The following is a 61,248-nucleotide window of genomic DNA, read 5'->3' as shown; positions in this document are numbered from 1 at the left end:
ACACACTGCCAAAGCATGGGCCAAGAAGAGAAGAAATAAACAGGTTCCTCTGTTGGGAGGGCTGGTACTTGGAGCAGAGGGGGAAAAAACTGAACTGGCTTCATGTAATGAGACATATAACTTCCCAATGGACAGGGGTAGATATCATGTGCCTTGAGATTTTGCTCTATCACCCCCCGCCCCCCCCCCATCCCCACAGAGAAGATATGTCACACCTTTCCTCTTAGGTTGGACATTTCTTTACCAGATAATAAAATCTCAGTGAAAGGCAAAGCATAAGATGCAAGTCCTTCTAGGAGAGGCCCAAAACTGAGTTATTGTCCCAACAAGCCTGACTGTGTTGTTCAGGGAGTTGTGGGAGTGTTTGGGATTTTAAGATGCAATGCCATTGGGTACCCAAAGATTAACGGGTTATTCTGTGGGGAACTCGGAAGGCATTGCTGAGAGCAAGGCAGGTGGTGGAGGCCTGGCTTGTGACATTTCAAAAGGAAGCAAAGACTTTATCAGGGCCTGCCTGTGCTGCTTGATTTATGTCAACCTGAAGCAAGCTAGAATCATCTTGGAAGAGGGACTCTGAACTGAGAAAATGGCAAGCCTGGAGGTCATTTTCTTTATTACTAATTGATATGAGGTGGGGCACAGTCCATCAAGAGTGGTGCCACTGGTGGGCCAGTGGTCCTGGATACAATAAGAAAGCAGGCCAAACAAGTGAGGAGCAAGCCAGTAGGCAGCACTCCTCCGTAGCCTCTCCATCAGCTCCTGCCTCCAGGTTCCTTCCCCATCTTAGCTCAGCAATAGAGTGTGACCTGAGAGTTATGAATGAAGTTAACACAACCCTCTCCTCCCCAAGTTGCTTACGGTCGTGGTGTTCTATCACAGCAACAGAAATGCTAAGACCAGGACCATATGTGTGGTATATTTGAATTACAAACCTGTGGTTTCTGGTCAGCAAAAGACCAGGATCAGTGAAATGAAATGCTTGCTTTGTTGGGACAATTAATGTTCATCGGCTGGGGCACAATATCATTGTGGTAAAAAAAATCTTCTCAGAGTATTTCCTTGGGGTCAACACACAGACCTGTGGCCCAGAGTGGTTCAGGTGATCTCATCTTAGCAATAAACTTGATAATATGTAAGAGTCTCCCGGGTTGTACTGGTTCAATAAAAACTTTAAGATTGAAGAGCTCATGTGATGCATCTGGAACTTGGCACCATGTGGCAGGGTTAGAGTCCCTACAGAGAGTTCATGAGAGGCCAAGGTGATGAGGTAGATGTATTTGCAATGGAAACCCAAGGACTGAAGAGAACAGGGTGACAGGCTGAGGCTCGGCACCATGTGACAGGGTGGCTGTCCTTGAAAGAGGAAAAGAGACCATTGGGAAAGGGGCAGCCTCAGTTGCAGGGAAGACTTCAGCATAATGGAGATGCTGAGGCTGTAACGATGATCACCAAGGACAGTAGCAGCTGTTGGCTGGACCAAACCTGAGACTAGGAGACAAAATGTGTGTGCTTCAGAGGGTAGAGATGGAGAAATGGAACTGCCTGAATCCATTGGAACCCAGAAGATTGTGAGTCCCAGATGTTGTATATTGAACTAAAGAATTTGATTTATACTGCTGGATATTGGTGTTTGCTTAGATTTTACTGTAATTGTGCCCTGGTTCTTCCCTCTTGGAATCAGAATTTTGTTTGTGTTTGTTTTTCAAGAAATGGTTTCTCTATGTATGTGGCCCTGGATGTCCTGGAACTGGCTCTATAGACCAGGCTGGCCTCAAACTCTGGGATCTGCCTGTCTCTGCCTCCCAAGTGCTGGGATTAAAGGCTTGTGCCACCACTCCTGGCTGAGGCATTAAATCTTTAAAGAGAACTTGAACTTTTAAAAGGTTGAACAAATTTTAATGACTAGAGGATGTTTAAGAGTTACATCACATTTTATATTGTGATATTAATATGAGCTTTTGTGGATTGACAAAGGAAAGGTAATGGTTTGATTTTAGTGTCAATTTTTATAAGAGGTCAGTTGTGCTGGTTACTTTTTGTCAACTTGCTACAAGCTAGGGTTACCTGGAAGAAAAGAACCTCAACTTAAAAAAAAATGTGTCCTCTGGATTGGCCTATTGGCAGGTCTATGGGGCATCTACTTGAGTAGCAAGTGGTCCTGGAGGATATAAGGAAAGAACATGGGCCTGGAATGGGATCCAGTAAGCAGCATCTCCCCAAGGTGTCTACTTCAGTTCCTGCACCCTTTTATCCCCAGGTTGTTTTTGGTTGTGTCTTTACAGCAGCAATAGAAAGCAAACAAAAACATAGTAAATATTCCTTTTCTCTTCATTTTGCAGATTGAAAAAAGTAAATACCAAGAAGTTAACAACTTGCCAAAAGTGCACGCAGCCAGGGATCTCCAGAGCCGAGTGTTAAATGCAGTGTCTGGCAGGAAACATGAGAACCTTCCAAGCTATCGCCATTGCTTTGTTGACAGCAGGCTTGCATAGTAGGGTGGGCTGTTAGTCCACAAAATGAGAGACACGGAGAGAGAGAGAGAGAGAGAGAGAGAGAGAGAGAGAGAGAGAGAGAGAGAGAGAGAGAGAGAGAGAGAGGAAAGAGAGAGAGAGAGAGAGAGAGAGAGAGAGAGAGAGAGAGAGAGAGAGAGAGAGAGAGAGAACTGTAGAGGATAGGAAATGTTAGAGGAGTTAAGACTTATTTTTAATATATATGGTTTTTTGCCTGCATATATGTCTGTATACCACATGTATGCGTGGCATCCACAGAGACCAGAAAAGGAACTGGAGGTATGTGTGGTTGTTAACACGTTACATGTGACTGTTGGCAATCAAACCCGGGTCCTCTGGAAGAGCAGCCAGTGTTCTTAACTGCTAAGCCATCTTTCCAGCTCCAAATTAAATCTAACTCAAGATTAATCTCACTTTATTATTTCACCCAGGGGCAGGTGACTAGTGGTTTGGGCAAATGCAGCTTCCTTTGTCAGTCTGAAAGAATGACAGGGAATTGCACTTCGTTCACGGTGGACCTCTCCAAACACAACATCCCGGACACCCCTTGACATTTTTAATTCCTAGCTGTCATTCAAGTGAGCTTCCTGTATGGCTTCGAGCTGAAAATGCTATTTTTATCTCGGCATGGATGTATCAAGGAGTCTCAGGCTCTTGACTGCCACGGAGGAAGAAAATACAATTTCCCAGAAATGAAGTGTGAGTTTTTTGAGGCAGCATTTAAACACAAAATGTGGAAGGCTGAGACACCGCCCTAACATAGGTGGTGACTTCACACTCTTCCTTGTAACGTGGAGAGTAAAGCTGTGTCTGGACCGTTGATTCTTGCTTCACTGGCATGGGCGGATGGGTGACGATGTTGTGACTGACGAGGATCCCTGATCAAAAGCCTGTTAGTGGGCTGCATGGAAGTCAGTCTGTGTGCTTTCCTACCTCGCACAGACCCCTGAAGCTGACGGCTTGGGGAAATAATGGTGGTAAAAGGATGGTGATGATGACAATGGTTCAATCCCCATTAATTGCTGAGAGATTCATATAGAGCCAACAGATTAGAACCTGGACCCAGGCATGGTAGACTAAGTCAGCCATTGTCATTTTGAGTCATTCCCTGTGGATATTCTGAGGCTTAAGTAGAATCTCCATTAATAATAAAATAAATAATTAAGAAACATACAGTCTCTACACTTTCATGTTTAATTTGTGGTTAGGAGTCTTTGAAAAGAATCCCAGGGCCCACGAAGATGACTCAATCAGTAAAGGGCTTCCCATGCAAGCGTGAGGAACTTGAGAGGTGGCGATAGATTGAAGAAGGTACCCAACATGGACCTTTAGCTTCCACACGCACATAACACACATGAGCATGGAAACACGCATACGTCACACACAAGAAAGAAATAGAAGGTTCTCAAACAGACCTAACTTCTTTTTATTGGGATGTTCACACAATGCATTTTCAACATATTTGAGGAGGGTTTGGTCGTATCACCAACTTCTCCCCGTGACGCCTTCCAGATCCACTCCTGCCCAGCTACAGCCCCCCAACTTCATGTCTTCTTTGTTTTTGTTTGATGGTTTGCTTGCTTGCTTGTTTTCCTAGCACACTGACTCCAGTTTGCATGTCAATATACTTCTGGGCATGTGGCCATCCACAGAAGTATGGTTGACCTACAGAGTCATATGGCAAAAGAGAACTGACCTGCCTTTTCCCAGAGACAACCAAGCTAGCTGTGGAGGCTAGTGAACCCCTCTCTATTGCAAGTACATGACAACATTTGAGTTTCAAACTAGCCCGTTCAATCAAGCCTGAATGGAAAACACATTCATAAAACATGTTGAGAATCTGGTAAACGTTCCCACTTGAACTCGGTCAGTCTTAGAGAATTTCATATCACTCAACTCATTTAATCCTCACACCGATTCCATTCTTTTCTGTCCTTACTGAAGACCCAATTACACCACATCAGTTATGCGAAGCAAGGCTCTCTCTGACAAGCAACAACAGAGCCACAATTGAATCTAGTTTAAACAAAAATGGGCATCACTGGGATTATAGGTTCAGACACAGTAGGACAGGGGCTAGGGCACTGATCTCGGAGCTCCCAGGTATCCTTTGGTGACCCTGCCTCCCTCTGTCTGTTTATTTCATTCCAAGACAAACCTGGGAGGAAAAAAAAGTAGCTCTGTGGTTCAGATGCAGCTCAAGGCTTAGCCTTGGTTTTGTACTGGGCCTACAGCTGTCACTCACGGTGTCTGGTAGAAGAATTATCTAAGTTTTATTTCACACACAAGAAAGTTCTTAACCCACCCAGTATACCACATGTTGGCTCCATGCCGCGCTCAGGAATTTAGAACCTTCCTCTCTCTTTGATTTTTCCCCCAGATTTTTCCCCTCATTCCAGCCCCACTAGGGTAGCTTCCCCTCTAGCCATCAGCCTTTGTTGGTCCTTAGGATAAAGGACGTAACTAAGGATGTACAAGCTGAGGCTCTAAAGAAGGGCCATGGTCAACAGGAACATTAATACTTCTGTTCTTCTGGGCAAGCGTGGACACCAGGCCCACTTCCTGTGAGGGATAAGGGTGAGGTGGGAGTATAAAAGCTGCTCTGGGTGGCCATTTGGACAGTGAGGGTTCAGGGTTTTTATTCCTGAGAAACCTGCTGGTAACCATCTTGCCTATGGCTGAAAACCCGCCTCTGCTTCCAGGTCTCTCTTCACTGCCTCCTCCCAACGTCCTTAAACTCTATTGTTTGTTTGCCTTTTGGTTTTGGAGACAGAGTTACAGATAGCTTATGCTGGCCCTGAACTCAGCACGTGGCTGAATTCTTTGAAGCCCTGACCCTTCATGACTTCGTCCCCTGAGTCTAGCCACACCTGGCTAGACTCGCTTTTCCTTAATTCCCTTGCTACTTTCCACAGGGCTGGTGGGTCACACATGGGTCCAGTTGTCTTAAGTTTGTCTAGGCCCCGAGGGGAGCTGTGACCCAAATGGGTCTGTGTCTCAGTTCACTCTGGGATCCAGGACTGACCCCAGGGAACACTGAGAAAGGCTGGGGAGCACCTGTCTCTAGACTTGAAGCTCACTTTGAGTTTCATCTGTTACAAACACATGCACACATGCAAGCGCACACCCTGCCCTGTCACATCTCTCACACCAGTACTCATGCGCACATGGACACAGGCACATGCCCCACTGCTCTATCTTCCACTGTCAAATCTTTCCTGTCATCTTCTTTCACACCAGGATTCATTAGAGGTCTGTCACGAGTGTCATATTCACTCTCTCTCAACCACAGCCACTAGTGTTTTCAACAGTCTGGCAAATAGTACTCACCACAGGACCAACCATGATACATCCTAAAACAAACAAGGAAAAACCTTATATTTGTGTCTGTTTGGGGGGATATGCAAGTGCGTGCAGGTGACCTCGGAGGCCAGAAGAGAACAGTTACAAACAGTTGTGAGCTTCATGGATGCTAAGAACCTAACTCCAATCTTCTGCTATTGCAGCGATCGCTCTTAACACCTAATCCATCTCCGAAGCCCAGTGATGTATTTTTGGTGTTATTTATTTGTTTGTTTTGTTTTATACCCTGGAGGTAGCCCCATGCCTCCTTCCCTCCCAGTCCTTCCCTCCCCCCACCCCCCTCCCCCATTCCTCAGAAAGGGGAAGCCCGCACACTCCCTCCCTCCCCGGCTATCATGTTGCATCAGGACTGAGCACAGCCTCTTTCCCTGTGGCCTGGTGAGGAAATCCCAACGAGGGGAAGTAATCGAAAAGCTGTCAACATAGTCCATGCCAGAGAGAGGTCCCCCCGCCCCACTCTCCTCAATAACAGACGCACATGAAGTCTGTGCTATCCATCGGTTATGTCTGTGTAGGGGGCCTATGTCCAGTCCATGCAAGGTCCTTGACTGGTCCCTCAGTCTCAGCAGGCCCCCCTGGGTCTTGGTTTATTGGCTCTGTTGGTCTTCTTGTGAAGCTCCTGTCACCTCCAGGTCCTTCTCCTTCCCCCAACTTTTCCACAAGACTTCCTATATTTCACCCAATGTTTGCCTGTGAATCTCAGCATCTGTTTCATGGTGCTGCTGGGTAGAGCCTCTCAGGGGACAACTCTGCTAGGCTTCTGTCTGCAGGCACAGCAGAGTCTCCTTAATAGTGTCAGGGGTTGCCTCTTTTCCATGGGGTGGGTCTTGGGTTTGGCCAGGCACATGATGTGTTTTTTGAAAATTTATTTTGCCTGGAGATGTTGGAGAAACATGTTCAGAATATATTGAAGATAAAAAGAACAGCTGTTTTAGCTATATTCATGAGTATGTACAAATATGACTAGATGACCAGTTAGATAAAAAGCAATATCCAGAGTAAAGAAAAATAAGCAAAACAGAGTCTACATAGTGCCAGATAAAGATTGTCTTATATTTACATATTATATATTATAAATATAAACTATATTATGATATGTAGTATGTTATATGTAAATAGAAACTATATTATGTATTTATATAGGTTAGCATATGTTTCAAAGCATCTTTGCAAATGTCGGTCTTCTTATGTGTTTCTGAGACTCACTGGGAGCAATAGAGTCTGTCCTTAAGTGCCTGGTGACCTGATTGCTGCACCTGTTCTCCCTCAACTGCCCGCAGTTTACTGCTGTGAGGGCGCTGCACTTGGTGTTCGTGAGAGTCTGTCACGTCAGAAAGTAGAAAGTGTAATGCAGCTGAAAGGAGGGGCTCACACACAAAAGAGTTAGGCCCCAGAAGAGGGCAAAGTGGATTCCATAAAGGGCAGGGAGCTGAGGGGAAGGGGTTGAGGGTGGGTTTGATCAAAACACACTGTATACATGTATGAAATTTTCAGTCAGTTTTAAAACATAATCACCGTAGCTTAAAGCACAAGAAATCTGCTTAAATCTCAAAACAACAATAGTCTAAGAAATATGAAGGCAAGCATGGTGGTGCACACCTGTGATCCAAGCACTTGAGAAGCTGAGACAGGAGGAGCGCCATGAGTTTGAGGCTTAGCCTGGGCTACATAGTAAGCTCTTGTTTGAAAAACAAAGGAAAGAAAAGGAGGAGGAAGCAGGGGGAAAGTAATGTTAAACAAGCAGCAACTGGGTGGTTGTTACTGGTGTGAAGGGGGGGGCATGCTCTTTGCATTGGTAAGGCTGAATTGCTGGAACACAGAAACCAATTTAAACAAGACCCTATTTGGCCCCTGGTCTCTCTCACTAGGTAGAGGATTCCATTGCTGCTCAAGCCAGACCACTGGTTCTGAACTACGAATGGATTTTTCTGATTGCGATACAAACCTTGAGATGGTAAGATCAGGAGCAGGATGGAGTCAGTGATGAGTTAAGAGCAAGAACAGCTTAACTGATTTCTTACAAACTCAGCTATTAAAAACAAAGAATTACTGAAATTTGTGGACAAATGGATGGAACTAGAAATGATCATAATGAGTGAGTTAACCCAGAAGCAGAAAGACTCACATGGTATATATTCATTTATATCTGGACACTAGCCCAAAGGACATGTCCCATGAAAGTCTTCACTTACCAGGAAAGTGGGACAGAGGGGAGGAAATCTTATTTGGACTCTAGGTGAGAGAAGCATGGGAGAATGGGGAAATAGAAGGATCCAGAGGGTCCTAGAAATCTACAAGAAGAACATTATGACAGGCGGATCTGGGCCCAGGGTTCCCGTTCAAACTATGGCACCAGCCAAGGACAATACGGGCAGTAAACTTTGAACCCCTACCCAGATCTATCCAATGGATAGGACATTCTTCACAGTTGAGTGGAGAGTGGGGACAGACTTTCACATGAACTTTGGTGCCCCATATTTGACCACGTCCCCTGGATGGGGAGGCCTGGTGGCACTCATAGGAAGGATAGCAGGCTACCAAGAAGAGACTTGATACCCTATGAGCATATATAGGGGGAGGAGGTCCTCCTCAGTCACAGTCATAGGGGAGGAGAGTAAGGGGAAAATGGGAGGGAGGGAGGAATGGGAGGATACAAGGGCTGGGATAACAATTGAGATGTAATATGAATAAATTAATAAAATATATTTTTTAAAAATGCAAGGTTGTTTGGTCCAAGTCTGCATCCAGATACCTGACTTGCTAATGGCATCCTAGTCACTAGAATCACAGTATCTCTTAAGGTATGCAAAGGAGGCCAGCAGCAGCAGCAACAGCAGCAACAGCAGCTGGAAATCTGTTAGAAATGCAAATAGCCAGGCCACTGCAGAGGTGTGAAAGTAGAAACCCTGGGGTGGGCTACTCCCTGGATGTCAACTGATCCTGCCAGGCATGCCCCCTGGCATGCTTCTAAGTCTCTAGTTAGACAGTGCCTGTCCCCTGACTCCTCTCTATGGCTCCCTACAAGCTGATCTTTGCGTGGAAGGGACACTTCTTTTACCCTCACATTTGTTTCCAGTGTGTGCTAACTCTGTGGAGATACAATAAAGTCTGTGCCTAAGAAGTCCAGTCACATAAGTCCTGGACCACTCAGATTCCTGGGAATCTGTTCTGTCACTTAACATCAAGATCCAACTCTTTGCTGGCCAATAAGAAGGCGGGGAGGCAGGGGGCAGAAGGATCGAAAGCTTTCCTTTTTAGTAGATCCATCTTGGAACTTTCCTGTCCCAGCTGCGTTTTTATCAGCTTGGGGCTACAGAAAGTCAAAATATCTGAAAACACTTCTTTAAAGTTCCGAAATCTTTGGTCATACTACAATATATAACACATTTAGGCACAAAAGGCATAGAAAATAAACATCATCATCGTCGTCATCGTCATCGTCATCAGCATTGTCATTATCACCTAGCATCTCATGTAGCCCTGATTAAAACTTGTACCTGAGGATGGCATTGAGCTCCGGATTCTTTTGCCTCCACCCAGAATGGTGGATTACAGACAAGGGCTACCACGTTGTGCAGGCTACGAAGCAACCCTGGGTTTTGTGCTTGCTAGGCAAAAATTCTATAGGCTTGGATACATCTCCATCCCCAAAATAAACTTCTAAATTTTGGAGTCTGAAAAAAAGGTTTTGGGCATCTACACACACACACACACACACACACACACACACACACACACACACACACACACACACACACACCCCACACAGAGGAAACACAGAGTACACATGCTTCGTCTTTAATGGTTTTATTAAGCCTTTTCTTTAAAGCCAGAGTAAGAAAAAAGCACACACCATAGAAACCCAGATGAACTGAGGAATCTTTGAAATCATCTCACAAGATACTAAGTGAACAGTAAGGCTCCTGTGTCTGGTGAAAACTGGGTAGTTTGTTCTAATACATCTCCATATAGATTTAATCATATGCTTTATGATAGGAAGTAGAAGCACAAGACTTATTATACCACAGCTATTCACTTACTTATTTGTTCATCCAGTTAATACCTCTTAAGTACTCGCAATACACCAGTCAGGCACACTTCTAACATTGGGGCCAATGTGGTGGCTGACGATCATGCGCCCCCACCCAACTAATGTTTATGATTTAAGAGGAGACGGTCAAGGGAGCAGAGCATCTATAATTAAATGCAATGTCTGCTGTCTGAGGACATAATGGGTTGACCAGGAATTCACAGGAAGATAACAGAACTGTGCAGGGGTGGGAGTGGTCAGAGCCCCACATGAAGTTTGTGTACGGCCTTGGTTTTGGAGGTCCTCTCAAAGATGGTTGATAAAAACTATCCCAACATACGCTGATGGCAGGAAGGAAAGTCCGGGTGGAGGGGGCCCTTCTGAGGTCTGGTGGGAGTCAGCAGGTAGCTGCTCACTGCCTCAGCTTTTGGTAAGTGCTGGAGAAAGTGATGAGGGTCAAGAAGATCAAACCAGTGACACAGCCAATGATCAGGCCCAGCACACTGCCATGGACTTGCATGGCCTGACAGCGCTCCCCCGTGTAAAAAAATGCACGCCCGGAGACGCACCTGTGGAAGAGGACATAGAGAGTAGAAGCTGCCTGGACCTCAGGTGCTATCCAGCCACACGACCCACCAATAATAGCAACAATAGCAAATTGCAGACCATTCCCAGCTCACCGTCGACTGTATACCTATCAGTGCCTTTAGCCACACCATGGCTTTTTGAGGTAGGGGCTAGAATCCAGCCATTTTCATTGTCCATTATTTAAGCTGAGGAAGGATACATAACTCAACACTTGGAGTCACATGGTTGGTGTGTCACACCTGAAGCTTAGCCTCAAGAGAGGGGCCTTGGCCAGCTGGCATTTAGGAGGAAGGCTTGGACCAGTTCCTGGCTCAGATACACTGCAACGGAAGCTGCCAGGAGAGAACCTCTATCGTACACTCATCGAGATGCTGGAACTCACAGACCACATCAACCTAGTGTGACTGTAAGTTGCCACACTGCCAATGGTCTCTCAACATTTCTGAGCATTCACAGGAATTAATGAAGGTCCTGTGCCAATTAATGTTACTGACACATAGTAGGGACATATTAACTAAACTTTGGGACTTTTTTCTCTTTTTTCTTTTTGTTTTTGTTTTGTTTTGTTTGAAAAATGAAATCATTCATATTACCTCTCAGTTGCTATCCCATCCCATGCCTCCTCCCATTCCTCCCTCCCTCCCGCTTTCACCCCATCCCCCTTCCCTATGACTGTGACTGAGGGGGACCTCCTCCCCCTGAATATGATGCTAGGGTATCAAGTCTCTTCTTGGTAGTCTGCTAGCCTTCCTCCGAGTGCCATCGGGCCTCCCCATCAAAGAGACATGGCTAAATACGGGGCACCAGAGTTCATGTGAAAGTCAGTCCCTAGTCTCCACTTAACTGTGGTGAATGTTCTCTCCCTTGGCTAGATCTGGGTAGGGGTTTGATGATGACTGCACATATTGTCCTTGGTTGGTGCCACAGATCGAGCAGAACCCCTAGGCTCAGATCTGCCCATCATAGTGTTCTTCTTGTAGGTTTCTAGGACCCTCTGGATCCTTCTATTTCCCTATCTCCTATATTTCTCTCACCTAACGTCCCAATAGGATGTCCTCACCTCTATCCTACTTTCCTGGTAAGTGAAGACTTTCATGAGACATGCCCCTTGGGCTAGTGTCCAGTTATAAGTGAGTATATACCATTTGAGTCTCTCTGCTTCTGGGTTAGCTCACTCATTATGCTCTTTTCTTTTTAAAATGTTATTTGGCCCTGGGCATTGGTGGCTTACAGCTTTAATCCAGTACTGGGGAGTCAGAGGCAGCCAGATCTCTCAGTTCAAGGCCAGCCTGGTCTACAAAGTGAGTTCCAGGACAGCCAGAGCTACACAGAGAAACCCTTGTCTTTAAAAAATGTTATTTTGCATAAATATTCTTAAGGGGAGGACCGCACAGCTCCTATAATGAAAATCTTTGCTTTTGTTTCTAACATTTTGGCTGCAGAGAACTCAACAGAGCGTGCTGGGATGTTTGTGAGTCAAGGGTTGGTCCTTTTCTTATCCTCAGATTTTTTTTTTTTTACTTTTTTAGTTCTTAGGTCAGGATTGAGATGGGAGTTTCATAGTGACACCTCAGACTAGCCTGGAACTCACTGTATAGATATGGTTGGACTCCAATGTGCCATCCTCCTGCATCAGCCACTCAAGTGCTAGGATTACAGAAGTAAATCACTACACAAATTTTTCCCTCTGATCTGATCTCACCAGCTCGAGTAACTTTCAGCAAGCTTATCCATCCCACAAGGCCCCACTTCAGGGATGTGCGAGGTAACACTTTGGTGCATGTATGGCAACTCCTGATTTTCCTTCTGGGACAAGTGAGGTTAGCAGGAGAACCTACTGGGATGTGCTGTCTGAGACCCTATCAGGCAGAGGCATGGGCCTATGTCTTTAATCTGTCATTGATGTCCTATCTAGGGTGAGTCAACATTTGTTGATGTGCCCCCCAAAGAACAGTTAATCTAATAAGGGCAAAGTACTCTATGCCTCTGGTGCCTAAACAGAAGCTCTATCTAGTCATAAAAAGAAAATCTGGAGTCAACCCAACAGTAACAAGGACACTGTTAGGAAGTCATGATCATCACTCTTTAAAACTGTCTAAGTGATGAAGGACAAGAATTGCTCCAAGTTGAAGGAAACTAAAGAGACGTGGAACAGAATGCATTGTGATGTCCTGGAAGAGAAAGGGGACACTGAGGAACAGGTGGTGAAATCTATATGAAGTCTGCCGTCTGGCCCAGCGTTTTGGGCTGATGTTCAAGTCTTGCCTTTGCTAGTTTTAACATGGCCATGTGAAATGTTAGGATGAGAGGAAGATTTTTAAGGACACAGGGACGTCTGTAGCATTTGCGCAGTGTGCCTACAAGCATGAAATTATTTCCAAGAACAAACTCAAAGGGAAGGAAACAAAGTGGAGAAGAGAACTCAGAGGCAACATGCCTGTGTGGGGCATCATGCAGTGTGCCTCCTTGCATCTGCTTTTGTCCTGCCAACTGCAGGTGATGTTTCCCTCACTACACACATTTGTTTATGATGTATTCTTTAGGTTGTTGTGTGAACATTAGAAAAAGACCTATCAGACACAGAAGATTGCACAGACAGGCATTCATATATGTAAGTCCCAGTCACAGCGCTTATTATCTGGATACTTTGGGACAAATTACCCTTTGTACATTCATCTTCCCTGACGTACTAGATGAAGGTAAGAAAGGCTGTGTCACAGGGGCAGAAAAAGTACATTCAGATCATGTTGTGTAATGCTGAGAAGGGCACATGATACCCAACCGGCAGAAATATGATAATGATAATCATTAGAGTTATTGAAAACAAAATAATAGAACAGAACTGATGGATTCTAAAACCCTTACTGCTACGACTAACAAATAATTAGTAAGACATCTTCCATCCCTGAAGATTTAAGCATAGTTATTGCCATATTCTTTTATGTGTATATATGGTATGCGTGTGTGCATACGTGTGTGTGTGTGTGTGTGTGTGTGTGTGTGTGTGTGTGTGTGTTCTTTGGTCACTCTTTACCTTATTTTTGAGCTGGGGTCTCTCTCTGAGCCTGAAGCTGACTGACTTAGCTAGGTTGTCAGGCCAATGAGCTCCATGAACCAACCCTCCCATCTCCACCTGCTGAGCACTGACATTACAGATATGTGCCACTAGGCTCTGGGGTTTTGTGTGGGTGCCAGGGACAACCCAAACTCGTCTGCAAGTTGGTAAAGCAAGCATTTTACCAGCGGACACCCCTCCTCTGGCCCACCCGTGTGTGGGCTGTGACTTTTTGAACAGCAAATGTGACTCAGATATGCTACCTCACTCACCACCCGCCGCCCTTTGGCCTCAGAGCCTACCTGCAGCTGGCCAGCCCCTTCACGTTTACACAGGTGCCTTCATTCTGGCAAGGGTTTGGCTCACAGGGGTCCCTGAAGTACTGTGGCCAGTTGTGGTCTTCCATGGGGCCAGTATTCTCCACGGAGCGCTTATGTCTGCTGGGCTGTTCTTGACCCAAGCTGCTTGACAGGGCTTCCTCCTGAATGGCTTTTCCAGAGCCTTCTCCCAAGGCAGGAGGCTCCTGATCATGAAGAAGGAGGCCTCGGGGGATCACAGTTTTAGCTGTAATGGGAACTTCCGTCTGACTCAGGTGGGTGAGATCTTCATGAATGGGGCCATGGCAGCGAGAGAATCCAAGATTAATAACTGACTGGCTGTGATGGGTACCCACTTCTGGACTTTCTCTGCATTTCCTCTATCTTTCACAAATAACACATTACGTAGAAAAGCGGCCTTTCCCCCATCATGCCAGCTCTTTTATTGGAAAATGAAACTGTCACGCATTTCCTTACTGAGTTTGCAAAAAGAAGCATTTTCTAAGCAAGGGTAGTTATACTGAGGGTAAACTAAAGTCGTCACACTGTCATATCTGATAAATTATCACAAAAGAAACCACTTCAAAAAGATGAAATTTGGGTCTCTCCCAGGGACAAGTAAAGATTTTAGTTTTTCCTACAAAGAAACAATTGGTGCTTGAAGAGTTCGAGTCACTTGCTCCGAGTGGACACACAGTGTCCACTCAGTGTCACACAGTGGACAGATGTGTCAATGTATCACATGACACTCTCTGCATGACTATGTGTAACTTTTATTTGTCAATCAAACAACATATTTAAAATATCATGCAAAAATATGAATCCTTGACCAAACAAGTAAGATGTGGCCATTATAACATAAAAAAACATATTAAAAATTTTTTTTTCACTTTCCTGCTTTAAAAGCAAGGTAAACCAAGAGACCATACAGAGCCTAGGATAATTGACCCAGGAAGTCTATCCAAGTACCTTCAAAGTCCACGAAGATGATGAGGGTGTCATCTTTCAGGAAACGCTTTCTCGTCAGTAGCTGGTGGGAGATGGCCTGGCTCCAGCCCCAGTCAATGCTTCTATAATAGCCAAATTCCTTATCATACTCTCCCACCTTGGATGGCATGTCCCAGATGACAGAGCCATTTATAGCTGCAGAGTGACAGGGGTACATGCAGTCTCATTAGCTCTCATACTGGACCCTCCAATTTATCTTTGATTAACATGATGGCTTTGTCAACGCGCGCGCACACACACACACACACACACACACACATCAAGGTTGTAGGTTTTTTTTTCTATTTATAGGAAGGTCATAATCAGAGCTGAGAGGTGCGAAGGGCAGAGACCAGAAAATCAAGAAGCTCCTTGTTTGCCTTGCTACTGAGTGACGTCCTTAAGGCAGACATTTGCTGACCTTGTTTTAGCTTATGTCTCTCCCGTTGTTGATGTATGTTTATCTCAGGGACATACTGATGCCAGTCAGTCTCAGACTTAACATGTCAACTCTACAGAAAGTCTCAGGAAGCCTGGGCTTCTGACAGACAGTGTCTGCCTTCTCCACAGACTGAGCCCAGTTGAGTGGGAGCCACCCAAGTTCTTGGAGCCTGAAGTCTCTAGTGCTCAGTCTGGTGCAGAACAAGCTCTTCATAGATGACTGATGGGAAATTTAGGGAAAAGAAGCAAATGATAGCATTGAAAAAAGAGCATAGGATTGCAGAGATGGCTCAGTCAAAGAGAAAATGGGGAAGCTGAATTTGACCCCCAGGACCCACATTAAAACAACAGCAAAAACCCAAAAGTAGTGGCACATGCTTGTAATCCCATCCCTGGGACAGTGGGCGCAGGCAGACCCCTGGGGCTCTCTGCCCAGCCAGTCTAGTGTATTCAACTAGTTCAGACTGATAATAGTCTGTCAAAAGAATGTGAGATGGAGGGCTGGAGAGTTAGGACTCGGCAGTTAAGAGCATACTGCTCTTGCAGAGGATCCAAGTTCAGTTCCCAGCATCCTAATTCTGTGTCCAGGGTATCTGAAGTAGATCACTAGCTAGCTAGCACCCGGACTCAAATGCACACACACACACACACACACACACACACACACACACACACACACACACCCTATAACTCGACACTCACATCACTATGTCGTTGCTATGCACACGGGAAACCTAAGAGGTTTTTTTACACCGCTGCTGGCCATCCCAGAGTTCCTGTGCTCAAATCACCTACCTGAAGAGGTTTGGTTCTTGGAGGTAGTAAACATCAAGCTTAAGGACATCCTGTTCCTGGGATCAGGTTCCTGGTCCAGTATGGTCATTATGGCCTGTCTGTTTTCCACTGGCCACTCCAGAATCACATCATTATCCCCACTGCACAGGTGAAAAGCCAGCCCCAGGTAACCAGAGTTACTGGTGGCTCTACCATTGGGGTACAAGGTCACCCCCAAGCCGTAGCCCTCAGGACTGTAGAACCTGGGGCTCAGGAGCTTGTTCCCTTTCGCTGTGTTTGCAAGGATCTGGGAGATATTCCGGATGGTCCAAACCCCTGCAGGGCAGGGGGTTTCCGTCAGAGTGATGTCATCCAGGTAAATACCACCACCTGAGTTACCAGGATCACCTTTGATGCCCTGGAACACATAGCGAAATTTCTTTTCCTCCTTGAGTGTCACGTGAGCAATTTTCCAGTTGTGGTCAGAATCTCCTGAGGACAAAGAAGGTTTGTGACAATTGATGTCAACAGTTGATGAGCCTGGCAGATCACTCTTGGGTGGGAGGGGGGCCGGGGGGGCAGCTCCTAACATAGGCGTTTTGTTATAAACACATTAAGCAACTTTGCCCAGTCTCCTGTTTAGTGAGGGGAAACTACTTTTTAAAAAGACATACTGTGTGACATGTTAGTATCTGCAGCGGTGGGCTTCACAAACATGCCATTGTGCTCACTCTTACTCCCCCCACTGCCCCCTCTCCCTGTCCAGGCTTTATTTTACAATTGATATTCAAATATTAGCCAGTTTTGCTTTTCACTATTTTTAAAGTTGTAGGTTTCGTCCCAAGAGACCTCGCTGCTGCCACGGCATGGTATACCTTGTTGTTAAAACCGAAATGTCCAGGCACTCAGATGAACCATATTAAACTGACATTTTATGAGACAAAAAAATCAAATAAGGTGTAAATTTCCTGTGGCTCAGCCTTTGACTTGTTGCCAAAATCTGTTTGTCTAGCCTTTTCCTTTTATACTTGGACATTGTGGTATAGAAAGGACCTGAGGAATCCCTGGTTACCAGAAGCCAGCAATTCGTGTTCTAAGAGCGTACTATACCTATTTGCTCTTTTGCTGAGGCTGAACTGGAAGTAGGAAGTTTGAACGAAGAGCTGGAGGAAGAGAATGAGGGGCCACTCTAAAATATGGGGAGCCCTGAGTTGAACGGCGAGAGTAAGAAACCAGAGGGCAGAAGGGATAGGAGTAACTCTCAGAGAGTTAGTCTAAGGACAGGAGGTACTTAGAGACAGGAGAGAGAGAGAGAGAGAGAGAAGAGAGAGAGAGAGAGAGAGAGAGAGAGAGAGAGAGAGAGAGAGAGAGAGAGAGAGAGAGAGAGACTCAGAATGCCCAAAACCCAAGCAAAGAAAGTCTGGAATGAAGTTGGGAGGAGACCCTGAGGGTGTCCTCTTTCCTCCCATGTGTCTTCTAGCCAGTGATAAGCTTTTCCCCCAACAAAGGGCCTGCACATCCCTCTTGTTCTCAGGTTCCTCTAAGGATGACCATGGAGACAGGCTTGTGCTGGAACTGGTCACAGTCTCTCGGACACACATGAGAAGGCAGAGAAGGTGCATGGACCATGCCAATAACATGGGAACCTAGGTAGCTGCCATTTCCTGCACGAGGACACGTGAACTGGAAATACAATGGATGACCGAAAGGTTAAAATGGGAAAAATATAGACGTGAACTAAGTACACAGCAGGCTACAAATCATGGGAATTCTGACAAGAGAATTAAAGTTCACTTCTTGCTACTGAGTAACTGCTTTGATTTTTATTTATTTTTGTTTCAAATACAGGTTGTAATAATGAAGTTGAAATGTGGGGCAGGGTGGCAGCAGAGAGACTCTAGAGACTGTGCCACATGAGCACAGACTTTTTAAATGAAATTTCTAAGTTTTTACCTAAGCAAGGAGCGTCCCTGCATCAGTCAGGTGATAGTGACACCTCAATTGTTTGAGCCAAACTTCATGGTAGCTCAGAATTGTCTTCTGTTAGAGGTCCTGGCCTCACTATAAACATAAGGTGTGTATGTGCAGTTCATGTTCATACATTTTGCTATTAAGCTTATACATAAAAGTCGTATAGACCTATATCTTACATCTAGATAAGCGTATTTGTGGACACATTTTTATGTAAGCATCTGAGTTAAAATTGGCATTTCACCAAAGTTGCAAGCTACTTCAAGATGACTGTAGCTAACTTGTGTTTATACCCCCGTTCTGCCAAGCTGCATTCAACTAACCTTTTAGAAAAGTGCAGGACAACCGTAGAATGGACTCAGTTCTTTTTTTTTTTTTTTTTTTTTTTTTTTTTCTTTTCTTTTCCATTTTTGATTTTTTAAATTAATTTATTCATATTACATCTCAATTGTTAGCCCTTCCCTTGTATCCTCTTATTCCTCCCTCCCTCCCACTTCCCCCCTTCTCCCCTCCTTTATGTCTGTGATTGAGGGAGACCTCTTCCCCCTATATATGCTCTTAGAACTTGCTATCCTTCCTCTGAGTGCCGCCAGGCCTTCCCATCCAGGTTACGTGGTCAGAAAAGGCACCAGAGTTCATGTAAGAGTCGGATCTCACTCTCCACTCAACGGTGGAGAATATCCTGTTCATTGACTAGGTCTGGGTAGAGGTTCGAAGTTTACTGCCTATATTCTCCTTGGCTGGTGCCTTAGTTTGAGGAGGACCCCAGGACCCAGATCCACCTGTCATAAAGTTCTTCTTGTAGGTTTCCAGGACCCCCTGGATCCTTCTATTTCCCCATTCTTCCATGCTACTCTCACCTAAAGTCTCAATAGGAGGGAATGGACTCATTTCAAAGGGAAATTACAAAGATGGCCTGTGGGAGGTCAAATAAGTTTAAGGAAGCACATTCCTCTGTGGATGCTTTCATGCTCCCTGGGTACCATCGGGTCTGGAAAAACCTCGCTAGGTAAGGCTGCTTATGGACAAGCACCTTACAACACAGTTTTTAATTATAAAAGAAAGAAACAAGGAAAGAAAGAAAAGACATCTTGCTGACGGCCTTCCACCAGACCAGCTTTGACTAATTACACCCAGAAACAGCAGACAGCTCCCTCAAATGGAAAAAAAAAAAAAAAAAAAAACCATAACTGCAGAGTTCTCCAGCTGCTGATGTTGGCGTGGGCAGAGGTAACTGGGATCTTCCCAAAGACATCTCAGGAAGTTTCCTCCTCTCAAGAATAGCAGTCTGGTTAATATAGTTCAAACAGCATTTGTGTTCTAGGACTCGTTTTATGAAATTCTTTGTTAGGTGCGGGGAAATAGGAAAGCTTGTCTCTTGCATTCTGAAAGACTTGCTGCCACAAATATATGTATTACAGAGCTGAGTCTGATGACCCTAAAATCCTACTGCCTACTTTAGCAGCCAAAGGTTTCCATTTTGACCCCTAGAAATACACAGGACAACACTCAGTGCATAAGTGGCCATGGTGGAGTCAGTATACTCAATGGCTATATTTCTGTCATTATTTAAAAGGCTAAAGCAAGCAGAACCCATTTGTGAGGTTTTTATAAAGGAGACTTCAAGGTAACTCAGTATTTTAAATAATGATGTCACTTGCTTTCCTGAAACAGAACCAAAATCAGTTATAGCCAGTTGCTTAGCATCCTTCCACCTTTTTTTTTTTTTTTTTTTATCGACACCTCTGAATCACCTACTTTCCTGGATTTGTGTATTTATTTATGCGGCCTCTTCCAAAAAGTATCTTTGAGCATTGCCTAAACCCTTAACTTTGCAGTGCTTCGAGCATTCTTGTAAAACATGCCAGAGATTATGGTAGACTTTCAGAAGAGTCTTGGGCAGGTGAAGGAAGCTGAGAAGGAAGCAGAGGAAGGGCAGAATGAGAAGGACAGAAAAGGTGACAGTAGAGGGAAGCAGGAGGAGGAGAACCACTGCCCCAGGTCTCTTCACGAGCCGGTCCCCTGATGCTCTGGTACCTTGAAAGGTCTGTATCTTGGCCAACTTGCGCACGTTGCCCGTGTTGTCATCCCTTCTCACCCAGATATGGAGTCTGTCTGCAAGGCTTCCTGTCATCCTATAAAAAAACTGCAAGCACTGCTGCTTCCTCTTGGGGTAGAGGATCCGAGACTCCAGAAGGGCTACCTCTCCCGTCACCCCCAAGCTGGTATTGAAGTGCATGAAGTAGCCAGCACCTGTGGAGAGAGCAGCTCAACATCTCATGTCTGCCCTCCCACGACCTACACACAGGACCATCTACCCAAAGCGAAGTAGGAAACAGTAGCCCAGGGACCCAAAGCTACAAGGAGTCCAAGGAACAGAAAACACAGCCTACTTGTCTGTTAAGCTCTCGCCCCACCCCATGCCCCCCCGTGGGCATGGTTACTTGCTGGCTGACACCATCACTTTGCACATCTCTTTATTTTCTTTATTTGTCCTTATTTACTTTTGGAGAGAAGGTTCTATGTGCAGCCCAGGCTCGTTTTGAACTCATGATCTGCCTGTCTTAACTCCGGATTGCTGAAGTTACACACGATCCCAACTTGTACATTTCCTTTGATGGCCTTTTCCCTAAGTTTGTAACATGTAACAGGCACACGGGCTTCAAACAAAGTTTGATGGGATTTGGTATTTGTGAGATGAATCCCATTTTTCCTTGTCAGCTTCCTAGTTTAAGTTAGATATTCATTACAAAGAAAAGAGCTAATCTCCTTATTCTGTAAAAAACACTTCAGGTTTATGGTTTGGATTCCAAATGTTTATATCAATAAGGGCTGAAACTTGTGTTTCTAAGCAAGCAGATTTGGTCTATTGTTAATGGTAATGAAGTAAATTTTTCCCATTTCCTTTTTAGCCCTTTATAAGGCTACTGTAAATTATACATTATATATGTGTCTAGAATGGCATTTCCATGGGTGTGTACTGCCCTGGCAATACTACCCTCCGTTATAAAGTCACATTATTAACCAGGTATGCTCTTAATAGTTTTGTCATGGTAAAGATATTTCTTTATTTTTATTTTTATTTAAAAAATATTTTAAATGCATTCCTTGGCAAATTCACCCATGTAAGCAATGCATTTTGCTAGTGTGCATCCTCTACTATCTTACACATACTCCTGTGGGACTTCTTTCCCAACACTTTCTCTTCCTATTTCACGTCATTTGTTTTGTGACACCCAATGAGTCTAACTCTGCATGCAGGGATGAAGGGTAATTTCAATGCTCTCTTGCATCTCCGCAGCCTAGATACTTTTTACTGAGTTAATGATTAATATATAAGAATTATTCTTTGTCCTTGTTCAAATGTTCAGATTTAATAGCTAACACAATAACACTATGTTATTTTGTTATAACAATAACAGAATGTACTGGCAGCCATTCACCACGTCAGGGTGCTGCTGACTTTTGCCTATCACCAACCTTTGCACTGTCCCACCAAGGTGTGATCCACTTGTCCAGGCTGACTGCTGTCCTCATGAACCCAGTCAGCATTATCTCTGGTCCCCTGGATCATGCCACAGATGTTGGTCTTCTCAAAGGCACAGTGGTCCAACAGGGTATGCGTTGTGGCTGCATAGGATATTTTTGTCCCATGGTTAAAACGGAAGGTACCTCATTCCAAGTAGCTAATGTCTTAAGCCACTGAAACACCACTGTTTAAACAAAACAAAATCATGAGCCTTGACTTTTCCTGACTTTTTCCTAAATGCAGCCCTACTGTCATCAGCCAGCTCTTAGAACCTAGGCACACCATGTGTGTCTTTCTGGGTCTGGGTTAAGTGGGTATTAGCTCAATATAGATGTCTTCTGAGAGGCTCCACCCAGCAGGGGATCTGGACAGATGCTGGGACTCACTGCTGGATTCCGGGTGAGAGAGTGGTATGGAAGAATAGGAGCATGGAAGGACCCAGAGGGTTCAGGGGTCCCATAAAGAGACCAACAAGGCCAGTGGATCTGGACCCAGGCAGGCCTGTACAAACTGTTGCACCAAGGGCAATGCATGCAGAGAACCTAGAGCCCCTGTTCAGATGTAACCAATGGACAGCTCATTCTCTACGGTTGTGGGGAGAGTGGGGACTGCCTCTGACATGAACTCTGGTGCCTCCAATTTAATCATTTCCCCCTTGGCAAGGAGGCCTGGTGGGCACACAGAGAAAGGGGGAATCAGGCTACCCACATGAGACCTGATCGGCCATTGGTCATATGGTCGGGGAGGAGGGTCTCCTTCTGTCAGAAGTCTAGGGGAGGGGAATAGGGTGGAAGAGGGAGGGAGGGTGAGAATGGGAAGATATAAGTGAGGGGATAACAATCAGGATGTAATCTGAATAAATTATAATAAAATTAAAAAAAAAAAAAAAAAAAAAGAACATAGGCACAGACCCATGTAACTCACAGAATAAAAATAGAGACGTGCAACCATTCCTTGCTAAATAGGCCAACATGAACCAAGACCACCAGCAGCAAAAGCACCAGGCTTCGAATTCACTGGGCCCCTGTACACCTTTCAAGCACAATTGGAAAATGCCCCCATCTCAAAGCTTTAGAGCACTTTAAGAATAGCCCGAGGAAGAAGTTTTGCAGGGCACAGCACATTTCTGAGCCCGTTGCCTAGCCTGATCTTTACACAATTACTCAGCCTTTGCAAGGAAGCCAGAGGAACTAGACAAGGACAGCTCCTTATATTTGCTCAATGTAGTTACCTTCCAAACCACGTGTGTGACATAAGCACCCTACGAGGCGTCTTTTTCTAAAGAGAGAATGCTTGAGGTCATGTAGTCTATCTGCTATCCAGAGCATTCAAGAACACTAACGGAGGCCGAGGGCACGCCATTCTAGCCGGTCCTCAGGCACAAAGGTACTCACTGCAGTTGTACATTCGATTCAGTCTCTCTAAATCAATGGCACTGAAGTCCAGGTGCTGTCCAATGACGGCGTTAAACTCGGGGATCTTAGTCGTGATGGTAGGGACACTTTCATTCTTGGTAAAGGAAAAGGGTCTGTAGTGCATCAAGGACTCATAATCATAGGGGGTGTTGAGGTCTGTGAGGATGTTGTCATCGTATATGTCGAAGTTGTATTTATAGTCTGTTAGGGAGAGAACCCGCAGGTGCTGCTCAGCCGTGTTATTCTCTCCAGCCTTTCCTCTTTGCCTAGATACTCAGACATCCCAAAATAGAAATATTGCATCTTCATTTAATATATATGTATGTATCTTACAAGTAGAATATATAAACGAATATACATTGTTGATTATTAGTACTAATCCGTTGCTCGCATAAGATATGTTTTATAAAATAGTATGTGTAAGATTGTTGAAACAACCATAAAATACACATGTTCTGTTAGTACACATGTTCTGTTAGTACACATGTTCTGTTAGTACACATGTTCTGTTAGTACACATGTTCTGTTAGTACACATGTTCTGTTAGTACACATGTTCTGTTAGTACACATGTTCTGTTAGTACACATGTTCTGTTAGTACACATGTTCTGTTAGTACACATACTTAAACATTATTATGAGTTACAAATACTTCATGTGGTTGTATAAGAGAGTGTGTACATGTGTGTGGCTTTTAAAACAAAAGTAAAATAGGAAATCTAAGGCAAGAATTACAAAGAGAGGGGAGATTGCTTTAATTAAAGAAAATATTCAGGGTTACATTTAAGATAAATCTCCTAGTAACCAAGTCTACCCATCACCAGGCCCATCCGTCTTCCCACCTGGCCAGTTCATTATGTATTAACGAAATGAAAGCCAAGGATCAAAGAGAAAGGTGAGCAGCTGGCAAGAGAGAATTGTGCTCATCAAAGCTCATGCTCCTTGGTCTAGGAAGAGCATATGTAAGGAGAAATAAGATAAGAAGAAAAATATTTTCCTGTCAAAGGTAATGTATTGAAGTAAACATTAGTGAGGAGGAGATAAGGTGCATTGCAACATGAGTTGAACTCCAGAGCTGAATCAATGTCCTGAAATTGACCCGTCACCAATAATTTGCAGTTTCAGCAACCCAGGCAGGGAGAGCTGAGAGAAGTTCAATCTCCTTGGAGAGAGAAAGATTATACATACACAATGCATAAAACAACAGCCGTGGTTGTTTCTACTGTAAAAGCAGCTACACGTGTCATGGGACTATAGCTTGTCAGCCTCTGCTCAGCCTCATAAATTGACTCTTTTTCTTCAGCAGAAATGAAGAAATGCAATCCTTAGCCAGAGAAGGGGGGGAGGGGGCTGGGAGGGAGTGTGGGGAGGGAGACAGAAACTGCATCACAACCAGTGCAGTGGCCTCGGGTTAAACTCGGCTGCATGGGCTGGAGATGACATAAAGTAAAAGGCTCACGCATACTGGTTTGGTTAATCTCGTTGGGATTTTGTCTCCTTGGAGACAGTAATCCAGTGATTGCAGGCAATTCAGATATGCAGAATTGTATGTGGTGGAAATAGGGAAGGGAGGCAGATAAGTGCTGAGCAACCGTGGTTTTACCAGCACCGAGCAAATCTGCACATTGCACCAGCCACTGCAGGACCACTCGGGTAACTGGGCATCATTTGCCTTTAAATTTTTTTTTACAAGTCAGGCATGGTGGCGTAGCACTCAGGGAGGCAGAGGCAGGTGGATCGCTGTAAGTTTGAGGTCAGCCTGGTCTACAAAGGGAGTCCAGGACAGCGAAGGCCACACAGAGAAACACTGTCTCGAAAAAAACCAAAGCAAGCAAACAAGAAAGCAAACAAACAAAACCCTGTCTTTAAAAGTCACAGTATTATTTTCCTCAAGACACAGAAATAGGATTTTTTTTTTATTGCTAAAGAAGTTTTCAGCAAAGCCAACTATATTTGTAGGGAGGTAATTTAGACTGTAGACATATATAGGCAGAATCTAAGAGAGCCCTAAGGTTCAGAGTCAGTTGATGTAATGCTTTAGCCTGAGTCCATTTTTCTTTTCCCCCTACACACCCATTTATGGTACAAGCAGCTCTGAGGGCCAAACACACTAAGTCTCATCTGAAATTTCATCTCTGAAGAAATAGATGCCCAAACTACCTTCAGGGAAGCCCCAGCTTAGACCATTATCATCAGACCATGACGGGCTGGGAGGGACATAGGCTGAGAAACTGCACAAGGGTGTCTGATATATTAGCAGGCCCTATCCGCCCTCCAGTAAGGACCACTGACCATTTTACCCCAAGTGAGCTTGAGCTATGCTGAGAGAAGTCTGTATTGGATTCAAATTTAATTTTAAAGCTTACCCAGTTCTCACAAGTACCTGAAAGTCAAATTACTATATTCACAATGTTGTGTATGAACCCATGCATGAAACTAGAATATAAATAAAATTACTGTGCCAGGAAATAATTTACTCAAGCAAGACTGAAGTCATTTCTACCATGGTAAAGTTTCATTATTTGCTTTTGCTATGACTCGAAAGAATGCTTTTCCACATCCTGAACTAATTTCTACATTCAAAGCATGGATGCGTATATACACATATACATTCATACATATATACACATGTATACACACATATATAAATACACACACATATATACATATATATATATTTGGGCTTGCATACTTATACATTAAAGCACATATACATGTATGCACATATAAAAACATACACATAGCATATGCATACATACATTCACACACATATGCACATTGCCTTAGTTAGGTTTCTATGGATGTGATAAAATGTTATGACCAAAAGCAACTTGAGAGGAAAGGGTTTATTTCAGCTTAGAGTTTCACATCACAGTCTATCGATACAGGCCATCAGGGAAGGAACCTGGAGGCAGGAACTGAAGCAGAAACCATGACGGAGGCATGACTGTACCCCAGAACTACCTGCCCAGGTGTGGCACTACTGGCCTTTCCCTGATAAATCATCACAGTCAAGAAAATGCCCTCTGGGCTTGCCTATTGGCCAATTCTATCCAACATTTTCTCAATTAAAATTATTTTTTCCCAAATGACCCTAACACGAGACACACACATACATACATGCATAAAATATGTATACTCACACATGCAAATACACACATATACACATGAACACACATGTACATGCACACACACACAAAACCTTCTGGAGTGTGTTTTCTGGTTGTCATCATTAAGTCACCTTAGGCTTCTGAGGCTGCCATGAAGAAAACAGCCCCAATGTCCTCTGAAATCCAATTCCCTTTACTCATCACAACAAGAAAATAGACTTGTAGAGTGCATTTTAACAATATTGACACAAAGCATACACTTTTGACCTCTAAGTGACCCCATAGTGGGTCACCCCATCCTCCCATTTAGGGACCAGTTCTGACCTTATCAGCACCGCCTTTGTTCCCACCAGAGAGGCTCAATCTTCTGTGCCCAGAGTCAGCCTGGGCCTCCCATAGATGTTCTCAGAAAACCATAATGACAATAGCAGGCTCTCCCCCACTATGCTGGGTTCATACACACCTGGGATAATTTCATCCCACCAGATGTTCACATAATCATCCCGGTCAGGCCTTGACTGCTCATGAAAAAATCCCAGAGCATGTAGGATCTCATGTTCAATGGTGTCCTTATAGGCACAGCCCGCGCCAACAGAAAGGTTCTGGCCCCCATGTTGATTACCAATCATGGACCAGCACCTTTAAAGAAGAAGGAGAGGAAGATGTTTTTATAGAGCCAGAATTAATATATTTATAAATTATGTATTTCAAATGGCTATAATTTTTAAGATTCCAAGACAAAAAGGAGAAAGTTAGGTCTGATTTTTTTTTTTTTTTTTTTTTTTTTTTTTTTTTTTGTAATTGTAGGCTGGGGAGATTGCTTAGTGGAATACCTGCTACGCAAGAATGAAGACCTGAGTTCGAATCCCCCAGTGTCGATTTAAAAGCCAACAGTTGGGGAGAGCCACCTGTAGCCCCAGATCGTGGCAGGCAGAGATGGGATCCTAGAGCAGCCTTGCTAGCCAGACTCGAGAGTGCCCAGGTACTGACTGGGGCTACAGGCTCATTCAAAAATATTCTCTTCTGTCTGCTTGGAAATATTTCATATAATATTATCAGTTCTAGTTAGTTTACTTCACATCATGGCATCAAAACTTATTTCTCTCAACCAGCTACACGTTTGTTCCTAAGAACCAGCTCATTACCCTAAGTATACGTATAGGAAGCATGACACATACATTGCTTGGATCAATTCAAGACAAAAGGGTTAAAGGCATGGTGGCGCACACCTTTAATCCCAGCACTCGGGAGGCAGAGGCAGGCAGATCGCTGTGAGTTCAAGACCAGCCAGGTCTACAAAGTGAGTTTAGGACAGGGAAAGGCTACACAGAGAAATCCTGTCTCAAAAAACAAAACAAAACAAAAAAAAACAAAACAACAACAACAACAAAAAAAACACCAAACAAACAAACAGAAATTAAAGCATTTCCACGTATTGATGGCTCAATGACAAGAAAAGAGTCAAGTATGGCATGTTCTCAGCAAGAAACCTCTATGTTCTCTTCTGCCTGCTTAGAGTGGCAATCTCTCTTAAAGGCCATCCTTCCCTGATCACAACAAGGCATCAAGGAGAGAAAAATGGTATTCTCCTTCCCCTTCATCAAGCCTTGGGGCATGCAAAGAAAAACACTATTGCTTTTAGATGAAAACACTCTCTTTCAGTGATGGCTCTGACTGATTTGAATTTTGTCTTTAGGGAATTCCCAAATCCCCTATAAGGAGCCAAGGTAAATTTCATGCTTGTGAAGTGAATCCATAACAAAGTGAGCTAATGAATGCAGAACTTCACAGCTTTGGGTGTAGTCTGATCACACAGGGAAGACTGCCTACCTCCTATTGAAGGTTCTTTAGGCAAAGAGAGCCCAAACTTCCCTAAGAGACTAGCAGCCTCTAAAGTCCTCCCTGATGGGATGCCTCCTGCCTTCCCCCATGTTTGTTCCCTGCTGTTTTGAACAGTTAGGAGGAGGAGTCTTACTGGAGAACTGCTTCGCATGGGACCTGCCTTGAGGTTTTATAGTCCAGTTTCCTGCTGCTTTCCACTTCCTGACTGTGTTATAGCTCTGAGGGGACAGGCTTCCCCAGTGGAGGTGTTGCAGCTCTGAGGAAAAAGGCATCCCTGGAAGTCAGAAGGCAAGGAATACCACAAAGTCACATTGCACAGCAAACCTCACACAAGAGATGTGTTGGGAAAGACACAGAGGGTAGCTGCCCTTGCTTGGGGGAAGAAGCCACAGAGCTGGAGAGACAGGCTTATATAGGGTTTCTTGGGGGCAGAATTTTCCAGGGTTGAGATTGGTGAGATTTCAAGCGAAGCCCAGGGATGGGTGGGATTTAATGCTCAGGAATTGGCAGTTGGTGAGATTTCATGCTCAGAGATTGGTGGGTTGTTAATGCTTGAGGATTGGGAATTTTATGCTCAGGGATTGGAGGATTTTGGTAGGTTTTCAAACCCAGAAGTGGGCTTAGGCTTTCCCCCTACACTAAGGATGCAATACCCTACACTAAGCCACCTTACTCCTCCTGTCACCATACCTTCCTCACCATTATAAAATATATTCCTTCCCACAACATGAAGCAAGAAGAATTCCTTCGTCCTTTAAGTTGCAAAAGAGTCACTGGTCCATTGCCTAACTCCCTTCTGAAGGGTCCTCAGCAAGAAGAAACTCAAACTTTTCTCAGAAACGAGTAGACTAAAGAACCTTAAAAGACTCCATAAGTTTATCATGGAATGCCCCTCTTACCCTCTTTGCCCACAAATTATTTTTTTTCTTTTCTCATAAATTCAATTGTTCTGTTAGCAAACCTAGAATTTCCCACAGACAACCTCCTCTTGGCTCTACACTGTGAAATCTGAACCAATAGGAAGGGCTTTGCTGGCAGTTTTCAGTGCTGCCAGGCATGGCAAGTTGCTTGGCAACAGTCACATTGTCTTACCCATCTATCTTCCTAAATTGTTGGCATCTTGTACCTCCTGAATGCTGATTCAGATGCTACGTATCCAAAAAAGAAGAGTGAGGCTGCAGAGATGGTTCAGAAGAGAGATGAAAGATTTGCTTTTGCTTTTTTTTTTTTCCTTATAGTTTCCTTTAGCGTAGTTTTCAAAATAGATGTGTGGCACTTTAGAAACGGAAGGAAACAGGCTTTCTGTGTTTTATAATATTTCATACTAACCCAGAAAACTTCTGGAAGATGATGTATGAGCTCTCCCCTTCATAGGGCTTGAAATCCACACAAGACTTGAGGCGGAACATCTCGAAGGCATTGAGGATGGCTCCTTTAGCATTCAGATCTGCAAAACATTGACAGGCATTATTTAGACTTTGGATCAGAGCCATAGCTGATAGTATACAGAAGGCTGTACCACTGATATGAAATACACAGAGATTATACATAGATTTTTTTTTCCTTTGGGCAATAACTCAATTTCTTGGAAACTAAAATTGAAGTTAGTCACAGATGTGGTGCTGGCTCATAATTTAGATGACCAGTGTGACTGCAGGCTTGTAGCTCATTTGTCTCTCCAAAACTGAACTAAACCACAGAACAATGTCTACTTTCTTCTTCTTTTTCTTCTTCTTCTTCTTCTTCTTCTTCTTCTTCTTCTTATTATTATTATTATTATTATTATTATTATTATTTATTTCTTTCATTCAGCGCTTTGCCTGAGAAGAGTCACATGGCAGAAAAAAACCCCACAGAAATGGCTTGAAAGTCACTCTACCTCTTGCACGTAGGGTAAAACTACCTTGTAGAGAAGATACAAAAACAATTGTTCTTTCCCCCAGACTAATATAATACCCTCCTAGGCCAGGGCTGCAGCTCCACCGGCAGAGTGCTTGCCTAGCATGTGTGAGGTCTTGAGTTCATCCTCAGCACCATATATGACAGGCATGCTACTGTATCCCTATGACCTTTGCACTTGGCAGGTACAGGCACAAGGATCAGAGTTTAAGGCCAATCCGGGTTCAGTAAGGCCCATTATTTTTTTTTAATCCCATTAGATGGAGGAAAGCACAGTTTAGAGATGTGTGAAAGTTCTCAAAGCAAACAAAGCACATGGGATGTTGCGTTGCTTCCTCTGCGAGAGCAATAGGAAGTAGGCAAGGCCAATAAGCCAGCATCATGCACAATACATTTCTGCCCATGACCAGGATGGATAGAAAAGGAGAGATGCCACAGAGAACTGAGCTCACAATTTACTTTATGTGCCTTCTTTTCCCATGCATTCAACTTGCAGGATGTTGAAAGCTCAGTTAAAGATGAATCCATGTCATAGGAAAAATAATTATAAGCTTGGAAGGTTGCCAAGTGATCACATCGTGGTTTCCACTTATTAAAGTACCATGTTGGAGCATTCACAGTGTGTACATCGCAAAGTCATAGCAACAGTCATTAAGGAAATGGTCCTTAGCTGGGCAGGGCGCCTCATATGTATTCCTTTAGCAAGTATGAGAATTGACTTAAGTTCAAGGGCAACCTCAGCTATAGAGTAAGATTCTGTCAGAGAGGGGGGGGATGTCTTTACTGAAAATAGTTGATTGCAAAATTCATGGGATTATTTCTGGACACTGTATTATTTTCCATTGCACCAAAGCATGCACTGGGAAAAAGACAGCTTTTTATACATGATGCTAGGGAACCTGGATATCCCCATTGCTACCACAAGACAGCCTAGGGGAAGCAATTCAACACATCTGTGCAGACAATACTATATTTGGCTGAGACCCCCAAAGCAAGGTCACCAAATGCAAAATATGTTTGTATGTATGTATGTATGCATGCATGTATGTATGTATGTGTGATGTTATATCAAACTAAGAAGCTTCACACAACCAAGGAATAAAGTGAATAGAGTGAGGAATTAATCTAAAAACTGTTGAACTATTCGTCTAACACAGCATTAATATCTAGAATAAAAATGTAAAGAATAATGTGGGACTGAATGCATTTTGAATTATGACGTGGCTACAAGCCTACAAGGGCCAGGAGGTGGAATGGGTGGTTTGAATGAGAGCGCCCCCCATAGGCACATGTGTGCAAATGCTTGGTTTCCAGTTAGTGGAACAGTTTGGGAAGGATCAGGAGGAGTAGACTTGTTGGAAGAGCTGTGTCACTGGATTGGGGCCAGAGAGGGACTTTGAGGATTCCAAAGCCCATTTCAGGCCAAGTGTCCCTTTTTCTGCCTCCTGCCTGTAGATCAGTATGTAGGGTTTTTCCACTGATGCAGTGCCGTGCCCATCTATCATCACACAGTGTAAGGGGATGGATATGCTAACTACATCGATTTGACCATCGCACACTATCCTAGTTTGCTTTTTCTGTTAGCATCAAGCTGACTCAAGGACTTCTGGTGGCTACTATGAAAGTCAATCTCTTTCTCCCTCTCTGCTCTTGAGCAAGCTGTGAAAAGAGAACTAAGAACTCTGTTGGAGTTGTTAAAAAAAAAAAAATACTGTCCCAACGTTACTGAGAAGAGAAAAAAGAAATAGAGCCATTCTGCATGACCCTCCCCTCACTGGAAGAGCCACACTGATTTCCACGAGTATGTGCCCACAGTGTTGGGGTAGGTTTGCTTCTTCAGTATAAAGGGGGACTTTCTATCAGCCTTTGTTCCCAGAAGAAGGTCTGACATAGTAAGTTAAACATTATCTTGTCTTGTTCTGTCAACCGCTAGCTTTCCTTAACCCCGGATGAAATTATATGAGAAGAGCTAACTTCAGATGCTCAGCAACTGTGTCTAGAAGGCCCTGGACCAGGGAGTTCATGGTGCTCAGCTAGGGAATCTTTTTAGAGGGTCTCTGAAGCTAGAAGTAGTGGGGGAGTTTGCTTCTAGCAAATTCTTCCACAGATAACAGTTACAAGCTGGAAAAACTCGAGGTTAAAAAAACTTACTAGAACAGAAAGTTGAGAGAAGGAACTAGGAGAACATCTGAGTGATGCTGCCCCCACAGTCCTTTCAGTGTGAGAAAGGATGGCTGTGTAAATCTGCTACGTAGGCGTCTCCCAGGGAAGACTCATGGATTGAGTTTGAGTCTGGGTGGATAAAAATTCGAAGAGGAATCAGAAGAAAATCAAGGAAAGGCAAGAGCCATAGTTGAGGGGTATGGGGGGTGGGGAGAAGAGGAGAGGTGGTCACAATGTCTACAAATAAGCTATGTCACAATCCTCGTCAAATGAACAAGCTTTACATAGATGCTAGAAGCTGCAAGTAACTTAGTGAGAAGAAGCCAGTGGAGTGTCGAATGGTGACCAAACTGAGCCACACCTCACCTGCCGCCCACCATTATAGAAAGAATCAGGACTGAGCTGGTTAGGTTTTTGTCAACTTGACACAAACTAAAGTCACCTGGAAGAAGATACAGCATTTGAGGGACTGCCTCTATCAGACTGGCCTATGGGCAAGTCTGTGGGAGAATTTTCTTGAGTCCTTACTGACTTGGAAGTGCTCAGACCACTGTGGGCAGTAACATCCCTTGGCAGGGGGCCCTCCATTGTATATAAAAGCAAAGTGAGTAAGCCCTGAGAGTGAACCAGTGAACAGCACTTCCCCATGGTCTCTGCTGTACTTCCTGCCTCCAATTTACCCAGAGATGAACTGTGGCCTGAGGGTTGTAAGAGGAAAACAGAGCTTTCACCCTCCAATTTGTTTGTTTGTTTGTTTAATTGCAACAGAGGAACAAGCAATCACAAGGAGTCTGAGCCATATGAAATTAGAGCGTCTGGGAAAATCCATGGGCATTCCACTAAAACCCCAGAGAGACCCCGGAGGGTTAGGGGTCAAGACTATTCCTAGCAATCTTTGGATCTGCTTGGAAATAAGGCCAAAACTAAAGCCAAGCCTCCAAAATGTCAGCCAAGTTCTTGGTACAGTAATTCAAACATTAACAGCATTATGAGGAACACAGCAGCTCATAGCATCTCTCTGCGGGACTCCTCAGCACTCCAATACAGAGTCTAAAATCATCAGTGTGTAACAAACCATGATCTACGTGGAGCAGGAGGACTCAAAAGTTAAGAGTTAACAAAGAGTTTAAAGTATGATTGTATATTTGTTCAAGGATTTAAAGAAAAAAAGAGCAACCAACAGAGACTCATCAGAGAAGTAAAATTTATATGAATGAATCAAACAAAAATTCAGTTGGGATTTGTGGCAGTTAATCTTCACCAAGCTGTCTGAATCACAGTGGAAACAAGGCTCCGGGTGGGTAGATGAAGGTATTTCAAGTGAGCTTAACTGCAGTGGAAGACTCGCTCTGAACACAGGTGGGACCACTCCGTGGGCTGGGGTCCTGGGCTGAATAAACCAGAGAAAGTGAGCTGAGCTCATCACCAGCATTCATTTCTCTCTGCTTCCTGACTGTGTGTGCAATGTGACCAGCTGCCTCACACTGCTGCCACCATGTCTTCCCCATCATGCCTCACCAACCATCGTGCCTTCCCTTCTGTGATGGACTTTTCAAACTGTACAGTATTGATTGATGTTGGTTGTAGGTGCTTCGGGAGTGGGGGTGGGGAGGGAGAGAGGGAGAGAGAGAGACAGAGACAGAGACACAGAGACACAGAGAGAAGCTCCCTAAAATGCTAAGTTCATTTTCCAAAGGAGCAGAGGTATTCAGCCTTCTTGGACAAGAAATGACACCCCCTTGGTCACGCCAGTTACTTTACTCAAACATTATTCAAGGTTGAAAAGGTTCCAACTACCAAAGATCTTTTGTCCTTTGCTGCCTGTGACAGCAGACAACCCCCCCCCCCAAATCTCAGCCCCTTTTGATTGTGGCTAGCCATAAGCAAAAGTAAGAACTCCAAGTTGGCTAGGAGTATCTGAGAGGACCAAGGTCTGTGCAGCTGCAGGCTCCCATGTAGCACCAAGTGTAGACTCTCCAGAAAGACAATGTTTCTTCAAGGCTCAAACAGCTTCAAAATAGTTCCTCAGCCTCTACTAATTAACCCAAGCATGGCAAAGGCTTCACTGAAGTGTTTCACCCGAAGCCAGACACAAAGGTTTAACTATACAGTTTCCCTAAAGCGTTTATGTCTCTAAAGGCCTCGCTTTACATGTCACTACAGTGCAGACACTTCCCTCTTCAGTTAACTTGTCTTATGATATCTGGTCATAGCAAAAAGCAAAGTCACTAAATACAGAATTATAATCAAAATGGAAAATTAACTGAATGGTTTTAAGAGAAAACTATAGATGGTCAGAGAGTCACAGAGACAATATTATTAAGCAATGGACAGAGCCTCAGTAACTAATGGGATAATACCAATAAGCCCAATGGATTTGCAGTTAGCTTCTGAAGTGTGGGAGAGGCAAGAAGGCTATTTGAGAAGAGGATGGCCTAAGATTTCTCACGTTTGGTTGTTTTAACATTATCTTACAAATCCTAAAAGCTTGAACTTGATCTTGAACTTCAGACTCTCATGCCTTTACCCACCAAGTGTTGGATTTGTGGGTGTCACCCACCGTGTTGCTGTATGGGGCTCTGAGGGTGAAGTCTAGAGCCCCAGGAAGGCTAAGCAACTACTTTACCAGCTAAGCTCAGAAAAGTCTTATGCATGCTGAGAAACTCTCTCTTAACTTTGTTGAGATATTGTAAAGGTCCAGGAAAAAAATATCAGGAAGAGAAAGGCACAGTACTTGGCACATGAGGGGCCATGCAGATGAGAGAACCAAGAAGAAAAAATGGGAACTGGAAAAAAGCCCCTGCCAAGGTGGTTTCTTAAATTGTGCTCCAGGAAGTGTGGGCACTCTGAATTTACAAGCATGCTGGTGAAACATGTGGAAGGTATGCCTTAGTTTCCTGGCCAACAGTTGAAAACGACAGTGGCTTTCACCTGCTTGTTTGCTGGAAAAAGTCTTAGGAACAACACTGATAACCCTGACTGGAGAATACCAAGACGTGAGCTATGTATGTTAAGAGTCGGGGAGGGCCCAGATGTGGAGCCAGATGATGCAGCCTCGTCCTGTTCCCCTCTCATCTTCGCTATCACAGGGAATAGGTTTTTCAGACAAGGAGTTATTTGCGAGTTATTAGCCAGTTAGGTAAGGATCAGCCAGCACTCGCTCATGGTGTTCCTTTTCTGACAGTTAATATTTCTCTCTGGGACTAAAATGCAATGTATACAGATCTTTATCTTAAGAGAAGGGAAAATCAAAGTTATTAAAGTTGAGAAAATGGAGCTTGACCATGAGTAATACATGCTTTTCTATTTCTCCAAAACATTTTCCTCAGGCAACAAAAAGAGAAAAAAAAAATCTACACGCTAGAATTGTCATCCTCATCTCATACTCGCCTCAGCCTTTGTTAACACTTAAGTACGAAATTTTACCATTATGGTGTCAAATTTTCTCTCATGATTTTGTTCTTTATGTTGTTCCTGATTTGATTAACATTACAATGTGTGCAGGAAGTTCTGACTATGTCTGTGCACACATGTATGCATGTGTGTACATGTGTGTTGAGGTGGGTACACGTGTGCAAGTTTGTGGGGGTGGGCCAGAAGTCAATTTTGGGTGTGGTTCCTCAGGTACAATTCACTTTATTTTGAGGCAGAGTCTCTCATTGTCCTGGAGTTTACCAAGAGGGTTTGTCTGGCTGGCCCAGGGCCCCAAGGACCCACCTGTCTCTACTTTCCAAGCACTGGGATTATAAACAAGCCACCAAACAGTTTTATGTGGATAGTGGGGACTGAACTCATATCCACATGCTTGCAAAGCAAGCACGTTACTGACTGAGTCATCTACCCAAACCTTGACTTATTCTGTGACTCTCTAAGAGACTGGATTTTAAAAAGTCATAACTTTCTTCCCATGAGATAAAGAATCTACAGGGCTAAAAAAAAGAATCTACAGGGCTGTTTATATATTGGTCTGAAACTGATGAACAGGAGAGAACAGAGAGAAAAGTTTACTGATTTCTAATTAAGAACAACTTTCAAGCTGGACACAGTGGTACACACCTGTAATCCCAGCACTCGAGGAGGCAGAGACAGGCAGATCTCTGTGAGTTCGAGGCCAGCCTGGTCTACAAAGCGAATCTAGGACAGCCAAGGCTACACAGAGAAACTTTGTCTAAAAACACACACACACACACACACACACACACACACACACACACAGCGCCAAAAAACCAAAAGCAAACCAACAGAACAGCTTCCATTACCCAGGTTGTCAGCCAGAATGTACGGAATCGGGAACTTCCACCTGCTTCTTGGGTCTCTCAGGGCATTTCTGGTTCTCTGTGAAAAGCAAAAATATTGTCCAATTCCATATATTTCCGCACCAGGTTTATTTATATTTACAGCCTGATGTGCTTTATTATATTTCCAGCCATACATACTCTGCTGTGTGTATGTGCCACATTCCCCAGGTATAGAAAGATAAACGCTGTATGTTCCCTCACACAGCTTGGCTCTAGTTTCTAGCTCTTAATACTTACATCTTGGTATGTAGGTGCAAGGGAAGATGAAAAAGGGTCAGGACTCCCGAGAGGGACTCATGAGAATATAATGCGGAGCCTTAAAAGGAGAAGGATGGGTGGGCTAATAGAACACCACTGACTTGAAGTGGAAGGGAGAACCCAAGGGATCGACCAGTTTAAACATGCGTTGTGGGGGCAGGGCAATGAGAGCCAGGAGGACCAACCCAAACTAAGTATATATGAAAAACACCATCAGAGAACCAGTTACTTTGTAGATTAAGTGATAATACCAAGATGGAGAGGGAAAAAAACTGAAAAGTTAAAAACAAAACAAAACAAAAACAAAGACAACTGAAAAGCCAAGTGTCCAAGATTACCTCCATAGCCCTCACTGGACTCACATCACAAGGAACCCAACTAACTTAGGGAGTTTACCTCATTGTAAAAACAATGGGAAATCCTTATAGATAATTTTTGGGGACTTAGAGGCATTAATAAGAAACAAATGAAGGGGCTGGGTGACTGCTAGCTCTGGCACAGCACCTACAAACACACTGGAGCACGTCTTTGCTATTCTTTGCTCACTGGGAAAACTGGATAAGTGAACTATTTAATAATTGTATACTTTTCTGTGCTTTTTGATGTCTTTTAATTACTATCGACTATAGGGCTGCTCTTATTGATACAGGAAGTATACGAGTCTTTGGCTCCTCTCCACAGTGTTCAATATGGAGCTATCCCAGAGCACAGGTTGATCCTCCAGAGGGGTCATAATTCCCAAGGCACAGTAGTATGTTGTTAGTAGCACTTACTGGCAGAAGGATGTCCCCTTGAAAGAGGTTCAGGCCTGCAGCTGGGTGGGTTTAAAAACAAAAGGATATTTGAAGTGAACTTAAATTAAAAAAAAAAAAAAAAAGCATGTCAGAATACAATTAATCTCTGCTATGATATATCTTTCATCTCATGTAGTCATCTATCTCTTATTAAAATTGCAAAATTTCCCTTCTGAGTAAATGCAACCAGCCAGTAACTGTTACATCTTGATATGTTCTTTTTTCAATTTTAGAATAAAAAAAAGCCTTCTTCAAGAACCTTAGCACTAGCTAAGAATGCTGGTTGTTCTTGCACCTGGGTTCAATTTCCAGCACCTACATTGGCAGCTCAAAACCATCTGTAACACCAGTTTCAGGGGGGTCTAATACCCTTTTCTGGCTCTTGTGGGTACCAGGCATGCATGTGGCACACAGACATACACGCAGTCAAAGCATCCATATATAAAATCATAATATATTTCAAATAGCTTTATAACTAAGATGAACTAGAAGGGATTGTGTTGGTCACAAACTCTAAACCATTCCTTCTCTAAAGGAGAATGTGGAGGCCAGGGAGAAGTCATGGAGAGTAGGAGGCCATTGTCCAAGTGAGCATTATGCTGATGTCCCATCTCAGTCCTTCGTGTTCCCTCCCCTTCACCTAGGTAATTGCATTGAGTAGACGTCCTCCCAGGAGGATGAAGGCAGCTTCCAGCCTAAGGCAGGCACAATGTCCTTGTAATGATGAGTACCTGGGGACCACATGTAGATCCACTTAAGGCTATGTTTGTCTCCAAGGCCCTGCTGTTCAGCTGCTCAGCGGAATAGCCCACACACACTGCTTAGCTTGCTTGACCATGACCTCAAAGAACATCTAAAACTAAGATTATATAGGGCAAAGATTACAGGAAAATGTTCCAAACATTCAAAGAATGTCACTACCTTTAAAAATAATATGAGTTAATTAATTTTTAACTTTAACATAATTGAAAATGCACAACCTAGGCTTGCCTGGGTTCAAGTTTTGGACCTAAATTATTACCATGTTGTTTCCTTGACTTTATGACTAACCATGACATTCCACAATGTAACGTATTTGTGAGAATTAAATGATAATACCTATAAAAGTGCTTTAAAATATACTCCAAACAGAAACACATAATAATCACTCAGGCAGGGTAGTGACCCCCTTTAATCCCAGCATTTGGGAGACAGAGGCAGACAGATCTCTGATTTCCAGGCCAGCCTTGTCTACAAAGCAAGTTCCAGAACATCCAGGCCTATACAGAGAAACCTTGTCCCAAAACAACAACAAAAATAACATCATCATCATCATCATCAAGATTGAATAGTCACTAAAGGTTAACACTGATCACACTATATCACGCTATCTCCCTCAAGTAACTGGAGTCCCAGCATTTTATGCAGTCTTTTGCTTTATAAAAATGGCTTCATATAGTTCAGGTGGATTGTGACCTCTCCATGTAGCCAAGGATGGCCTCGAACTCAGATTTTCCTGCCTCCACCTCCCCAGTGTTGGGGTTACCGATATTGGCCATTCTACCCTTTACAGGGGTTACTTCTGAGTTCTGTCATCTTCAGACAGCACTAAGCTACCGTGGTTTAGGTCTAAAGACCTGGAGGGGCTCACTGCTGCAACCTGCAATTCTGAGTGAGTCTCTAACCGTGGGAAGTTTCCATGCAAAAGGAAAACATTATTTACCCCATTACAAAATGGGGGTGACCCTAGACATGGATGTCTTTGCAAACGCTAAGGTGTTTGTGATCAGGCGTCTCTCCATTGGCACCAGTCCTAGCCAAAGAAATCACCACGCAAAGGCTTCTCTGAAACCCCGGAAGCAGAACACAGAGACAAAAGGGCCACACAACAGAAGTCTGTTCACCCACTTCCTGATGTTTTAACTCGTATGAGTACATTCAATGGGCCACGCTAGGTTTGGGATCTTTCTCCTACTAAATAGAACTACCTCCTAATTCTTTATGTTGTTGTTATTGTTGCTTGCTTGCTTGCCTGCTTGTTTTTAGCAAACAGAACAATTACTCATTCTCCCCCCTAATTTCAAACTAGAAATTATAGAAAATAATATTATTAAATCTTCATAAATGGAAAATTTGTTTCATAATCTTAGATCCAGTGAGGGCTTGTTAGGTTGCTTAGAAAAAGCTAACCTGAGGCCTGGGGGCAGGGGCGGTGGTGGTGGTGTGATGGTTCAGAGGGTAAAATAATTGCTGAGCAAGCATTAGGATCTGACTTTGGGCCTCAGAACCCAAGTTAAAAACCCAGGAGTAATTTGAACCCAAAGGCAAAGAGGCTGAAGTATGTAGGTCCCTGGGTTTCACTGGCCAGTCAGCCTCTCCTGCTTGGCAAGACAAGACACGGGCTAATGAGAGACCCTGTCTCAAAATGAGGCGGCTAGTTCTGAAGAGTCATGACTGAGACTGACCTCTGGCCTCTGCACACATACATGCACCTACACTGACATGGGCTTACACATAATCTACTCTTTCTTTCTTTCTCCCAGGCACCATCATTTTCTAGAAACGTCTAATGTCAGTAAGCACCAATAAACTTGCCCATCTGCCGTCCTGGTACTCTGGAGGTAGAGGCAGAAAGGTGGATGCTAGCTTAAGTCCACCCTGGCTTGACTTTAGCAATTTCCAAGTCACCCAGGGCTACTCAGAGAGACTTCGTCTCAAATTAGCTAATCATGCAGTTGCTTAAAATAATAAACAAGTGATTTCAAGGCCTCACCTAAGTTGATTTCTGAAATGTCCTTCTGTTCGCCGATATCTGTATCATGGTCTGTAAAAAAAAAAAAAAAAAAAAAAAAAGGGACAAAATGTTGTTGAAGAAAACTTGTTGAATTTTGTTGAAAACAGAAAAAAAAAAAAAAAAACCTGCGTATGAAATGCTCCTTACCGTGTCCATTCAAAAGATGCTTGATCTAGAAGGGAATAAATGAAAAAAATGAAAAAAAAAAAAAAAAAAGAAGGGAATAAATGAACACAAAGTAGGTAACCTAAGCTAACGCTGATGCCTTTAAGTGTCCGTGGGAGTAGATGTCTACTTACCGACACAGCTGCTATGTGGACAGAACACAAGATCAGGGAGAGAACCCAAGCAAGTCTCCTCATCCAAAGCATTGCTGCAAATGAGCTGGGTTTAGCGAAGCCTCCTTGCCATAAAAACCTATCGGACCTTGCTCTAACTGGCATGGTGGAAACTTTGACCCTTGAGTGGCCACTGCATTGCTTAGTAAAAATAGTCTACAAGAATGAATGACACTTTCAGGGGTGTGTACAAAGAAGTCTCCCGGCGACTGGGAGAAAAATTAATAGTGAAATGAACTAAAGTTTTATGGAATTGTTACAAATTACAGTTATAACAGGACATAAATGACTGGCTTGCATCCTGCCTGTTTTCTCTCTATATTTCTTTCTCCATAATCTCTCATATATAAAAATAAAATGTTCATAACTAGTCTGATATTAGTCTATAAATTCAAAGTCTTATCAGTAAAGATCCTACCAATGTTTTCAATGGAGCCTAATGGGCTATTTTTGAAATTTACACAAAAGAGTAAACTTCCAAGAATAAATAAGAAAATGCTTAAAAGAAAGTTGTAAAAGGGAGGAATCACTATAATAGAAGAACCAAGAACTTTTTAAAAGTTCTGATAATTAGGGAATATCACATGGCCAAAAGAAAGATATCAGGGAATAGAATGGAATAGAACATCAAAAATAAATACATAAATAAATAAGATGCATGTGTGTGGGGGACTTTGTTACAAAGCAGAATCAGAAGTGCTACGGGGAAACTTTTCTCTCTTTAATAATGTGGAAAAATTGCATTTCCATCTGAGGATACATTAAATTCTTACCCTGTACTGTTCAGGAAAAACAAAACAAAACAAAAAAAAACCCCTCCAGATCAGTGGTTCTCAACTTCCCTTTAACACAGTTCCTTATGTTGTGGTGACCACTCCCCCACCATAAAATTATATTGTTGCCATTTCATAACTGTGGTTTTTCTACTGCTATGAGTCATAATGTAAATTTCTGATCTACAGGATATCTGATAAGCAATTCCCGTGAAAGGGTCATTCGGTGGCCAAAGAGGTCACCGCCCACAGGTTTGGAACCACTGCTTAAGCCAGGATGGCCTCTGCCATGAACTCTGGTGGCCCTGATCTGATCACTTCCCCTTGGTGAGGAGGCTGTGCCACACAGAGAGAAGGAGAAGCAGGCTATGTGGGCTGTGGTCATATGGTGGGGAGGAAGACCCCTTCTAGGGGAGGGGAACAGGGCAGAGGACAGAGGGAGGGTGGGAATGGAAAGATACAAGGGACGGGATAACAACTGGAATGTAATCTGAATAAATTATAATAAATTAAAAATTAAAAAAGAGGTACAGATTCACAAATCTTAAACTTTGAGAGCTAGGAAAGTTGCTTAAATAAGAAAAAAAAAACTTTGAAGTCATAAAGAAAAATTAATTGGGCTGTATCAAAATTTAATCTGCCCCCTTCCGTTCTTTCTGCTTTTGAGAGAAGGTCTCATGTAGGTCAGATTGGCTTGCTATGAGTTCAAGGATGACTGTGAACTCCTTGTCCTCCTGCTTTAGGCTTAGGGGAGTGTCTATATAAAAAACTGACCATCACACCCAGCCTCATCTTGTCAATGTGATGTCAGGATATGAGACTTCAGGTAAAGGTGTTAGTGATTATTTTTAATACTAATGGTAGGCACTCTTTTTTAAAAGTTAATTTTAGGGGCAAATATTTAACACAATTGAAAGACAAGCCACAAGTGGAAAAGATATTTGCATTGCATATAACGATAAAAATGAGGACTCAGGAAAGGTGCAGATTCCTACAAGCCTTTATGAGCTTACGTGCATCTGTTAATTAGTGACCAGTGATTTGCCATCCCCAGCAGTCTTCATCAGCCTTTGAAGTGTAGAGAGTACTACAAGAGTCATAAGTCCTCGGGTAGAAGGGTTTATGGTTTTGTAGTAAAATGCAAACTCTGAGGGCAAAGTCTTTGCTTTACTCTGCATGCTCTAGAGACTGACATATTGTAGTTTTGTTGCACAAAAAAGAGCAAATTACAGTTGGACAGAGTGACTTCTGTTGATGCTGGTGAGGGTGAGGAGGAAGAGAATTAGCAGACAGGAGATGATGACCCACCCACCCCCCCACTATGGTCCAGCACTTTCCTTGTCAATCAAAAGCCCTGGTCAGGTTCCATGGGCTTCACTGGGAACTTGTAGGTCCTCTCCAGTGGTCCTTGATGGCCAGTTTCTAGCGATTATGAGCAAAGCTGCTATGAACGTGGTTAAGCAAATGTCCTTGTTGTATGGTGGTGCATCTTTTGGGTGTATGCCCAGGAGTGTTATAGCTGGGTCTTGAGGTAAAGCTATTCCCAATTTTCTGAGAAAGCGATGGAGCCTGCTCTTAAACGTGGTTTGCATACCCAATGAGACTCCAGAGGAGAAAACTCTAATATTTTCTTTGTGAGTGGTTATCCATTAGAAGCAGCTTCTAGGTGAGGGATTGGGGCTTGTGCCCACTTCTGCTGCCAGCACTGGGCCCATCTGGCACAGGCCTACTCATGTAGGCCCTGTGCATGCTGTCACGGTCTCTGGGAGTTCGTATGTGCATCAGTCCTGTTGTATTAGAGGCCTTGTTTCCTTTGTCCTCCATCCTCACTGGCTCTTACACTCTTTCCCCTTCCTCTTCCACAGAGTTCCCTGAACCCTGAGTGGGCAGAGTTGATGGAGACATCCCATTGAGGGCTGGGTGTTCTGAGGTCTCTCACTCTTTGCACATTTCACTGGCTTTGGGTCTCTGTATTTGGTATCCATCTGCTGCAGGAACAGGCCTTTCTGTTGACGGCTGTATGAGAGAAATGTGTTTGTCAGAATTCTCTAGAGAAACAGAAGTGTGTGTGTGTGTGTGTGTGTGTGTGTGTGTGTGTGTGTGTGTGTGTGTGTGTGTGTTAGAATGGCTTATGGGCTGTGATCCTGCTAGTCCAAGAATGACTGCCTCCTGATGGAAAGGCCAAGAATTTAGTAGTTCTTCAGGCCAGGAAGCAAGATGTCTCAGCTGATCTTCAGTCTATATGAAATCTCAAAGAAGTAGGCTTCTAATATTAGTAAAGTGGTGTCTCTGCAGCAGGATAGATGACTTTGCTGCTGAGAGTGAAGACAAGCAGGCAAAAGCTTCCTTCTTTTTTGTGGTTAATTTACCAGTATTGCCTAATAATGTTTATTATTAGGCCAATCATTTTTATTATGATAGTATTTTCTAACCCACTAGCAATCAATCCAGACACAGACACCTGTTATATTTTAAAATAGCCTTAGTTAACCTAGGGCAGAGCAGATATTAATCCTCTAAACTACTTCCCATAGTGGGGCAGGTATGGAATACTTGTACCAATCCCATGTCATCTACTTCTAATAATTTCTATCAAGCTACCTCCCACCTATAATCCCATATACTTGCTAATGTTTTTCATCTGGGCCAAATCTTCCATCCACACCAACCATGTGCTTCTCCTCCACTTAACCCATGATGACGTGACCTTCTCCCTTCTCTCCTGGTCTCTCTTCTTCCCAAGATTCTCTCTGTCTCCTTAAGCCGGGGAACCTTAGCCATGCCTATCCCATTTGCCCTGCCCAGGTATGATGGCATTTTATTGGTCAAATAGGTTAGGCTGTAGGCAACGTACTGGTGGGTCACAGAGACAGCAAGGAGTAATTACCATCAAAATACATCAGACCAACCTCCAACGCTTCCTTCATGTCTTTTTTAATTTGGGATGTCATTAGAAGTTGTGGTCCAGACTTATGGTGGGACTTCTGACCTCAAACGATCCAGTCAAGACAGTCCTTCCCAGGTGTGTCCAGATGTTTGAGTTTTAATTGATTTTAGATGTAGTCAACCTGACAACCACTCACAAACAGCAAACACTCTTAATCGCTGGGTCTATAGCCCCCTGAACCTTTTCAATGAAATGTCAGAAAATATTTCAAGCTACAGAAGGTCATAAAATCCCTGTGGGAACAATTTAACTCTCTTGTAGTACAGATGCAGCCATAGACAATCATGGAAATGTTTGACAATGGGTGTGTTCCAATAAAGCTTTATTTATAAAAATAGAAAAAGGGCATTCATATCCTGACTGTGCTTTAGACATCCGACTCCTTGGAAGTGGAGACTGAAGTTATAAAACATCCAAAAGACTACAGCAGCCTCTAGGCCCCTTGGGCATTCAGGGGTGGGGGGAAGGGGGAAGGGGTTTAGCAAACATTAAGACTCAGGGATTCTCTTAAAGTTTTTAGATGCTTGGGGTAGATCTGGTATGGAACTTGTGAGACCCAGCAGGCATGCTGTGAAAGAGCAATGTGATGAGTAGGGGCAGCATGGAGGGCACACAGGGCACGGTCCTCATATGAGCACTAAGGCAGAGCCCTGGTACACTATCGCCCTTGCTCCAGGTTACCATCCAGTAGATTTAACTTCAGGAACATACTTTCCCAGTCCTTGTTATGGAGAGAGGCCCGTTTCATGCCAGTCATCTTCATACTTGGTGAAATGGCCACACAGAGAAGTAACTTTGCTGGAATGCTTTGATTTCTTAATGCTGTCAATACAGTAACTAGACACAGCACAAAAGCCTGGCATCTCTGCCTTTAGGCTAGCTCTGTCTCCTTTGCTTGGGTCACTTGCTTCCCTTTGTAAGCCAGCATGTTATTTATCCCAAGAGCGCCTGCCTACATAAGCTCTCTTATCTCTTTTCAAGACTAAAGTCACAGAGATATGCCTTAGCCTTAACTCTGCACTTACACTGAATTCAAGGAAGAGCACCACCCAGGCAGAGCCCCTCCCCTGACATTGAACAATCTTCCTGACCCCTTTATTTGATTATTTAATTCACACATTGGGGTGGATACTGAGTCTAACCTGTTGGGACTCCCACTGTACTGGCTGTTGTCCTAAAGAGTTCAATTACACTCAGACTTTGTAGAGTATTTAAATCTAAGTTATTTAGCCCCAATCTACACAGCCATAACAACTGGGCCAGGGGGACCAACTGGACTAGGTTATCTGGAAGAAGTGTGTAAACACATGGGGATGAGTGAAGAAAGTGAAGACACAAGTGGGCCAGGCTCTTCCCAGAAATGTGGTTTTGAGGCAGAAGATTCTGTTTTTCTCTTCACTCAGAAGTGAGGGCAGAAGGAAACAAGCTCCATTGCAAAAGGGACACTTAATTATTCCATATAAAGTCTATTCCTGGTCATCTGAGGATTCTTGGACTCCGAAGCATTTTAAGGAGGGAGTCAGTATTAGTCATAAAGAAGTGGCCTCAAGGCCACCGGCTGGCAGCAAGGCCAAAAGACTGATGAAATCCCTCTGAGGAAGACAAAGACTGGGTGGGTATGGTTTAGAGAGGTTTTCCTTGTGTGTGTGTGTGTGTGTGTGTGTGTGTGTGTGTGTGTGTGTCCGTCCATCCTAGGAAAAGTTACTCTGCTTTGAAGTCTCAAATGGAAGCATGATGGTGGCTGTGTCCCACAGATAACTCGATCCAGAGAATGGAAGCAAACGGGATCCCGTTTCCCTCAGAAAATGGGGATAGCTGATTCTTCTGTGCAAGTGGACCAGGGTTTCATGCCTAACAACCCAGTCATCTGCGCCCTCAGCAGCAATTCAAGTTCAAGTAACAAAGAGAAAGGTGATAGTTGGCCCTGGGCAGGGGTAGTGTTGGAAATGCTCTCCGGGTAATTGATCCAAGCTCATAGACATAGCAAAGGAGACAGCCTGAGTTATATTGTCAGGCTCCATGCCAGGGTTTGGTACAATGCCACCATCTAATGATCTAGGGCAGAGGACAGCAGGTCCAGCGGCTTTCTAAGACATGGGACTTGGGCTTTCATCTATGACAGGCAAGCACTCTGCCAACCAAGAGACAGCTCTACCCCTAAATAGAGAAATTACTTACTGATGGGGTTTTCTTTCCATCAGTTGGCTAGATGGCCCATTGCTGCTTTCACACACTTATTCTTTATTTGTCCATGCATTTATCCATAAAAATGTCATCACCTGCCTCCTCTGTGCCAGATAGAATATCAGAAACCAGGACTCTACCATGGACCAGTGTTCTCTCAAGGAGCTTAGACATCAGCGAATGTCTAGATGACTAGACCAGCCCAGTCTAGTGAACCAAGAGGTAATAAGTAGAGTACTAAACTGTGACATAGCATGACAGAAGAAGGCATAGCAGAACGCTGACCTCATGAGACACTACAGGCTCGGTGTGACAATGACCAGCCATTCTCAGGAAGTGAAGAGGGTTTTAAATCCTCAAGTGTACAGTGTCATCGTGTTCTAGGTGACCCCGAAGTATGCGCCTTGGTCATCCTTCCCTAAAGATCACCTTATCCTGACTCTCAGGGGCCTCCAGTGAATTTAATTGGATGGATTTCCTAACACTTTGTTGTTGATCTCATTCTAACAAGAGCAGCCTCCGCATCTGAGCCAGGACTTGGGTCCTGGGTCAGCGTGCTTTAGGGAGAACTCACCCACCCATCCGCTCCACCTTTGAACCATCACCTAGCTGAGCAGATGGAAATGATGTCTTTCGAAGACTTTGCCAGTAACCACACATCCCTAAATAATTAGGGTGCTGAGGGCAAGTTGCAGAGCGGTCGTGGAACAACATGAGCTTTTGACAGCTGCTGGGTCTGCTTTTTTTAGGGGACACTCCTTGGTTGTCTGTCTTGTAGCAACTTAGATCCCCTGGGATGGCTGTTTCCCCCAAAGAGACAAAAATGTGATTGCTCAACTCTCAAAGCAATGCTTCACCATGATTTTTTTTTTTACTTATTTAATTCTATTTAACTTAGAGTTACCACTAACTTTCAGTCTATCTACACTAAGAAAGAACACACACAGTTACAGATGATCCCTCTTGTCACAGCAGCCACGGCCAATATTTCACATGGCCCTTGTGTGTTCTTGGGTCCACACTGAATGCTGGTGTAAACCAAGAAGAATGCTGCACATTCTTGCTCTCAAAACCTTTCAATTTCTTTCTCTCCCCCTCCCCACCATGTTAATTCAGCTTCTTTTTTTTTTTTTTTTTTTAAACTGGGAAGGGAAAAGATCTATCCAATATAATGTTCGTTATGGAATATTTTTAATCTTACCAAAATTTTAAAAAAAATATATTTAAGTTACTACAGTGGGTGATGGTCAGTGCAGAAACTCACAGCTGTGCTCACCCATAGAGATAGGATGTGTATACCAACCTGCCCCACCCCCAAGGCTCAGGGGAACAGCTTAGAAGGGGGTTAGAAAGACAGTGAGAATTTCTGGACATGTCATGACCGTTGCACGCAAGAACTCACGATGTACTCTGGTTCCCTGCACAAGACGGAGCCACTCAAAACTCCAGCATGGAGGGGTGGTGATGATGGAGCCAAGAAGACTCTGCTTCCATTTACATTTGACCAGCAGGGCTTTGCGGGAGTTGCAGAGTTGAGGTCTCATCAGTTTTCCTAAATGATCTCTTTTGTGGGAACCCATCAGTGTTCCACAAACAAACCCCGGGGGTGGGGAGCCCTGCTAAATTCTGCCATGTCAGAAATTCCGTGCTTAGGCTGCACGCTGTGACCTTCAGGCTGCTGAGCTCTGCTGGAGGAGTCTTTGTGTTCCAGGCCATCCTTGGACTATTTACCTTTATTCCTTGCGTTTGGAACTTATTTTCCAGTGTCTCTCTGAATAAATCTTTATTGTTCTGTCCCATATTTGCGTTGTTTACCTTGCAGTTCCTCTGCGAAGCGGGTGACTTCCGGGCAAATGGTCCACTTGTCTTCTACGCAACGTCCCCTGCTCAGCCCGCGGGAAAAATTGAATCAGGGTTCACCTGAGAGAGAGAGTGGGGATTGAAAGTAGGATACCGACACGGGAGAAATAAGGAATCAAGTCAGGAAATTTCTGATCAAGATTCTCTTTAACACGGACAAGTAAGACTTTATATAGTAAGGTCACTAGGATCTATTCTGATCCCTCTCTCCCTAGCTCCCAAAGCAAGAAGAACACAATAGCCTGAATAGCTCTCTGTAAGAACTTCCTTTACCTTCCAGGTGTTTCTCAGTAGGGACTTCCCTACTTCTTTCAAAGCACGCCCGGCTCCCCACACCCGGACATCACTGGAGCTCTGCCCAAGACGCTGTGCTTGAGTGTCTCAAATTTTGAAAAAACAGAAAAACCAGACACCCAGAAAATGAATGCTTAAGTCGTTCTGTTTTCACAATTCAGAGTTGTGAATGCAAGAAGCAGAAAATGTTCTCTTTATTCAAATTCCCACTGTTGGCATCCATTTACATTGGCCGAGATGTTTTTTCCTCTCTATTCACTTAAAAAAAAAAAAAAAAAAAAAAAAAAGGCCTGCATTTCATTGGGCTTATAGCCTGGCTTGCAAATGATTTCCGTCGGCAGCATGGTTTGCAGTGGTTAGCAACAATTTTCCTGAACGCATGCGCAGAACATATCTAACTGAGCCTGCGGCGGCATATACAAATTATTTCCACGTGATCTTGTTTATTATAGACAGGGCCACAGTGGATGCAGAACCTTGCATTTGTAATCTTAGGCACCTCAAGTTATTTCCTTAGAATAAATATCACAACGGACCAAGTTGCTTTTTTTTTTACAAAACAGAAACCTGTTGCAGAAGATCCTGACGTACCCACCCTCTGAAAGCATCTCGCAGAAGCCCCCTTTCACCTGAGACCTTCGGAGTGCAGGGGCTACAGGACACAGCACATCAGCATGGTGGTTTGGGGGCCTAGTACAAAGTGAGCAGCACAAAAGAAATTGACCCGCTATTATTTCATAGCAAACAGTTTAATCTGCACCACAGGTGAGAACTGTGAAGGAACCCAGCCATTTACCCACAGGCAGCATCTGAATTCAATTCTGGCTGATGCCACAGCCAAAATTCTACCTGCTTTGTCCTCTTGTCTTTACAAAGTCTAAAACTGATGTGACCGTAAACAGTACATGAATTCTTCAAATCCTAAAACCTGACCTAAAAAAAATTTGTTCCATGTTTCACTGTCTTCTCTCTTTTGTTGGAACGCCCCTAAAATTTCCAATATTGCTAGAAGGAATAATATATTAAGCCAAGGCATCTGATTCATAGTCACCCTTCATGACCTCACCCAAGGTACAGTTCACCTAAGCCACTTGGAACAGTATGCTTTCTCATAAGGCAGACCACATAAAGAAAGGGACCAGGCCTAGCCAGTTGCTCATCAATAGAGTTGTATGATAGAAAATGATCAGACAAGGAAACCAGATGCCACGGTTAATCATAATTGAAACCAAGTAGAATTATCATATTCTTCATGATCATATTAGTGGGTATTATAAAGTTTATATTTATATTTTTATTTCTTTATGCATTTATGTGTTTGTTTGTTTGTTTGCATGGGTGTATGAGTGTGGGTGCATGTGCCATGAAGCCAGAGGACAGTCAATGGGATCAGGTCTTTCTCTCCTTCCACTCTGTGGGCTCTAGGGCTTGAACCCAGGCAATCAGGCTTGTGGACAAGCACCTCTACCCACTAAACCATCTCTCCTGTCCATGAATATTTTACTGGAAGAATTTAACAACGGGCAAAAACATAACAAAGCTTCCATTCCAACATATTGTCATTTATTCATTTGAGCCTGCCCTTCTTTTCCTATCTCCCACCTCAACTGCTCATGAAATTGTCCCAAATCAGAAACATAGGCACCATTGTCCTCTTTGCACGGAAGCGTCACCCTTGCCCGTAACTCAGCTCTCTAAGGCCTTGGGCAAGTCTGACTTTTTGGATTTGCAACTTGATGGCATCATTTACAAAGTTCACGTTTTCAAATTGCACAGTTGAGTTACTGAAATAAACCTCATCAAGTTTCATGTGAGTTTATGGGTTTACGTTGGGCCACATCCGTAGCTGTCCTGGGCTGTAGGTTGGACACAGCTTCAAGTATCTGCTCCACACCCTCCCATAGGCCCCTACCTCATTGTCACCTATTTGGCTGTCAACTGTTTAGGTGTCAATATTCAGCTGGCTCCTAACCAGACTCCCATTAGTTCACACAGGAGGATGAGAACCATCAAGAATGTCTAAGGAGAGTTGAGTGTGGTGGCACACACCCTTAATCCCAGCACTTGGGAGCCAGAGGCTGGTGGATCGCTGTGAGTGCAAAGCCAGGCTTGTCTACAAAGTGAGTCCAGGACAGCCAAGGCTACACAGAGAAACCCTGTCTCGAAAAACAAAACAAAGCAAACAAACAAAATGTCTAAGAAATGCACAGAAGTAAGGTATTGTTAAACAACAAAAAAAAAGTGTGTGTGCTTCTCTTGATGTGTCTCTTGCTGTATCTCTTGCTGTATCTCTTGATGTATCTCTTGATGTATCTCTTGATGTGTCTCTTGATGTGTCTCTTGATGTGTCTCTTGATGTGTCTCTTGCTGTATCTCTTGATGTGTCTCTTGCTGTATCTCTTGATGTATCTCTTGATGTATCTCTTGCTGTATCTCTTGATGTGTCTCTTGATGTGTCTCTTGATGTATCTCTTGATGTATCTCTTGCTGTATCTCTTGCTGTATCTCTTGCTGTATCTCTTGCTGTATCTCTTGATGTGTCTCTTGATGTGTCTCTTGATGTGTCTCTTGATGTATCTCTTGATGTATCTCTTGATGTGTCTCTTGATGTATCTCTTGATGTATCTCTTGATGTATCTCTTGATGTGTCTCTTGCTGTATCTCCATGCTGTTGCAGGCACGAGCCAAACACCAAATTTCAAATTCTTACTACGTGAAGGCCACCAACTTTTTAAAGCTTTGGTTTCCTTAACTATGAAATGGCATTACACATTAATGATGCTACTTTAAGATTCTTTGTTTTTCTGCTGAAATAAAATACACCTACTAGTATTTTGTTTGCTTTTATAATACAAAATCTAGAGATTCTATGCTTGATGAGTGCAGCGAGGCTGGGACATCTGGGGACAGAGGCTTTTCTTTGGTTCTGCGTGTTCTCCACCAGAGGGAGCCCACATTCTAGTGAATTATATATTACACTGCTTTTTCTTTTTCACATTTTTATTTTTTTACATATACATTTATATTATTATACATATATAAAATAAACTACATAGAGCAAGAAGAACCATGAAACAATCAGGAATTATATTAATGTTACATTCATAGTGTTTTGGCTATATTTGGCAACCCTGAAAAAACATTGTCCTATCTTGATGAGTCTAAAATTCTGAATGTAAATCAATATCTATCATATCTCATCTCTATCCACTTAAAACATCTACCTAAACCTAAAAAATCTTAACTCCTAAACAACTAAACTGAATTGTGAAACTAACCTATTTTTGTGTTCAGCCCCATCAGAGACTTGAGAAGGAATAAAATTAATTACCTGAGTAAACAGGAAATTTAGGTTAGCAGTTTCCAAATTGGAAAAAAATGACAGAGACAGTTTTCTGCCTGAGCAGTCACCCAAAACTCTCTAAAATATTGGAGCATCATCTTCAGCCTTCTGGCCCAATATTTCTTTTCTTTTCTTTCTTTCTTTATTTATTTTAACACATTTTTATTGAAAGATAAAATAATTCATATTATATCTCATTTTCTATCCCATCCCATACATCCTCCCATTCCTCCCTCCCTCCCACTTTCACCCCAATCCCCCTTCCTTATGACTGTGACCAAGGGGGACCTCCTCCCCCTGAATATGGTGCTAGGGTATCAAGTCTCTTCTTGGTAGTCTGCTATCCTTCCTCCGAGTGCCATTGGGCCTCCCCAACAAAGGGACATCTGGCCCAATATTTCTGACAGACATATTCGACTGGGTAGCCAGGCCACAGAGGAAGATGATACAGGCAATACAGATATGACTTTTGAGATCAGATACACTGCTTTTTCACAGCCATTGTTCTGTCAGACTTCAGGGAAACCACGGTTAGTGCCTTCAACATGGTGGAGCCTGGAGCCACCTTGAGGACAAGCCTCTTGCCATGCCTTTGGGGCATTACCTTGACTAGGTTGGCTGATTTGAGAACCGTTTTAGCTGTGTGAGGAGAGTGCATCACACACACACACACACACACACACACACACTCATTCCTCGCCTCCTCAGCTGCAGAGGTTGTATGACCAGCTCCTTGAAGCACCTACTGCCTTGATCTGTTTGACTTGATGGGCTGAACCTTGAACTGGGAGCTAAATGTACCTGTCCTTTCTTAAGTAGCTTTGGCCGGGCCAGGCCATGTACCACCACCACAACAAAAGATGCTAAGGCATTACTCAGCACAGATTTAAAAACAAAACAAAACAAAATCCAACCAACCAAGCAAACAGATAAACAAAACCCACCATTTTTTTAAAACTTACTTAATGATTTCAAAGGATAATTTTTACTACAAAGTGACTTTGGATTTTTTAACATTTATCTGTGCAAGTGGGGCGAGTTTGTGGTTTTGCTCACAAAATCTTAAAATGATAAAATATGGAACTAACTTTGAGGTTCCATTAGCACTATAGAAAGCTCTTGATTTGTTAACTTACCAGCATCCTGCTCTATAGCCCTACTTCCTAATTATACCTGTGTGGTCCACAAAGACTGTAACAACAATTGGAACTATTACCTAAATCTAAGGGTCCAACTCACAACCTGCAGGCCACAGGCCACACAGGGTAACTATGAATTAGACCCAACAAAAATTAAAAAGTCACTTAAGACGTGAAGAGGAGGCAGAAAGATTTTAAGAGCCAAAGAGGATGGAAGACACTAAGAAAACAGGGCTTTCCAAACACAACAGGACCAACACACACAGGAGCTCACAGAGACTGTGGCAGCAGGCACAGGGCTTTGTGTGGATCTGCACAAGATGAGGTCCCAATGCTGAGAGAAGAGGACACAGGCCTGTACCTCTAGCTGTGTTGGCTAGTTTTATGTCACCTTGACACAAAAAGAGTCATCAGAGAGGAGGAGGCCTCAATTGAGAAAATGCCTCCACTGGAGTAGGCTGTGTCTAGGCCTGTAGCGTATTTTCTTAACTAATGGTTGGTGTGAGAGGCCCCAGCCTCTTGTCGGTGGTGCCATCCCTGGCCTGGTGGTCCTGGGTTCTATAAAAAATCAGGCTGAGCGAGTGGGCAGCACCCCTCCATGGCCTCTGTATCAGCTCTTACCTCCAGGGCTTGAGTTCCTGCCCTCACTGTTTTTGGCGATGAGTTGTCCTGTGGAACTGTGTGTGAAATAAACCCTTTCCTCCCCAAGTTGTTTTTGATAGTGGTTTTCATCACACTTGCAGGAGTTTAAGTAGGCAAGTTCAGGGGAAAGTTCTTATGGAGGATACAGTATTGGTAGGAAGTATGGGTTTTCAATACGGGTTTGCATGACCTGGAGGAAGTAAGTGCTGCTGAGCTCTGGTCCCTTGAATTTTAACATGAGGATGGTAATATCTCTCAACGATATTGCAAAGTGTCGAACTTGTTTTTACAAAGCTGCACATAGTCAGTTCCTTAGGAAGAGCATGGTCAATACTGCCACCATCATTGTAAATCCTCCTGCCCACATTGATGTCATCATTGTCTTTCTGCCCTCATTAATATTGCCATCATCATCATCTTCTCACCCTGATTACTATCACCATTGTTGGTATCTTCCTGCCTTCCTCCTCCCTATCATCCCTTTTAAAAATATTTATGTATTTATTATGTTTACAATGTTGTATCTGTATGTACAACTGCACACCAGAAGAGGGCACCACATCTCATTATATATGGCTGTGAGCCACCATGTGGTTGCTGGGAATTGAACTCAGGACCTCTAGAAGAGCAGACAGTACTCTCATCTCTCTAGCCCCACCCCACCCCCATCACCATCATCACTTTTATCTGTTTTCATTCTAAGGTTGATGACGCAAGCCCTTCGGTGAGAAGGCCTAGCTAGATGTTGCATGCTTTCTTACGCATGGCTACTAAGTTTAAAACAAAGCTCTTGTAAAGTTTAACGTGTGTGTACCCAGTATCCAAGCCATTCTCCTCCTGGGTGATTCCCAGAGAGAAATGAAAACACTTAAGTAAAAGGGTAATGAGCAGTCATTGTAGTTTTGACTACAATGGGCTCAAACAGAAAGCAACCCAATATCCATCAAATGACAAACCATCAACCAACAGTGTGATTTATTCGGGGCCTAGGCTCTGGCACAGTCAGAAACTCAGGGATCTCAAACACACATGAAATGGAAGAAATCTCACATAAAGGGATTCGTGATAATGAATTCTTCATAGAAAGTTCAAGAAAGCCGAAGCTAATTCACAGCCACAGAAATCAGAAAGGAACATGGGAAGGGGACAGGGCAGGACTACAGTAGCACTGACAAGAAAGGCACAAGCACAAGGACACTCTTTGGCCATAGAAACATTCTAGCACCATTTAAGGAGTGAGCGTCAGAAAGGGTATGCGACGAGCAGTCATCATAGTTTTGATTACAATGACGTCAAACTGAAAATAACCCAAATATCCATCAAACGGTGGAATCATTCACTTGAGCTTTGCGTGTACCATATGTGTCAAGCAGAACCCACCAACAGTCCAGCTCTCTAGAGACATGAAGTGAATGAGACCATGATGTTTAACTATCCATAGAGACCCCACAAATCAAGGCGAGGCTGCTAAGGTATAGTGCAGGTCAGCAGGCAAGGAGATGACTTTGCTGGCAATTGGACAGAAGCTAATGATGGTGGGCAAAGCAGGAACAACTTCCTAGGAAAGTGGAAACATCATAGCTATCCAGAAAACATCACCAATTGGCCGGGGCCACCACAGCCAAAGGCTTCCTGTTGCAAAGCAGACTTGTCATCGAATACAATCCAGGACCATGGATGGGTCTGAAAGGGCCATGCCTTGAACTCTGACCACTCATCCTGTAGCTGGGCCCTCCAGCTCTTTCTGTGCAGTGCTGTCCTCCAGGCATGACATGGTCATTGTCCTGTTGAGCTCACAGTAGCTGTGATTACCAGAAGGACAGCACCACCAGATTGTAGCCATTAGCTTTCTGTCGCAGAGCATGGTCTCGCCTCTCCTTAAGGATGCATAGACTGTCAAAGTTGATGAAAGAGAGGTTGTTTTCCTAAGTGAGCTGCTTCTCCGGGGCCCATGTTCCCTGAGGTAATCTAGCTCACACAAGCCCTTATCAGTGGTTCCACATAAACACTTGTTTCCCTAAGCTAGACTTGCACGGAGCCATGCCTTTGATCTGTCACTGGTATCCTTGCTAGGATGAATAGACATTTGTTCCTATTTCCTGAGGAAGAGAGCTGTGGTACAAAAATACTAATGGGCTGTAGGGGTCAGTCAGGTGGTACAGCGCTTGTTGTGCAAATATGAGAATTGAGTTCAATCCTCGGCACCCGTGTAAAGAAGTCAGCATGGTAGCAGATGCTAATAATCCCAGTGCTGGGAAACCCTGAGGCTCACTGACCAGCTTAGCCTTTTTTGGTGAGCTCCTGGCCAATAACAGACCCTGTGTCAAAACCAAACCAAACAAATAACAACAATAAAAACACAAGATGGATGGTGTCCAAGCCCCAAGCTGCAGCTGTCCTGGGGAATCAACATAATGCACACAAACATACACACATGCATATTCATAAGCACATGCATACACATACATGTTTACAGAAGGCTTTGGCTTTACCCTGTTCCATTAACATGGATCAACAGTAGAAATATATCTCCACCTTCAGTCACAGCACTTAAGTTATGTGGATGCTCACTAAAGAGTACTGAGTAGAATGGGACGCTCTAGCTACCTAATGGCTCACACTTCCAGGCACAGGCCCTGTGCCTAGCATGGTGTGAAATGACATAGAAGTCTCTGTCACTGTATACTCACAGTCAAAACCCCAGAGAGGGCTGTGGAGATGGCTCAGTTGGCAAAATGCTTACCATGAAAGCATAAGGACTTGAACTTGACTCCCAGAAGCTACCTAAAGGTGACAGGTATGGTGGCACACACTTGGAATCTCAGTGCCGGGAAGGCAGAGACAGGTGGATCCCAGGCTTCCCCCAGAACCAGCCTTACTGAATTAGCATCTTTGGGGTTCAGTGAGAGACCTCCTTCTCATTAAACAGGATAGATAGAGAGTGACTAAGGACATCTGAGGTTGACTTCCGGCTTCTACGTACATACATGCATGGGCATCTGCATGCATATGTGCGCTGCACAGATATTTACACCGTAAACACACAAACACACACAAAACCCTAGAGGAGTGGTTCTCAACCTTCCTAATGCTGTGACCCGTTAATACAGTTCCTCATATTAGCTGACCCTCCACCATAAGATTATTATTGTTGCTAGTTCATAGCTGTAATGTTGCTACTGTTATGAATCATAATGTAAATATCAGTGTTTTCCAATGGCCTTAGGTGACCCCAAAAGGGGTTACAACCCACAGGTTGAGAACTGTTGGGATAGAGGAACTTACTGTCATTCTTTTTAATTCACACACAGGTAAACTCAAGGACAAGCATTTTAGAGAAACAATCATTGTCCTAGCACTAGACACCTCTTAGAGAAGATCTTATGACTTGGGGACTCAAAGGGCCGATGGCTGGGTCACCTCTTAATAGTATCTCTTACCCTAGTTACTTTAGCAATATTCTTAGTTATGTTCCCTGCTTGCATGTTTGCCCTGTCCCAGTATGCTTGAAATGTCACCATGTCACAAGCAATCCTCCCTGAAGCCTGTCAGAAGCACTCTAGGGCCCACATCAACAGCATTTGTGACCTGCCTTTGCTTCCTTCCTTCCAGGGTCATCCGTCACCTCCCCTGGCATTCCTAAACTACCTCACACACATTATATTGTACCATTGTCAGTGTCTCTCAGACTCAGCCACAGTTTTAGGTCTCCATCTCTCTTAGCAATTCTCTGGCTTAGAATTTGTTCTTCCGTCAAGAGGCCTGCTCTGTCCTCTGACTCTTTCAGATATATGTTTCTTTCCTATTTTTCTTTTTTTCCTTTCCTTCCCCACCCTCTCTACCTCTTTCACTCTTTTGACGTGGTGTCCTGTAGTCTAGGCTGGCATCGAACTGTTTATGTAGCTAATGATGCTCTTGAGTTCTTGATCCTCCTGACTGTACCTCCCAAGCACTAAGCTTACAGGAATACACTTCCACACCGGCTGGCTTTTCTTTATAGTGTTGATTGTGTGACATGACTTCTCGCCTACTCCGTAGAGTGACATTGCATTGCTTACTTTAGGATAGGTCTCTGGCACCTAGCTGGGTATCTGGCACAGTGGCTTGCCGAGTAAGTGAGTAATGGAGATATTATTATCCTCTCATCTACTCATTTGCCTGAAATGTACAGAAGTGGCAGTTCCATAGACTAGGAATAGGAAGCGACTGCTGATGAGCAGATGGCTTCTCTAGGGTGATGAAAATGGCCTAAAACTAGATTGCGCAAAGTTTACACGATTTCGTATGTTTGCTAAATATATTATGTCAGTGAGACCATGTTATGGCATGTCAGATAGACTTCAGTGAAGCCATAAATCCTAAGAACAATGACAACAAAGAGGTATCTGGCTCCAATCCCAAATCCTACAGAGCTTAACTTAACTTCTAACATCACCGGAGACCCCAGAGCTCACTGCTTCCTGTGCAACTTGACTTCTCAGTGGAAGGTAAATTTGCCACATCAGATTCTTCAGTGGCAACTGATTAAAAAAAAAGTTAAGCATCCCATGACTGTATGTACTAAGTATTAAAAAAATAAAATAAAAGTTTGTGGCTCAATATGCTTGGACATTAGCCCAATACGTACACAAATTAGATAGCGCCACGGTCACCAGCCAGGGATAAGGACCCAGCGTAGCCAACAGAAGGTATTGTCTCAAATACCTTACACAACGTTGCCCAACAGTCATGTGATTCCCAGTGCATGGGAGGTTTCTGACTTCTCTTCTGCAAATTTAGCATAAGTATGTACTCCTTCAGCTCTGTAAGTGGGAACAAGAGCCCACTGGCCCTGAGATTTTGAGATTTTGAGATTTTGATCACATCTCTACAAGGGAACCTTTCTGTCCTGGTCTTGTCAAATGAGATGGGACTAAAAGAACTTCCTAGGAAGGATGCTGCCAGAGCTGTAATGTTCTTTCCATCTTCTAGCTACCAAACAGAAACTAGCAGTGGTTTGTGCATCCTGAACAACTCCCCTCTTTGTTCACTCCTTTTCCCTATAGACTCTGCAACTTCTCTCCTAGTGTTGTAGTCAGAGCAGCTGAGACAGCAGGGGAGAGAGTTCCACCACCCCACTCTTGGCCTGGTTCTTTGTCCTTTTGCACAGAAATGATTGGTGAGGGCTGGAGAGATGGCTCAGTGGTTAAGAGCACTGACTGCTCTTCCAGAGGATCCCGGTTCAATTCCCAGCAACCACATCATGTCAGCTCACAACTGTTCACACAGGTCGACAAAAGTTCACAGTACTGAAGAGGTAACCAAGACTTCTGAATCTGTCTCAGCAAAAAACAGAAAGAGTGAAGCACTGAGCCTGCCTTGAATATCTGAAACCTCATCCCCTGTGATACACTTCCTCCAATAAGGTCACACCTACCTCAACAAGGCCACATCTCCACTCCCTCTCTGAGTCTATAGGAGCCATTTTCTTTCAAATCACCACAGTTAGCAAGGACTAGGTTTGTTACCTTATCAATGGATAAGGTAAAAAAGTGATGGAGGATGCTGTCTGACATCAACCTTGGTCCTCTCCATGCATGTGCACTGAAATACAGACGTGCACACACAATGCACAAACACACACATGCACCCCATATACACATAAGTGAAGATGGGAAAAAAAGATAAAAATCATGCATAATGAAAGGAAAGTTTCCAAATAATTCAATTGTTGATCCAAACAGGCCTGAACAATCAAGCGATGGGTGCTAACATACACAGAGCAGTGTGTCCTCCAGGTGTTTTGAAAGTTGATCTCAATCAGGAACCAACAGGTTTGTGTTACAGTCTTCATTTTTCCACCCAGGAGTCATAGGGCTCAAATGATATTATTTGAAAAGTATTTACTAAGTCTCTCTAATACACTTTCTAACATGACAATGAATACAGAATGCCACATTCTGTGATCAATGCTTTTATCTAAAAGGCTTCTGGGTTAGTTTTCTAGGGCTGCCATAACAAATCACTACATACACTTTTATTAGTTACTTTTCTGTTGCTGTGATAAGACCCCATGACCAAAGCAACTTATAAACGGAAAAGTTTATTTACGTTCATGGTACCAAATAGTTAGAGTCCATGATAGAGGAACAAAGGCATGGTGGCAGCAGCAGGAAGCAGAGGCCTCACGTGTTGAACCACAAGCATGAAGCAGAGAGAGTTCACTGGGAATAGGGCAAGCCCTTTTAACTCTGAAAGCCTGTCCTCGGTGATGCACTTCCTCTAGCAGTCATACCTCTCATGCCTCCCCCAAAAGGTGCTGGTGAGTAAGGACCAAGTACTGAAATCCCTGAGAATGTGGTAGATATTCACATTCAAACTACGACAACACTTAAGGCAAATATTCATTGTTTTTCCATAGTTTCAGTGGTCCAAATTCATGGTACCAGCAGCACTTCTGAGGGTTAATTGATGGTTAATCTTTATTGTGAACTGGATGGGATTTAATATCACCAAGGAGACACACCTTTATTCATGTCTCTGGGGTGTTTCCAGAGATGTCTAACTTAGGAAGAGTCTCCCTGAATGAGTGTAGCACTATTTCATAGGCGGTGGCTCTAGACCAAACAAAAAGAAGAAAATACTGGATAGAGGTTCTCAGAAGATGTGGGTTATTAAATGAAAGTCTCATTGCCAGACATAAAATAGTTTCTTGTGAGTCTTTGGTCAGGAAGGCCCACAGGGGCTCTGACACAACACAGGCTATTGTCAGTGCTCTTGGTTGTCCATCACGGCTACATGGCAAGACCACCATTGCTGAAGACATCACATACTTTGTTTGTAGGGTGTATAGAAATTAGGCTGGAACCAGTTTGGAGTCTTCTCCCTTTTGGCTACCTTTACTAGAGCTGCCAGGTACTATATTAGCTGCTGAGAGAGGAAAGCCATCAGTTGACTGACCCAATGGCAGACCCCGCATGCTAAAGTACTGATTTTCCAGTCACTGGTGCAGTCATGATATGGCTATCATAGAAACAAGCAATTGCTTTCTGATTAGATTTGAGGCTAGCTACAAAGGAAAGAACTCTTAGCTGGTACTGTAAACCTAGTTAAAAGCTAAGCAGGCTAAATTGCTAAGCAGGTCACAGGCTCTAGGAGGTGACCCGCTACTGTTATTTTGCTAAATGGACACACACATAGATTAGTATTTCTCTCAGCTGTGATGAGAGAAACACACAATGGACAGTCATCAATGTAGAGACTATAGGCCAGAGTGAGTAAAATAAATTATTGTTAAGTGCTTTGCCCTGAGTGAGACATTACACACACATACACACACACACACACACACACACACACACACACACACACACACAGCACTAAGGAAACATCATGGAGAGGGAGCAGAAAAGATGTAAGAACAAAGGTTGAGGAGAAGTGCCATTGTACGATGGCCATTAAACTCACGAATTCATAGCAACTATGGCTATCTGCACAAGACTGGCACAAGATCTAGCCAATCAGCATTCCCTCACAAATGGGAGGGGAGCTCATGAGATTTCCCCACTCCTAGCTGAGGAGTCATTGACAGCAGATGGCTGCAGTGATTGGGGGAGGATCTTTTTTTTTTTTT

At 43.6% G+C, this 61,248-nt stretch overlaps 1 protein-coding gene across 1 annotated transcript; it reads right to left on the bottom strand.

Moving 5' to 3' along the window:
* Window positions 1–10,036: 10,036 nt before the first annotated feature.
* Window positions 10,037–40,594, bottom strand: Mep1a (meprin A subunit alpha). Its single transcript, XM_051152934.1, has 14 exons — window positions 40,416–40,594; window positions 40,264–40,288; window positions 40,096–40,146; window positions 37,323–37,363; window positions 36,253–36,328; window positions 29,261–29,378; window positions 26,553–26,728; window positions 22,960–23,181; window positions 21,517–21,666; window positions 20,074–20,289; window positions 16,087–16,557; window positions 14,833–15,006; window positions 13,849–14,149; window positions 10,037–10,472 (listed from the first exon to the last, which is right to left on the bottom strand). The coding sequence occupies exons 1-14, from the start codon at window positions 40,557–40,559 to the stop codon at window positions 10,316–10,318; spliced, it is 2,322 nt and encodes a 773-aa protein (XP_051008891.1). The 5' UTR covers window positions 40,560–40,594; the 3' UTR covers window positions 10,037–10,315.
* Window positions 40,595–61,248: the final 20,654 nt, after the last annotated feature.

Source organism: Acomys russatus, chromosome 11 (assembly GCF_903995435.1).
Source record: "Acomys russatus chromosome 11, mAcoRus1.1, whole genome shotgun sequence".
In the NCBI taxonomy this organism is placed as follows: Eukaryota; Metazoa; Chordata; class Mammalia; order Rodentia; family Muridae; genus Acomys; species Acomys russatus.
This window is presented reverse-complemented; position numbering and strand designations above follow the sequence as displayed.

Excerpts from the sequence above, each read along its gene's own strand:
- Mep1a (XM_051152934.1), bottom strand. The coding sequence starts at position 40,559 with ATGCCAGTTAGAGCAAGGTCCGATAGGTTTTTATGGCAAGGAGGCTTC. Across the intron at positions 40,147-40,263 it reads GCATCTTTTGAATGGACACG|ACCATGATACAGATATCGGC; the intron begins GTAAGGAGCATT and ends TTTTTTTTACAG. Across the intron at positions 23,182-26,552 it reads GTGGGATGAAATTATCCCAG|ACTATAAATACAACTTCGAC; the intron begins GTGTGTATGAAC and ends TCTCCCTAACAG.